At 34.8% G+C, this 72,089-nt stretch overlaps 1 protein-coding gene across 2 annotated transcripts; it reads right to left on the bottom strand.

Moving 5' to 3' along the window:
- Positions 1-15,862: 15,862 nt before the first annotated feature.
- Positions 15,863-68,258, bottom strand: LOC145690574 (myrosinase 1-like). 2 transcript variants are annotated; one of them, XM_081765602.1, is made up of 12 exons: positions 68,139-68,258; positions 45,905-46,068; positions 32,087-32,220; positions 30,255-30,389; positions 29,424-29,546; positions 27,710-27,893; positions 26,090-26,184; positions 24,704-24,851; positions 22,416-22,564; positions 21,577-21,711; positions 18,927-19,033; positions 15,863-16,940 (listed from the first exon to the last, which is right to left on the bottom strand). In XM_081765602.1, the coding sequence occupies exons 1-12, from the start codon at positions 68,171-68,173 to the stop codon at positions 16,742-16,744; spliced, it is 1,608 nt and encodes a 535-aa protein (XP_081621728.1). In that variant the 5' UTR covers positions 68,174-68,258; the 3' UTR covers positions 15,863-16,741. The 2 variants fall into 2 exon arrangements, with proteins under 2 accessions (XP_081621728.1, XP_081621734.1); XM_081765608.1 differs by lacking the exon at positions 68,139-68,258 and adding an exon at positions 64,033-64,187.
- Positions 68,259-72,089: the final 3,831 nt, after the last annotated feature.

The following is a 72,089-nucleotide window of genomic DNA, read 5'->3' as shown; positions in this document are numbered from 1 at the left end:
ACATGTATTCGAACTGCGTAATGTATTATTAATTATCATGAACTCGAAAAATTAGAAAATATAGAAGCGGGACTGATGAGCACCAAACATCAAAATTTCACAAGGCATGACGTCAAAGCCGCACACCTCAAAAACCAGAAAATAGATTGCCTCATAAACTAACTGTTGTCTTGGCCAAGTCAGTTGCTTCTTCAAATAACTTGTGAAATTTCCTGCAAGTTAATTAGAATGTTGAAAAATTCTTATATTTTAAATTTATTTATTATGTACTGATCAGCGAGAACATTTGACTAAACCCGTCTAGGCGTGTAGAATGGGAAAGGCGCGCGATCTATCTGAGTTTGATCGAGGTCAGGTTGTAATGGCCCGGAGACTCGGCAGAATTTCGGAAACTGCAGGACTTGTCGGGTGATCGAGGAGTGCTGTGGTGAGTGTCTTCAACAAGTGGCGAAATCAATGGGATACGACGTCCAAACGTCGAGAGGTTGGGCGTCCCCACCTCATTACAGATGTCGGATATCATAGGCTGGGCAGACTGATAAAACAGGACAGGCTGCGAACTGTGGCAGAACTAACATCTCACTTTATTGCTGGGTAAAGTACAAGTGTGTCTAAACACACAATGCACCGAACACCCCTAACGATGGGCCTCCGAAGCCCATGACCCATCCATGTGCGAATGTTAACACCACGACATCGGCAACTACGACTTAAATGAACACATGACTATCGTCACTGAATCTTGGCACAGTGGCAGAGCATTGCATTGTTTGATGAATCCCGATAACTTCTTCATCATGACGATGGGAGGGTGCGAGTCTGTCGTATTCCAAGGGAACAGCTTCTTGATACCTGTACTATGGGACGGAGACAAGCTGGCGGCGGCTTGATTATCCTCTGGGGAACATTCACGTGAGCACCCATGTGTCTAGTGGAGCTCGAGCAAGGTACCATGACGGCCAAGGAGCATCGCACACTGCTTGCAGACTACGTACACCCCTTCATGACGACCATGTTTCCCAATGGTAGTAGCATTTTTCGAAAAGATAATGCACGATATCACAAGGCCAGGATTGTGATGGAGTGGTTCGAGGAACACAGGGGCAAGTTTCAAGTGATGTGCTGGCCCCCCAACTCGCCGGATCTAAACCCAATCGAACACAGATGGATTCCCCAGAATTTACGGGCATTAGGTGACTAGAGTGTACGCATGTGGTGCCACCTCTCTCCAGTGACCTTTCAAGGATCATTGCGTCCATGCCAAGACTCGTCGCCATTGTTATCCGTGCCAAAGGTGGACACAATTAGGTAGGTAGTCATAATGTTCTGTAGTGTGCGTATATTTTAACTCGTATATTCTGTCTCGACTCGAATTTCGATACATCTCGTCTCGAATTCGAGTCGAGTCGAGACAGAAACTGTCGAGTCGATACACGAATCGAGACAAACATATTTTCGTGTCGAGACATTTTCTAGAGACAACATTTCGGCTCGTGCGCATCCCTATATGTCGGGTATGGTGGGAGGCGAATTTGTCCACAAACAATAGAATTTTACGTTTTTTGTTAATGTGTATTATTTTACAATTTATTAGAAAGAATGTGCTTCCCAAATTCAGGAAGGAGAAATTGCTTCCCTGGTCTCTCCAAGCCTTCGGCTGCCATATACTATACGTTATAATCGTGCTTAAAGCTCATATACAAGCTGATTCACATCATTAAGTAGCAAGGAAACTCGCAACGAAGCAAACGGGTTCTGCTGCCGTAAACACCTGCTTTTATTTTTTTCTCGTTTATTTTACCTTATTTAGAGCATCAATGATACGGAGAATTCATATATTCTCCTTCAAAAATAAGGAAAAACCTCAGTCAGGTTACAATTTGCCTGGTAGGACAGGTGAATACTTTTATTTTAATACTTACCATAAAAGAATAACTAATAAACTATGAGAGGTTATGATAAACAAACCAAAGTCTCATTTGTGATAATTGATAAAACACACATCTTCACGTTCGAAATAAAAGAAGGAAAAAGAATTAATATCTTCAAAATATTATACATTCTTTCTTTGTCTTGCAGAAACTTGCGCAATTGATCTCAAGCTTTCATGCTGCCATCTGTTGCACATATTACTACTATTAAGATTCCTTTTAGGAAGTGCAGTACTGACGTTAGAATACTGAACTTTTTAAGTTTCTCATAAAAAAAAAAAAAAAAAAACTTTTAAAGTTTTTCACAAAGTAAAGACTTGCCGACAAGTTGTCGTGAGTAAGAAATTCATATATACTATTCTACAAATAAGCAATATATGGGTAGCTTATAATTTGAGAATGAAGATTTTGTATTGGCACTTACATTTCTTAAGCTTCCTCATGTACTGATTTACAATATGAATTCACAATAATTGATTATCTTTTCTTTAAAAAAAAAATATGTTGGCTGTGACAGTAACGTTTTTCTTTTACTTATAAATTCATACAACCCAGGCCGGTAGCCAGCCCTAAAATGTAGGGGGGGGGCGGTAGAAGTTAGGGGTGCCGATCCAACCATATTACAGGTTATCACAATATTATATTTCATTTGCAAGCCTACCGTGAAACTTTTAGAGGGTAGTAAAAATTTAGGGGGGCCCGGTCCCCCTAGACCTCGGTCAGATACGGGCCTGATACAGCCACCAGGTTTGGCGTGGGAGATCCACGTTTGATTCTCAGCCTCTGCTCATGTAGTTTAGCTGTAGGTCTACGTGCAGTGGCGTAGCACACTTTTGCGGGCCCCCCGCAAAGTATAGAGAAGGGGCCGTAGTTGTAAAGCCGACAGAAGTAAGGTTGAAGCTCTACTTCTTTAAATCTTTATTCATCGCAAGACTTCGGGGCCCCATATACCTCGGGGCCCCCCGCACTGCGGGGGTTGCGGGGGCAGCTGCTAAGCCACTGTCTACGTGTCATATAGCCTCGCTGCTGAAAGGCACAATAAACCCAAAATCAAATACTCATACAACCACCACCACCATAGTCAGTATCAAGGGCGTCCATAAGAGAGCAAAATGAAGCAATCACCACTCAATCAGTGGCAGATCTAGAAGGTAACATCTGGAGGGATCAGCCAGAACCGACTGTGATAGGTACCGGTATATCATGAGTTTACTATAAACTTTCAAACATATAGCAATACGTAATAACTTTTTTTTCTCACTCCGCCACCAGCCTAAAGTAAATTAAAATGTAATTTATGGCAATAAAATACTAATGAGACAGGCACGTAGCCAAGTGGGGTCCGAAGGGTCCAGACCCCCCTTCGAGACTAGAAATAAAAAAAAAATTAAGGAAGGATGAAACAAAAAGAAATGAAACAAGAAGGATCAACGTTAAAAATAAAAAAGCTATAGGAAGCTTTTGGTTATTCTTTCTTTTGAGGAGATTTGTATTAGGCCCTACTTGCAATACATGGTGGCGAGGTGAGCGAGATAACCTGGAAGAGTCAGGGAATTTGAAATTTCTAAGAAAGTTACGGAATTCTCAGAATTTCCGCTACTAGTCAGGGAGGTTTCAAGCTTCCGAAAGCATAGTGCAGTTGTGTAACAGCGTGGACATTTTTTATCATAATTTTTCGTCATCGCATCCTTGCAATATCAAACATGTTATTTCAAAAACAATTTTCTACTGCTCCTTTAACCTGTCATTTGGAACAGACAGTAGTTGACGGAATAATAAACACAACAATTTATGTGGAAAAAAGTTGTTAACAGTTGATTCAACCGAGAAAGGAACGCAGATATTGTAAAATATTTTAGAAGATATTATTGAGTATGTACTTTTCATAATAGTTGAGGTCATAATGAAAGGAAAATTGTTATATTTGAATAAAGAGAGGAAGGATGTAAATATTGTAAAATCTTTTCAATGCGTTTTTTATTATTTTACTCGAGTACTTATCAACAAATTCTCATTTTATTGTCCAAACTAACCAATATTTGTTAATGGTAAAGCAGATTGATCGAGCTTTTGGGCCTTCAGAATTTCATGTCTCGCCCCCCCCCCTCCCCGTTACGAAATCCGGGCTAAAGGAACCAATATATGTTTATTAAGTTAGTAAAATAGTTTAGAATGATCTAGCTCCTGGTGTGGTGACCACAGTATTTCATGTCACTGCCCCCCTTCCTTTTACGAAATTCTGGCTACGTGCCTGAATGAGAGCAGCGACGTAAGAACCGGGAACAAGAGACAGTTCCCCTCCATAAAATCTGATGGGGGCAAACACATTTTTGCCTCTCCTCTTGATTTTCTACATAACGTTCTCATTAGACCATTAAGTACTTTCAGCTAGTGGAATCATGTAGTGGTATTTTCAGAAGAAATACGAGGAACGTTCAAGTTATAACCGGACTTTCTTTTTCTCTGTGCATACAGAAAAATAAACATACAAATCAATTACTCGCCATGCACACGCAAACATTTGTCCCATTGGTGTGGGACTGTCCCTGTTTGGGCCGACCTTTCAGCCATTTCAGTACACACTGTTTGACTTCGTCGTCGACTGGAATTTTTGTACTTCCAACTGCTCCTTGAGGAACCAAAAAGATGAAAGTCGCAAGGCGACAAGTCGGAGCTATACGGAGGATGGTCTAGGATCTCTGAGCCAAGTATAGTGATAGCTGTGACCGTTGTCGTGACCGTATGAGGACGGGCGTTGTCATGCAGGATGATGGCGTCATTCTTCACAGTCTGTAGCCGTTTTCTTCTCAAAGCTTCTTTGACTTTGGTCAGGAGGAGGTTGCTGTAGTACGCCGCATTGATTATGGCTCCGCATGCCAGGAAATCAATACATATAACCCCGTCTTTGTCCCAGAATACCACCAGCATCACTTTGCCAGTGGACGCTTCTGTTTTGAATTTTTTCGGCGGCGGCGAGTCTGAATGCATCCACTCCTCAGTGTTGGGTAAGTTACTTGTAAAAATATAATGCGTTACAAATTACTTTACTTTCTCTTAAAATGTAACGCGTTAGTAACGCGTTACTTCACCCAAAAAAGTAACTGCTACTTTACTTTGAAAGTAACTCGTTACTAACGCGTTACTTTTACGTCCGAAACTTTAAATATGTGAAAAAATTACTCCAATTTTCCGTACTACTATTACTACCGCTATTATTATTATTATTATTATTATTATTATTATTATTATTATTATTATTATTATTATTATTATTATTGCACTTCTGAATCGCTTTATGTAAATGCAAGGACAAATTTTTACTCGTTATATGAACATTTTATATAATGTAACATTGATAAGATGCCATGCTGTGTTACTCGTAAGAATGGGCACGAGCGAGTTCGAGCGAGTTTTCTTTGAAACTCGATTCGACTAGAAACATACACCTTTGAGCTTAACCCGAGAACTCGGCTCGAAAAATTTCCTCCAACTCAACTCGAATTGGGGTCGGTTTCGAGTCGAGTCGAGCTAAATCCGGTGTGTAGTTTCGAGTACTCTCTTCAAGTATATTACATAGACAATAAAATTATTATCAACGACACTACTACTACTACAACTTGTATTATTATTATTATTATTATTATTATTATTATTATTATTATTATTATTATTAATAATAATAATAATAATAATAATAATAATAATAATAATAATAATAATAATAAAACAACACTGTATAAAAACATGGAAGATAGGCGGTTTGTATTTGAACACTAAAAACTAGTTGATTGCCAACCTCGGTAGTCGTGAAATCTAGGAGTCAAGGACATTGTTCACGAGATTCTGAATTTGGGTTGAGGGTCTAGATTGAGTATTCGAGCACGAGCCAAACACTGTTAAAAGTTATAGGGCACTGGCCAAATATCTTCAAAACTGTTCGACCCGGGTTTAGAATTGTCAACGACTCGAGCAGCTCGGCTCACAGCTTATTCACTATCGACTCGAACCGAGAAGTGAGCCGAGCCAACAGCTCACCCAACCGACCCGGCTCAATTGAGCCGAACCGAGCAGATGACTCATCCCAACAAAGGCAGCTAAGCGAGCCGGCTCGAGCCATCTTCTCAGTTGAACAGAGCGGAGCTGAGCTTGTTATAAAAAATCTCTTGTGGTCTCGCTACCGAGACGAGACGGGATGCGAGCAGTGTTCCCTTTCGTGAGCAACACTAAAAGTATTCCATATTACTGCTTAGCTTACATTTCTTATGGCTTTCGCTTTCCAGTGTAATCAGACCATGATTTCAAGACGAGTTAAAACGAACGAGCCATTTATCAAACTCGATGCGAAAAACTGAATCGGCTCGGAACTCGACTCGAGAATATTACTTGTGACTTGATTCGAAACTCGACTTGAATTTTATCGAGTCGAGTTTTATCTTGACTCGTGCTCATCCCTATGCGTTAGAAAAAATGGTTGCTTATTATTATTCAGCTAAACTAATTATATAATAATAACAATGTTGTCATGTAAAATTAAAAATACAGAATATAGAGAAACATTACACTACAACTAATAAAATGAGAATACATGAACTACGATTAATCAAAACTTGCCAGTAACTGTAAAATCGATACATGCTTTTTAAAGCTAGTTTCAAACTCTATAATCAACGGGACTCCAGGATAAGCAAACTCCAATATTACATACTATTACGTTCTCCAATATTACATTCTGAAAGAACTCCAATATTACATACCATCAGCAAACTATCGTCTAGTAATAAAGTAGGCCTGCTCATCAGAACAGTTTATTCATATTAACCCCTTACTGTATATAGTTAATTATGGCACCCTAGTTGTTGATATTTTCCGCCAGCGCACTTCAGACACACACAAAAAATACATATATTGTAGTTACTCATCCGAAATGTAACGCGAAAAAAGTAATGCAAACTAGGTACGTTACTTAAAAATTTGTAACGCGTTACCGTTACAGTTACTTTGGAAAAAATGTAACTTGTTACTAGGAAACGTTACTTAAAAAGTAACGTGTTACAAGTAACGCGTTGCTTGCGTTACGTTACTTCCCAAGACTACCACTCCTAGCTGGAGCGCTTTGGCTCCGGAGTGTAATTATGCACCCAGCATTTATCGCAGGTGATTATCTTTACAAGGAAGCTCTCGTCTTCTCTCTGAAATCTCTGCAGATGCTGAGACGAGACATTTTCCCTACATTTCCTCTGGTCGAACGCTAGCATTTTTGGGACCCATCTGGTTCTGATTTTCTGGAAATGCAAGTGTTCGTGGGTGATCGTTTCCACACTTCCCACGTTGATGTTTGTTTTCGCAATCAAATCTCTCACTGAGTTGTTCGGCAGGTAACCGATTGCACAGATGCTGAATGTCTGTCTGGAATATAGTACCTATGTTCGCTGTAAATACCGGCGTAGCTGTGAGATGGAACCCTATTGGCAGTCAGGCATCATCCCATCAAGTCCCGCTATGGAGTCAGTTTAGGTATAGAGACATAGGTGGTAAGGTAGAAATCATATACAGAATAGAATACACTGGGTTACCCTGGCGGAATGGGGCGTGTGTCATACCACTAGGAATGGGATTCCATAAATATATCCAGATGAGGTTGGATAATAGAATTGTTGGTGTTACGATCTACTGGTATTTATACTTCTCTGACCAAAAATTACAGACGAGCTTGGTGTTTCGCTCATCGTTCCCCATACAAGAATGCCAGATATGGGTCCTGTTCGGCGAATGCGAACACAAGCTAGATTTTATCAGTCACTTGCACGTTTACGGATTCGAAGGCTGCCACTACTGTGTCCAAGATAAAAACACTTCTTATCATTGAAAACTCCACATTCCTTCACTTCGCCACTGCAGCTTCTCGACGCCATCGAGCATGTTCTCTGCGATAAGCAGATATCAGGGTAATCGTGGGAGGAAAACACGGAACTATACCTAGTTTCATTTTTTTTTTTTTTTTTTTTTTTGTGTGTGTTTTGCTTCCACATGCAGGCTAGGGTAGTTGTGATTGTAGTGTTTGCCATCCCGTCAGTTAGAGTGTCCCGAACACTCCTTCTGTTCAGGAACCCTCCGTGCACTGCGGGTGCACTCAGGAAGCACACCTACTGTGGTAGCTTTCTGTCTCGTTTGGGTACACCATCAATGTTCTACTGACTCGATCTGAAAAATCATTTGGCCTATCGCAGTCCTATTGTACGCTACATCCGAAGTTATTTAATTGCACAATAGAAGTTCACTGGCACCTTCCTGACAATGCAGACAGAGACTGTGATCCACAAAAAATGCTCGTGTTGTCTGGGAATTTTCACGGTGCTGGTGGGATTCCCTCACTACTATCATACCTAGCAGGATAGAGAAACACGAAGATTAATATGCTTTGCACATACACACAATCTATAATGCGGGTTTTGTTTGAATTCAAATATCCGTTCCGTTTCCACGGCCTGCGAAATAAAACATTTTTTCTCCAGCAAAAGCTTGAAGAGGTGATTTAACCTAATTTAGGTATGCTGATTTCAAATATCGAAACCGTTTTTGCCTATCACGTACGGTTTTTTGCTATTTGCAATCGACTTTTTTTTATATTGTAATTTCGATAGAAAACACCATAATAGAGAAGATGTGTAATTTGAATGGAACATTATCAAATTGCAACGAATATACAAAACACTACTTTATGTAACAGGTTCATCTGTAAAAGGTATATAAATCTCACCACAAGAACTTTATATTTTTGCCTATTACATACGGTTTGCTACTATATGAAATCAATTTTTTAATACTGTTTAAATTTCAACACAAAGTTCACCATAATAGACAATATCTGCAATGTGAATAGAACATGATCAAATTGTAACGAATATGCAAAAAAGCACTACTTAATGTAACATGTTTATTGCTAGAATGTATGAATCTCACTACAAGAACACCATTTTTTTCTGCGCTTTGATGTGAATGAACACTATGTTGATTTGCGTTTTGTGTTCCTGAGTGGTTATCTCGTACTAGACACCAACAGTAATCTGACATCATGGAAACGTCCCATCGCCCCTGATATCTTCGTTCCATTTCTTTTATGTCTGATGGAACCGCTTGCCATGTTCCTCGCTGAACGCAGGAAAACAGTCCAGATGACTGTGCAGGAAATGTAATTTTAAGCTCCTGACATAATTTCTGAAAGCTGTACAGCAGCGTTTCCCAACCGGTGTGCCACGGCACACTGGTGTGCCGCGAATGGACCGCTGGTGTGCCGCGAGGAAATCGAAACAAAATTATTAATTCTATAGCAACCAAATTGCAAGACATAGGGAAAGAATGGTACATTTTTGTATTATTTCACATTACTATGAATTTCTACCATGGAAAAAAATACTGTAATTGTAATATATTATCCTACATCTATTACTGTGTAGCAGACAGTATTTCGGCTTGTACACATTTCCACGTTCAGCTGCTATGTTATGCTTCAATTGAGAGTCATACTAACACCGAAAAATGGAAGCACTTGTAGGGTACGCCGTACGCGTCAAGTGAACGTTTGTAGAACACTCTTTCGCACGTGAATGACAGAACAACACTTTGTTCAACAGTTGTGTTTTGACTTCGACGCATCGCAAGCTGTGTGATTACAATAATATGCACCGGTTTTGGTTAAAACAGCAAAGTTAAAAGTACAAGACATTTATTTGTTCGTTCGTTATTTAGTGATCTTCGTTCTTAGTGAAAGGTTGGATACAGTTTTCGAAAAAGAAAGCGTATTTTTAAAAATCTGAGTCCTATATTTCATTGCAATTGTTTTCTATTTTAAAATTAGAATAAAAAATAAGCACAATGAATTAGCATAGGGGAAAACCAGTGATCAAGCTTTCATCTCTGCGAGGAGGAGATCAGTAATCACAGAAAAAAACATACCATGGTATTTTATATTTGCAAATAATAATAATAATAATAATAATAATAATAATAATAATAATAATAATAATAATAATAATAATAATAATAATAATAATATCTATGAGTGTGCCGCGAGAATTCAAGTTACACCCGTAGTGTGCTGCAAGTTGAAAAAGGTTGGGAAACGCTGCTGTACAGCATAGTTTCGACAACTGTTGGTAGTTTCATCTTTAACATTACCCAGGAATTAGCTGGAATCATCCTTGAATGATTCACATGCCTGAAGCCAGGGGTGCCCACAAGGGGGGGGCTATGACGCAAACTGCGTCATTGAAATATTTGGGGGGGTTAAAAATCTATATAAATATGTTTAAGGGGGTGTAAAAATTAATCGAAAAGATTTTTTTTTCATGGAAGAACACCTACGGATAGACAATGGAGGGGGGATGCGTCATGGACATGAGGGGGGTGGGCACCACTGCTGAAGCTATGTTTCGTTCATCGTCATAGTGAATGTATGATCCTTCATAAGCTTCCGAATTTGGGGGCTGTCAAAAACTCCTTCCTTAATTTTGGAATCTAACAGTCCTGAAAATTTCTGACAGAATACAGAAAGCAGGGACTACTTCTATCCAAATTATTAACGTACTGCTTCATAATTTTATATGTAAAGGGGGCAATAACACATTTTGGGGATCAATTAATGGACGATTTATAATGTTTTTTGCTCCTGGTACGAACTGTTTCTTCTTGGGCCACTCAGAAACTAACCAGTGTCTATCCATGTCCCGAGAGTCCCACTCACACAGAAAACACGGGAACTTTGTATAACCTGCTTGCTGTCCCAATATAATACTGCACATTTTTAAATCACACAGTAACCATCTGTGTTCATTGTATTTTAGTTTCTGCAAAATTATAGATAAATTGTGATAGTTTTCACGAAGAGATGTCGACTGGGCGACTGGCACTGAAGCCAGTTTATTCCCATTATGAACATCTTTGAGACTTCTTTTACTCGAATCAATAAATAGACGCCAGTTGTTTGCTTGGTAAACTATTCCAAGACGACGAATCAAGCCAGGGATATCACAGAAAAACAGGAGTTCTTCTTGAACAAAAAAAATGCCTGAATTCTCTCTCCCGATTTGTGTAATAATATAAATTTGATCCAGGAAGTAAAAGATTTTTCTCTTTTAACCTTGATCCTAAAAGTTCAGTCTTTTCTTTAGTGAGGCCTAGGTCACGCACCAAATCATTTAAGTCACACTGATTATAAAGACGTGGAGTTTTATCTTCAACATCCGGTATAAAGGTATCATCATCACCATCCTCCGCACTTGAGGATGACGAAGACACACTCTCTGGTAACTGTATTGGTGGTTTTGGGACAGGAATATCGGGTCCATGTGATACAGGGGTTATGGCTGATGAAAGGCTCGGATACACAATGTGCTTTTTGTTTTTCGTATTGAAACTTGACACTTTACATACACAAAAATAACAGTCGTCAATATGATTTCTTTGTTCCCGCCAAATCATTGGGATTCCGAATGGCATTGATGGCAACAACCCTTTGTATCATTGCCCCAGGTTTTCTACACACGTTTTACACACAATATGAGGTGGAAAATTCTTGTCCTGATCATCTAACTTCGTGTTAAAATATGCTAAGTACAAGCTTTTTTTATAAATGGTGTAAGATTTCGCTTCTGGCCTTTAATTGTGTAATGGCCACATATATAACAGAAAGAGTTTGGATTGTTCACACATTTCGCCCCTGAATATCACTGCCACTTGCCAATTTTAGCACAAACTCACTCACGGATCGATTTCAAATGCACGTTGTAACTTGTAGACAAATGCGTGATACACGTTCCCAGAATTCCCTCTCAGACAAAAGAACTTGGCGTATTGACTTTGTCTGACACTGCGCATGTGCAAACTACAACTGTTATATTTGTTGTTCGGGTGTTACTTGATAATTACCCAATCCCCTCCAAAACAGAGGACATACGATATTTTATCTCACAAGTAAACCTTACGTTTGGGTGAATCGAGTTGCTAACTGAGACACATATGAGAAAGTAGTACTAAATGTGGTCAGTATTTCAGTGAAGTTGTAGGTGCGAAGCTCCAGGGGTTTAGGAGATACAGCTACCAGAACATCACATGGAAGTACAGAATAGTCTTCATACAATTGGAGGTAAAAGCTCTGTAAGCCCTCTTGTAACGACAAAAGGTGAATAACAAATATATGGGTACATATTAGGACTAGGGGGAAGTCATATAGTAAGGGTATATCTGACGGCGGCCATCTTGAAATCCGCCATTTTGAATTAAGGTTAAGTTTTTAAAATAGGAATAGGGTCATGTGATACATGATTTGAGGCTCAAATTTAATCAGAAGAACAATGGTGACGTTAATTTTGATTTACGCGCAATTGGTAAAAAGTTACAGGGAAATTAAATATTGTTGCAGCATATGTACTACTCCTTTACCCCACCTTGTAAATTTTGTGTTAATGATAATAATTAAATAAAAAGCAAATGGATAAATATTAAGTCTATGGTAAGAGTTGCCTTGATGGCGGCCATGTTCAAATCCGCCATTTTGAATCAGACAAAAGTTTTAAACAAAACGCATAACAATTGACACCTTATTAATAGCAAATTTTACCATAACTCCAACGGTATAACCATTTTTGCTTTATCATTAACCAGCATTTGTTATCACATAAACAAGTTGCTAATTTAAGGAAAAATGACCAAAGTGGAATTGAGTCATAATTGAACTTGGGTCTTTCTTCCAGAAAAGTCCTCATTTAGTACAATCAATATGTAGTTCAGAAAAGACTGCATGACTTGCACAAATGCTCTGCTCACAGTGAGCACACCTGACAAAGGCAATCGAGTTACACTTGACACATTTGTCGTTAAAAATTCCGTCAAAGCAGTAGTCGTAAGGAACGATCCATTTAATTTTGTGCTGGTTAATGATAAAGCAAAAACGGTTATACCGTTGGAGTTATGGTAAAATTTGCTATTAATAAGGTGTCACTGTTATGCGTTTTGTTTAAAACTTTTGTCTGATTCAAAATGGCGGATTTGAACATAGCCGCCATCAAGGCAACTCTTACCATAGACCTAATATTTATCCACTTGCTTTTTATTTAATTATTATCATTAACACAAAATTTACAAGGTGGGGTAAAGGAGTAGTACATATGCTGCAACAATATTTAATTTCCCTGTAACTTTTTACCAGTTGCACGTAAATCAAAATTAACGTCACCATTGTTCTTCTGATTAAATTTGCGCCTTAAATCATGTATCACATGACCCTATTCCTATTTTAAAAACTTAACCTTAATTCAAAATGGCGGATTTCAAGATGGCCGCCGTCAGATATACCCTTACTATATGACTTCCCCCTAGTCCTAATATGTACCCATATATTTGTTATTCACCTTTTGTCGTTACAAGAGGGCTTACAGAGCTTTTACCTCCAACTGTATGAAGACTATTATGTACTTCCATGTGATGTTCTGGTAGCTGTATCTCCTAAACCCCTGGAGCTTCGCACCTACAACTTCACTGAAATACTGACCACATTTAGTACTACTTTCTCATATGTGTCTCAGTCAGCAACTCGATTCACCCAAACGTAAGGTTTACTTGTCAGACATGTCCATACCTGCATTCCTTACAACCAATCCAAACCTTATTTACAAAAACGAAGCTCCATTAGCATAAACATGAGAAGGACTTGTGACAAATATGTACGAGATACGAAACAACTGGTATAGTATTATTTGTTATATAAGGACACTAAATCTAACGCATATCACATAAAATTACTTTTGCAGGTCGGTGAATTTTCGCAGGCCGGTCAATCAATACAATCGAAATAGGCCTATGTTGTAGAGAAATAAATTGTTCTACAACGACCAAGGTGCAAATGCAACTTGATTATTACGGTACAGAGTAGTAGATACTTGTTGGACCATCGAACTATTCTGATTCGTTGTAGAACGGTGTTGTATACTATGCCATGAATTGTTTTTAGAGAGTTGTAGCATTTGCCATAGTCATATCCTGCTGCACTCAGTTCGGTCAGCGAATATGGAGAAGGATATCTACAGTGTTTCTTCCAGACCTGTTTTTTGGGGGGCACTGCTTCCCAGAGCAGACCAAAGTAATACGTCTATAATTTAATAAATAGAATAGTATCAGCAGCGGAATACTAAGTGTGCTTCTTGAGACGCTGAATCGATTCCAAAAAACCACATGTTCATAACATTTACCATTTTTGCTCTACGAAAATCAATATTGAAACCGGAAGTAATAGTAAAGCTGAATTACTTTTGGTTTTGTTGCAGTGTTATGAATAGACATGATATGTTGTCTTGAGACGCTGCATCTTTTACGAAAAACAACTTCTCGCTATCTGTTACCGTTTTCGTTCTATGGCGATAAACATTAAAATAGGTATCGAAACTGGAAGTGATAGTAAATTTGAACCACTTACTGTTTTGGTAGAGTGTTGTGTATAGTCATGTTATGTTGTCTAGGGATGCTGAATCGTTTACAAGAAACTACTTCTTGCTGTCACCGTTTTCGTTCTATGGTGATAAACGTTTAAACCGGAAGTGACTAATTTTTAAAGACTTCCTGTTTGAATAGAGTATTAACGGAGCAAATGATCCTATTCTTGGGACGTTGAATCGACTACAAAAAACATCTTTACAACATTTACCGTTTCTGCTTTTTCGGAAATCAGTATTCAAACCGAAAGCAATAGTAAATTTAAACCACTTCCGATTTTGGTAGAGTACTATAGATAGTAATGGTATATTATCTTGAGAATCGTTTGAAAAAAAAAAAAACTTTTCGCTATGTTATCATTTCTATTTTATCAGGCCTTCTTTCCATTTTGTACTAATACACAATAACACACTGAGCAAGGCTATGTGATAATATGTAAAAATCACTATCACGTAACAGTTTCAACACAATAACTGTGTCTTTATCAGACTTCCACTTCTTCTGGCTGCTTGGGAGTTGGTCATCACTTATATACTCTCCGCTAATCAACTTTTAATTAGGCTCCGCCTCTTCATTAAAAAGTAACACTTGTGTGGCTTTCACTTTCACTTTTAGCTGCACACGTATCCAATTAAAAGTTACTTTTTTTCGCTGGATACATTCTGTGCTCTAATTATCCTTATTTTCCTTATTAATTTTTTCTCTTTCTTTTTTTTTCTTCCTTTTCATTTCTTCTTCTTTAAGCAGAATCTTCTCCCACTCTTTATTTATCGAGAATCCTGCATTCCAATTCATCTCCTTGTCTCCTGACTTCATACTCCTTATCATTTCCCTTTTATGGTGATATATGTTGAAATCGGAAATGACTAATTTGAACCACTTCTGGTTTGAATAGATAGTTCACGGAAGAGATGGAACCTATCCTTGGACGCTGAATTGAAAGAAACCGCATGTCAATATTTCTTATTATTTTTGCTCTAATACCAGTCAACACATGGATGGACGAACAAAACTGTTCTATAAGACTTCCGACATTTGTGCAAAGCATAGTTTGAAAGTTTAAAAACTGTAATCTATTAAAACATGTGTTTTGAGACAGTACTTTTATCTTATATTATATTTCAAAATATCATTTCGATCTAAATTAGAATACTTAAAAACTTTTTCTTCTTTCATTCGACATTTAAGGTATAGAACAAGGTATTGGTCACGGAACTTTGGTCAGTCACGGAATTTTGTACAGCTTCAGGCTTTTTTTTTTAGAATAAAATAGATAAACTTTACAAAAGTAAAACAAATGAATTAATAAACAAAATAATGACATATTGTAATGCAGTAATAAGGAATAGGAGCGCATTACAGAACGATGTTCAAGTCGTCTACCAGTTCAATGACGGATTTTTCTTTTTTTAAAAAACATTTTTTTATGTGGTATTGTATGGAAATGCAATAATTCAAAATAACTCTTTTTATTCATAAGTATGTATATAAATTTTATTTCTAAAGTATATACAATAATATTACACTATAATACATTAAATGAATTAATTCACTTACATAATGCAAATATCTGATTTGCTCGTCACTTCTATTCATTATATATATAGTCAAAGCAAAGGTTTTTCACATGAAAGTGGCTTTCTACAAGGAATGCTTATCATGAATACTAGTTACACATTCATAGTTTTAACATGTACATAAGTAGTTATAGCTTACTTTCAAAAAGTATGTAGGCCCTATAGTTATACACAAAAGTTAAGTCTATCTAGAGAATTTCTCGTAATTACTTCTGCATCATGTGTCTCTTCTTATACATATTTTTTTATTATTATTTTGATTGTTTAATTCATTTATTTCATATTTTCCGAACTTTAATAATAGCAATGTTACACAATGAATTCAACAAGTAATGTCTAAAAATATACTTAGAACAAAAAGTTTAAATCTACATTATTAATTCAATGTGAAAGTACAGCCTGACTAATACATTTGTGGTTTATGATGTTCAGAGAATAAATAGCCAGTGCATTTTTTTTCAGCGTTTGTACAAAATATTCTGCAAACGTTGATATCAGGTTATACTCCCCCTTTTCAGTGCTTTATAGAGTCACTTGACTTATAAAGAAATCTAAATGCTTCTTCTTTTGAAGTATTTTATTCCGTCTGTGATTCTACTGCACTACTCTATGTTGCTTAGTGGATGACTAGTTTGTTTGTTCTCTTCGAATCACTATATATGTTTCACGATTACTTTGCACAGTGTGATTCTTTATGCACTTTTTCTCTTCGGATTTCTTTCTACTACTTTCGGTTGTTGAAGAAATCCATTATTCTCGACCAACAGATTCCTTGATGATCCCTTCTGTAGTGTTTTCAATTTTGGCGCAAGTCCATTCTTGTGCAGTCTTCTCTGTCTTCACAAAGCCATTGTTTTTGATGACTTCACGGTAGAAACGAGCAGACTCCTTCTCTGTGCGAGGCCTATCAGGATTATTAAAATCAACATGATACAAACCAAAAGCCACTCTGGAAAGAAACGGGAAAAAAATCATGAAATTACGTATTTATCACATGAAAATCAAATTGAATGTTTTAGTTTTAATGTAAGTTGTGAGAAAACATAGAAACCTACGAACACAACGCTATTCATTATCAACACTCACGACATGGAATTATCGAACGAGAAATTCTTCTTGTTATAAATAAGATGCTTTGTCCTCATATACCTGTATCAATGAAATCAGGTTAACAATGTATCAATGAAATAAACACTGAAATCAGGTTAACATTCAAAGCACAACCCCTCATTTAGGACTGTTAGCATCCTCATTTAGGACTGCCAGTTCCTCGATTTCACGTTTTGTCCTTTAGAGGCAAACAAGTTAGTCACTGCTGTTCCCACTTCCTGCTGGTTAGTGAAACATCGCGTTTTTAGGAAGTGCACCATGGACCGAAACAGGAGTAATTCGAAGGGGCAAGGTCAGAACTATGCGTCGACCTTGGCATTAGTTCGATGCCATTAAGTTCCTGCAGCTTTGTTGTATTTTCCGAGCGGAGTGTGGTTTTGCGATATCCTGTTGCAGCAGAGTGTGCTTTCGGTTTTGACGTAGTGCAGAATACATCCGCTCCAACTGTTCGGAATAAAGCTTGGTATTATGTTGCGAACGTTAGGAATAAACACGAAGTGAATTACATTCTGATAGTTCCATTACATACCTAACGATTTTATGCTCGAAATGACTCTGTTTCATGATCGGTTCTGGAAGTTGGTTCCTGCTCAACCATAGTTTGTGCAAATTCGGATTTCGGAAAAACACACATGTGACAATCCATTTCAGTAAGCCCCATCACCTAGACTTTGCAGCAGCTATCGGCACATATCCACTCTCCTGTAGTCCTATGTTGGAGTCAACTCATGTGGCACAGTGCGGCAGCTTCTGATGACTTTTCCCGTCTTCATGAAGATGATGCACTACAGTGAGCTGGAACGTAACGAGTTAGGTAGTTTGACAATTGTCGTGTGCTGGCGAATTAATTTTGCTCAATGGCGTGTCGTATGACCCAGAACCTGTTACTCTGAAACGGCCAAACTTGCCTTATCTGTGTTCTGTGTTGTTGTGCTGTGGTTCACTGCATCTTCCCTTTCACATGACAAATATTTTTTGATTTGCTGCTGCAGTGATATACCCGAGTTCAAACTCATACAGCAACAATTTATGTAACAGATATTGTTGAGCACCCATTGTCACCGCCACTAAAAATTGACAATGTATTGGTGGAGTAGTAGCCTCCATGTTAAATAGTTCACTTACCTAACTATATTTTGGGCCAGTTTCACCTTATATTTACGATAGATCATGACGTATACACCTGCCTGTTGTTTGGGTTGTAACGGCATGCATTATTTAAAAACAATATGTCCAAATTACAAAAATATCTAAATTTAATGACTTAAGATTATTTAAAAACATTTATAAATTGTTCATGTGGAAAATTGTTTAATCTGGAAAATGATATGATACACGGGCGTCTCTGGCGGGGAGACGAGGGGGTGTGTTTCCCAATATTTTGAAGTGAAAAATATTCAATATTTTATTCTAAGTTAATTTATTTACTAACGACAGAATAACATATAATAATTATTATATTTATTTGGAATATAATATTCAGGCTTTGAAACGATTATAACAAGAGTTCTTGATATACCTCAGAGGGTCCGTGAAGGTAAGCAGAAAGGTAAAAAATGAAATTCAAGATAATAAACAGGTTGGGCTAGGTAGTAAATTTAAATCACTTTCTTTGATGCCTCCCAAATTTTACATGCCAGAGACCCCAGTGATATGATATACTTCTGTTAAAGACATTAGAGAATAAAATATTTTATTTATGAGACAATTATGAATTCCTTAATGAATTCTTGAATGCACAATATTCATTTACTTTTTTTCTCTGTTTATAAAAAGCAAGCAAGCAAGAAAGAAAGTGTCGAAAAGAAATATATCAGTAACTTACGTATAGCCGATAGCCCATTCAAAATTATCCATTAAACTCCATGCTGTGTAGCCAAACACATTGCAGCCATCCAGTTTTATTGCTTTCAAACAGTTGTTTAGGAATGACTGGAAGAAGAAAAGTTAATGAAATGTTTTAAAACCATGAAGCAAAAAGAACATCAGTCTATATTGTTTATCATCCATGTATTATCTTCATTTTCGTATTCTTATATATGTAGTCACAGTGGTGTTATTCTAATTTTTAACAACCAGTTCTGTACAGTAGAGCGTCGATTATCCGAACGTCGGTCAACCGAACGACCGCTTAACCGAACTGTGTACTCGCTCGCACCTGTTACTCTCCCACCCTACCGTCCATCATCCCCCTCACTCCCAAACCAAGTTTCCCACAGTAGTCGCCGCACTGAGCCATCATTGGAACATTGCTTCTAATGGGGCCTTCATAAGGCGCTGCTGACCGGCCAAGCCGCCAGTCGCTGTGTTTCAACAATCAGCACACTTCTGTCGGTTTGGCACTGGCTGTAGAAGTAACGGCAGTATCAAAGCTGTTCACAGCAACAGCTGCGCCAGCTTAGAGTTGAGGCGTGCCGCTCCGCGCATGGCAAATAAACATGTACAGTTCGATTATCCGAATAAACCAGTTTTCCGAACACCCATGTCCCCCAATTACTTCGGATAATCGACGCTCTACTGTATATATATATACACACTAGACTCTCAATAATCCGGCCCTCAGTAGTCCGGACTCTCAGTAATCCGGCGCACATCCAACCAAAAACACGTGCACAATGAATTATCTTGTCTTAAACCTCTTGCGAGGTATTATTATATTTATAAGCCGGAGCTCTAACAGCCTGGTCGGCTATGTCTCTAACATTGTCTTAAATAAATATATGTACGAAAATGGCACGTGCCAAGATGGCCGAAATTGTCTGTTTTAAGTAAATATGTTGTTCATACTGTCACTGTAAGTAAAAGGGAGAAGCGGCGCATGTCCTCATGGAAAATGTAACACAGTGTATGAAAATTGTAACGAACATTTAAATTGTTAAAAGTACAAATTGTTAACAGTAAAATTTTAAGAAAAATAGTGAGAGCAAAGCTCCCCAACACTTATCCTCCACAGCGCCATTTCCTCAGTTATCGTGCGCATGCGCAACAATGTTTAGTTAAACAATGCTTTATATACCGTGAATATTCGAAATTGTAGCATTCTTTACAGTTCGGTTGCGTGATAAAGCATGCCACCTTCGCGTATCATCATTGCGACAGTTAAAAATTAGTAACATGTTTTATAATAAGTGATACTACTCAAGGACTAAGTTTTCTTTGAAAATTAATGTATATTTGGATTTAATAAAGTATATCCTCTATGTTTCAAAATTATATTCTTCGATTTAATAAAAGTACAGTATTATATCCCCTATATTTTCAAAATAAATAAAAAACAAGATAAATAAATAAATCAAATAAATGTCAGACACTCAATAATCCGGCCCCCATATGTGACAGGAATGGCCGGATTAGAGAGAGTCTAATGTATTGGAAAAATCTTAATCCAGCAATGGATCAACAATTGTTGATTATGTATATTATTCTTGATATCTGAGCATTTCAAATTAAGAAATAAACCCTTTTATTATGTCTAGGTATAACAAACTGTTCTGCGAACTGGAAATATTTTAACAACCGGTTCTAACGAACCAGTGCGAACCGGATGAATAGCACCACTGTATACTCATATTTCTATGTGAATTTACTTATTTTTTCCGTATCTGAATGAAACCAAACGTTGCTTGTTGTCGCCAAAGAATAGGAAAGTCGAATGAAGTATAAGTCTCGTTCAGACTAGAAAAGATACGCTGGATATTTTGTAATTAGACCAAACTAAGGCGGTAAATTATCGCTGCCTTATTTGCAGAAAACATTCTGAATATTTATTTTAAAAAACGTTAAAATACATTAATAAAATGTAAAATTTTGAAAATAATAATAATAAAAGATAAAGTAAACATTGTTATATTTGGTACAGTAAGGGACACTTCTGGATGGTACACTTTTGCCGTAAATCTCCATATGGGTGTACCATCCAGAAGTGTCCTTTACTGTACATAGTCCTATTAAAAATACTCTTCTGTACCTTTTTTCCTATTTAAAGTTTTTAAATGTGGTATTATTATTATAATAATAGAGGCAACATCAATGTATTTTCGTTTGAACGTCTATAGAACAAACATATTTGTAGGTTTTAATATAACTCCTTTAATTAATATTCCTTTGCAATAATAATAGCTAAAATGTGATTTTATTATATTTCCATTGAATAGTTTCTTACTGTTTACCACATAATGTAGTTGTTATATTTAACAATATTATACTTCTTAGTAAGAAATATTTTAATATCACATAGCTTCAAGAACCTCAAAATCTATAAGTATATGATACAAAAATCTCGTAAAGTTATTCCGAAGAAGTTTTGAACAATGTTTCAACATTGCTGGTATCTTACCTAGAACATTCAATCAAGCAGTTGTAAGCGAATCTCACAGTTTTTTTAACTACTTGTACATAAATATACATATAAAATTAGTAAATATATTTTTGCAACGTTTGTAAACAGAATTTTGATTAATTTACAATCAAGTTACCTTGTAGTATTGAACTCTACCGAGATCCATAATTTCTCCAGTATCACTGAATCCATTCTCTGTTATGATGACTGGCGGATTTCCATATTTGTCCTTAATCCAGTTTAGGAGCAGTCTCAAACCCCACGGAACAACCTATTTTCAAACATAAAGAGATTAGAACATTATATTAGGTTCATGAAAATACGAAATTTTTACAAATAATGTTTATTTCTGATTTTTCTCCACACTTTACTTTATATATACACACACTAATGACTCGTAAAATCTTCTTTTTATTGCTCTATGATGAACAGTAGAAATATATGTTAATTTTTGTATTTAAATTATACTGTATATGTCGATATAGACCATGTTTCATTTTAAATAGATAGCTCACCTTAAAATTTACTGTTTCTAAGAGCGGGAATTATAGTTGCACGAAGATTCACCGACTGAAGAAGGTAGAAGTGCCCATTGAAATGATATCGATGATAATAAGAACACTAACGCAGTAAATCAAGATGAGCTATTTATTTATTTATTATAAACAACATGCGCCAGTTGCATACCCTAATGTTACGTTTTTATTTATTGATATGGTAGAATTTGTTTTATAACTTTTGAAAAGATCCCACCCATGGTGAAGAGATTATAACAAATACTATAAGATTACAAATATACAATGAAGTATACACTTAAATCTCTTTACATATACATACGCGTAAATCGAAATAATTTAAAAGTGCGATCTAATAGTTTTGTGTGGACAAGTTTTTCAAGACTTATTTTTACGGTATATCCACTATTTATGTTCTTATGATATTAGCATGTTTAATTACAAAATAAACACGACTTACATGGAAAACGGGGACAATCTGCGAGTACCATGACGGATCTTTGGTGATGGTATAAGTTTCGTCCCAAACTGATAGACTGGTATCTTCTGGTTTACCCTCAGTTACAAGCTTTGTACTGTAATGGTTCAAACCAAAGAAATCATAGGAACCTAAAAGAAATACGTGATAATTACAAAATCTGAAATTTAATGAGGAAGATAACTCTGAAGCTCTTACCGAATTAATAATAGCTTTGATTTATTTTAAGATAATATTAATTGATATTCATGAAAGCAATAAGAATGGCTCTTTTTTCGTATGCTCTTTTCCAAAGAAGTAATAATGATCCAAATTTTTCTTGATAAAGAATCTAGTAAAAAAAAAAACATACTTAGTATATATATATATATATATATATATATATATATATATATATATATATAGAGAGAGAGAGAGAGAGAGAGAGAGAGAGAGATAAATGGCTATATGGATACAGACAGACAGATAGATATGTATATTATGTTAACCTTTATTTCTTATTTACACTCTACTTCCTTTTCTTCCCACATATATAACATGAACGCGCGTGTAAGTTTCCAATCTTTAGTTTCTGAATGTCTTTCTTTACTATACGAGTAATATTGCATACTACCCAGAGCTATATCAAACTCTACCCATAAAATTATCATAAGGCAGTAAGCTTCTATTCTTCTATTTACTGTTATTCAATGCACCTTTGTATCAGTGTACTCCTCAATCTACCCAGTAAACTTCTATTGAAGGCGTTGTTCTTAATATGTTTTGGCTTGTAAATATGTTTTGCCAAAATAGCATATACCATGTTGAAATATTTTAGTCTAAAAGTATACTTCTTCTCAACATTATAGGTATTTAGAACGATAGGAAAATTGTAATGCATGTTCTTAAGGGTATATAAGAACTAATTGTATGAATAGATTTAAATTGATATGATGTAGTATAAAAATCGTGTTATTTCTCTATTTGAAATTAGTATAGAGAAAATGTTCTGATACAAATATTTTCTAGTAGATCGATCTCAGAATCAGAAAATATTTTTTTTTTAAATGTACTATACACATATTTATTAGGAACTGTGTAGTTCAAACTATTCACCTGGTGCAGTTACACAGGTCTGCGAGCGCTGTGATTATTTGGCAATGGCGACATGCATATTATCAAGGAAAATCTTTCCTACTAGTCGATCCAAGGCACTTTCCAGAAAGGCAATAACCTAGAGGGCTTGAGATCAGATCCATCAGCCGTGCATTCATCCGAGTGACAAACTCTGGTACATGTTTCCGGAGTCACGTTTGAGTTGATTTCACTTTATATGCTAGAGTAGAATCCTAATGGAAGTTGCAGACCACATTCTGTTGTTGCTACTTGTTGAAGTTTACCGTTTCTTTCCAGCAACAAGGCTATATGAGACGTGGACTTATAGCTTAAGATGGAACCCAAATCACCGCAATGCGTTCAAATTTTAGTGGCCTCTCACAGGAATCGAACCGAAAACAAGTGCATCAAAGGAGAACGCGCTACCCACCTAGACCAGCGGACCATATTGGGATATGAACACGTTATTATTTACGCTACAAATGTGGACATCAGATTAATAAACATAATGCTGATTTACGATGGTGATAAATTTTGTATCAGAACTTTTGCTTATACTCACTAGCAAACAATAATTAAAACGTAAAATCTAGTTAGCACTCTCGAATAGCAGAATATCGCAGTTGAGACGCGTCTTTTCTGTTCGGGTTGGATCGCCTGCAGAGGAACATATTATACAGTACACGACACGACATTGAGCTATTCTTTAAAAAAAAACTTTATCCGTATTCTGTTTGCCTCAGTTTACAAAGAAAGTAATTAGATTCCCATTTCCTAAAATGTCGCTGAAATGACATCCACTACTTACACCTAATACAGTAAGATGCAAATATTACTTATATATCTATATGCGGATGACAAAACATGACCTGTACAATTATACAAGGAAGCAAATTACAACCGTATGAATTAAAGCCATGTGTTTGGCACAACATTATATGTCACTCTTTTGGCCATATTCTGATTTTTCGTTCCGGTAGTTGGTCATACTGATATTTATATGTTGGAAAAGGTTGACAATGGCTTACTTAAAAACTCTCTCCTTAGCAGTATATATATATATATATATATATATAAAAAGTGCATTGAAAGTATTTTAAATTTCATTTATAATTCTTATCTGTACAAATGTGCATATCATGCTTTGCCATCTTCGTACAGACATAATGCCATACCTTTGATGTATTCGACTTGTTCAGGTGTGAATCTTGGAAGCCTCGACTCAGTTCTTCCCTCCATTTGACTGTTTTCGTCAATTATCTTTCTCATTTCGGGTGGATAGTCGCCTTCTTTGCTAAAAATGGGATGAGCAAACCAACCCATCTGCAAAAGAAACCATTAATACTTTTCTTCCTTTTCCTTTCAACTGCATTTTTACAAACAAGTAGTGTGTATAGTGTCAGTACACATATAAAGGAATCTTGTCAAAGAAAACCAATCAAAGGAAGAAAAAAAAGCTCTGAATTTTCATGTATGAAGGAATTTGTGAAACAAAGTTGTCTTCCCTTTAAATTTCGAGTTAACAGCATATCTAGTAGATCATTGTACCAAGTGATGTGAGAAAAGGACATTTAAAAGAAAGCCAAACAACCAATTTTAATTACGAAGCAAGATCATTAACTATTTGACACAAATTTTACAACAAATACGCATAACTTGTATAAATTAAATTTGCTTTAATATTTTTTCTTATTTTTACTTGTTTAAAATTTATTTGATATTCTAAACTAACGTTCTGAAAGAAATAAAGACACGGACTAAAAACCAAAAGCCAACTCAATTATTACAGAATTGTTACTCATTCAGAACTGAAAAGAAATATTATTTTTGTTTTCTTCTTGTCAGTATTAGATACTTTTGTATATGTAATATTTCGTCCAACCTCTATGTACTTTATCAAAGATATGACGATAAAAACAAAGTAATTAAATAAAATTTTAGGAAAACGTAAAAAGTACAGAAAATCATTCTGGTCAAACACAGAGACATCATTGCAGTCAATTCTTAAGGGATAAAAGGTAAGATTATTTTGTTGTTATAAGTTGACAGATACAATTACTTCTCATATTAAAAAGTTTGTAGTGGTAAAGAACAGATTGCAATGACGTCTTCTATTTGAGAAACTTAACTAACGCACAGTGTTGGCGTAATTATTTTAAAGTAAAAGGATTCAAGTCTTTCTTCTCAGTCTGGTAGTTAGATAATAATCACATTTGTTTTTTATTCCAATTGTATAATTTTTTCCCTGTCAAACTAAAATATAAACTACAATATAAAAATTATTTCTTAAGTTAAACGGGAGGTTAGGTGATAACGTATTCCTTTACTAGTATAGAATTTCAGCTCCAAACACACAATATTAGCTGTCTTATTCTCAGTCTTCTTTTAAATTTTTATTTTTGTTTTATTTTAGAAAAATAAAGTTATGTTTATGAACACATGAATCATACCTACTCCATGTACATAACGTAGTTAGGCAGAAGATTCCAAGACTATAAACTATTGCAAGTATGTACTACAGCTATTCCATAAGTAACTGTTTTAAAAGACAAAATACGTACATGGAACTGCATAGCTCGTTCTGCAACAGCTCTGTCCTCTTCTGTATCTGTCTTAGGATGAATCCACAAGGAGTCCAGGGCGATACCAACTTTACCTGTTCATAGAAAACGAATAAAATAACTGTTTTACAATTTTCGTCCTCTAAGCTAATATAAAGATATGATAAAGGACAAAATGTTTCGTGGATAATAGAATAGAATGATACAAAGCTTAGTCATAAATCTTGGAATATTTTCATAACTGAAAAAGCAGTCGCTTGTATACGCCATGACCGACCGTAAGTGCAAAGTCAAACTGGTTTAAGAGGAGAGTGAGGTAAGAAGACTATTTAACACGGAGGCCGCCGCTTTCTCAGTATCTTCAGTCACTTTTTAGTGGCAGTGGCGTTGAGTGCTCAACAACGTCGAATATGTGAACTTTTGCTGTATGAGTTCGAACTCGGGCATACCCAAAACATTTATCATGTGAAAGAGGAAGGTGCAGTGAACCACACCACAGCAACTTCTGTGTTAAAGAAATTTCGTGCAGGCTCTAAAATGTCGAAGATCAGTCAAGGTACGATTGCCAGAGGGTAACATATTCTGAGATCATACGACACGCCATTGAGGAAAATCCATCCACCAGCACACGATGATTGTCAAACCAACTCGGTATGTCCCAGCACACCGTAGTGCGCCACCATCACCTCGCGAAAACCTTCAGGAGCTGCTGCATTGTGTTATATGAGTTGACTTCAGCTCAGGCAAGAGAAGAGTGCCGACAACTTTTGCAAAGCCCACATGATAAGCGTCTCCTGAAACGTATTGATCACATGTGACGAGACATAGGTGTTATTCAGAAATCCTAATGTGCAAAGACAGTGATTGAGCAAGGGCCAACTACCAGAACCTGTCGTCAAACAGGACGGTTTCAAGCATAAAGTTGTGTGATGGAATCACGAGGAGTAATTCATCTCGAGTTCGTTTCTAACCCTCGTTCCACCAATGTGTACCTTTGTTCCAAACAGTTAGAGCGGATGTGTGCTGAATTATGCCAAAACTGAAAGCTCGCTCAGTGGCAACAAGATAACGCAAAACCATACTCGGTTTGGAAAAAGAAACCAACAATTCTGGAACTTAATGGCATAGTACTGATGCTACACCCGGCTTATAGTCCTGATCTTGCCACTCTGGATTACTGCTGTTTAGGTCCATGGTGCACTTCCTAAAATCACCAACCAACAGAGGTGGAAGCAACAATGACTAATTTGTTTGCCTCTAAGGACAAAACATGATATTAACTTGGAATCGAGGAACGCAGGAAGGTAACTACTGATAATCCAAAATGAGGAGCTGTGCTTTGAATGTTAAGCTGCTTTCATAGTTCATTATGCTGTAATAAATACAGGTATGATGTGTACTAGAATATTGCAAGACTTATGACTAATTATTGTTATAGAATTATTCCTTAATACACGTTGAGGAAACAAGCTGAACAGAGAAAAAAGTTAAGATATAAACAAAACGAATGTAAAATAAAATAATAATAAAAAGTAAAAGTCATCAAAATATTTATCGTATGCAATTAATAAAAAATAAACAAAAAAAATAGTTTATTTTATTATGCAACTATTTCCTTACCATTTTGTGTGCAGCGATATTTTTCGTCATAGAGATGCCACGCTTTAGCATGTGCTAAGAGCCAATGATGTCCAACTACGTAGGCCTCATCGCCGGGGTTCTTTACGCCAGGTGCAAACATTCCTTTCTCGTATCCCATCACAGAAAATATCCTTGGCTCATTCAGGGTCACCCAGTATTTCACCTTGGGATAAAAATATATAATCTTATTGAAAATATGGAAACGAACGACGCAGAGCAAGAATGAAAAAAAAAAAAGACATAATGTATATAATAATGTAAAACTTAATGTTTTTCTTTTTTTCTAATTTTTCATTTTCTCTCTCTCTTCCTCTGTGTATATGTATATACTATGTCTTCCACTTGCAAACAGCCTTTTCACATTTAAGTAATTTTAAATATTCGTTAGAAAAAGGTACTGAATACGAATATAAATCAATTCACTATTGCACGCAAGTTAAGTCCTAACATTTTCTAAAACTTATATATAATTTTATTTATATCCTAATAAAGAAAATAATATGAGGAAAATAAGTGAAAATAATTTCCTTTTATGGAAATTTCAAGGAAAATTTCGAAACTACAATGGAATGTATTGAGTAAGTGTATTAAATAGTACTAATGATTTGATTTATCATTTTTGTTATATGCATTCATGATTTCAATTATGCAAAATTAATTATTTATTAAATATAATATCTTTAGTGTCAATTATTTGTCTTAACATTATTAGTAATAGTTAACAATAAATATTTTTAATATTTGTTCAAGGAGTTTTCATAAGAAGAAAATAAAGGTTTTTGTGTTATGCTTTTACAAAATAATAATAACAATAATAATAATAATAATAATAATAATAATAATAATAATAATAATAATAATAATAATAATAATAATAATAATAATGTATATGTGAAAATGTGATAAATATATTTTGTTTTCAAGAATTCTTGAGCAATACAAGACTACGCGTAAACTTAAACAATTGTTCAAATTATTCAAATTAATACTCACTTATTTGGAAAATTAATAATCGAAAACTAGTTTTAATTAAGATATTAAATCTTTCCTTTACTGATTAAGATTATCATAAGTCGAGCAATCGTTACTCTCCAAATCTCTTGGTTAAAGTCAAAATTATCTAAACAATATAAGTACATATTGTTTCACATATTCTAATAAATGTTTTGAGTAATGGCGGATCTAGAAGATAAAACTGGGGAGGCAGCCTGAGTCCAGACTATAATAGATATATCATGAGTTTACTATAAACTTTCAAAAATATATAAATAATAGCTTAAATTATTTTTGTCAAGAAAACTGGAACCCCCGTACCCGGGCTAGATCCACCACTGCTTTTTAGGTAATTCTTAAGAAAATATATTTTCTGTAAATTCACATAAATAAAATATACTATGTTCACATAAGTTAGCTACAACACTATCTTGACTATTAAAGATCATCCTATATCTGAATTGTAATACTCTATAAGTGAAAGGAGTGTTAAATTCTATGCCAGTTTTTCATTACTTTTGACTGTTGATTAATATGTTTATCAATCAAAAAACAGCCATTATTATAAAAGTATTTTTAGAATGTTCTTAATAAATATATTTATAGATGTCTTACTAAAATTTATTAACTACAAGTATTTTAAGCTAAAAATATTTTGGTATGAATCTTGTTTTTAAAAAAATGCAGATGAAATCCTTACCCTGTCTCCAAATGTTCTATAACAAAAGTCAGCGTATTTTTCAAAGTGATCTACTGTGCTTTCATTCAACCATCCTCCATCTTTTTGAAGTATTTGTGGGATATCCCAGTGGAAAATGGTAATCTATTATTAAAATAAAAAACAGAAATAGTTTTAATAAAAAGTGAGTTGTACGAATTACTTACTAAAAACCAGTAAAAATATTATCACACAAGAGTAAAAAAACAACAACAAAAAAAAAACTATGCAACAAACTCTTTCGCGAAATATTTCATCAGATATGAAGGAAAAGTAGCAGGACAATAAAATAAAAATTAAAAAGTATAAAACAAAAAAGTATCTGAGCAGATTCCAGATGGGCGCCATATTTTACAAATATAATGAACCATGGTTGTCCTACTATTGAATAAAGTTATATCCAACTTCTCTCAAAAACATATGGATTAATGTAAAAGCAAAATATTTTTTTCGTACATTTCTACAGACTTTAAATATTTACTGATATTTAAAATGTACGGAATCCCGATGTTGCAATAAGTCATTAATGCAACATTGCAAAATTATGTACTATAACAATCATTTAAAAGAAGAAGAAGATTCAAGGTGACATGTTATAAGAACCACACGTTTAAGAAATATGCGGCATGATAATCGTTTGCTAATTGCAGTGGACTTCCTGACAGCAATATGTTATTTTGTTGACCTAGTTCACAATATCTTACGCGAATGAAAAGTACACTTTACTTCAGCAGCTTCTTTTCGTTTGGACCGTCCGTATGTGAACCTACTACATATTGAAATATTCGTGAAAAATATCATATAACAACTTACCATTGGTTGAATGCCATTTTTCAGCAACTCATCTATCAAATTGTTGTAGTATTTAACTCCTGCTTCATTCACACAATCTGGAGTTGCTTGAGGAAGCACTCGGGACCATGATATGGAGAATCTGTAGAAATTTACCTGTAAATTCAAATCGAACATAGGTATTAGTAGTGAAGGAAATGAAATCATATAGTATTTGACCTATTTATTAAAATTATTAATAAGTATGTTTTACTGATAATTGCAGATTGAGGTACTGTAGAAAAATAGTAAATATTGCTGATAGTCGTGGGTAGATATTATATCTCACTTACTTACCTTTCTTAAATGATCAACAACATGGCATTCTCCAATTTGAGAAATAATATTAAAGACTTCGTGTTTTCAAATGCTGATAGTTTGCAGTATTATATTATGAGGCGATGAATTTATCAGTGCTAGAGGTCTTTTGAACAGATCTCGGAATTAGGGACAATAAATAAATAAATAAATAAATTTGTTCCATAAAGACTGTTATTAGTTTTCAGCGTGACATTAATACACTTGATCCAGCTTGTATGCCATCGCGAAAACCAGATTCCTCCAGATATGTGAAATACTGCTACCCTGAAGGTTCTAACTCTTTGTCTGAGGAAAATCAAAGTCAACTAATATAATTTTCAGTTTTAGGAAGATTTCGAAGTCTGGCGAAACCAAATCTGGTGAATAAAGTGAATATGGCCACAAGTCATAGATTTATTTGTCATTGATTTTGGTCACTACAAAGAACCCATATGAGGATGAGTATGGTCGTGGTGCAAGATGAATTTCTTCTTTGATAAACGGAAATTTCTCGTAGTTATATAACTAGCGCATGCACCATCTGCACGAGAGACCCAGGTTTGATTCCCGCTGTGAACTCATGTGGTTCGGATCTCGTGTTAATCTGTAGGTTCATGTCTCATATATCCTTGGTGCTGAATGGGATGATAAACTGCACATCAATCAACCAACCATCTTCTTTGATAAATCTGTACCTTTTCTGTTATTTGTACCTGTAATTGGCCCTAAAGCTTTGCATAGAATTCAGCCATTATGGCTTTTATCAGGTGGAAGATAGTCAATGAGGATGCCTTTTTCATGCCAAAAAGCAAGATACGACTTTTCCTTTAAACTTTCACACACATAGGCTTATTTGGAAGCGGAGAAGCACGTTCCCTGTATTTTTTTTCTAGATTGTAATAGCGTACCTCTGTCTCATCGGTGGTTACAAAACATTAGTCTTTAATAACGTATGAAAGAAGTTCGATGTTTCTTAAAACGGACTAAGTCGTTAGGGTCATTCCGAGAACTTACTAAAGTGTCGTCGTAATTAGGATTAATATGAAAGCACACAATTTTATTCATGGTATACAGTAATACTAAGCTCTGACATTGCTGTTCTATTGTTAAAAAGACATGTTAAAAACTTTGAAATGTTGGAAATAAGCTACTTCATCTGAGAATCACTGGTCTTGTCGAGAATTTGCCTCATGGAAATTAACATTCTCAAATTGAAAAATAAACTATTTTATAAAAGTGCTCAAACTTTACTTAGAAATTTCTATCTTCACTGATAAATCGCGGTGTCAATTTTTAAAAACCTAATCACAGATTTGTAGTTACTCTATGTGATTCTATAGAACTCATTGCCATTCAGGATGTATTGAGTGGATCAAATTGATTTTGGGATGCTAAATATATGAACCAGGTTAGAAATAAATTTACTTACGATACTATCACTTATATACATATATATATATATATATATATATATATATATATATATATATATATATAAACGCATCTGTGCTTACCCCTAAAGATTTTAACATCTTGACGTCTTCTTTGTACAGATAATATGAATTGCATGCTTTATCCCCATTGCTAGCATCTAAAATAGGACTTGGATCTCGATGGCAAAAATTGTCCCACAAATGTTCAGATTTACCTATTAAAAAAAAAAAAAAAAGCGAAGAAAAGAATAATACTGTAGTATAATGAAAATATTTATGTATATATACATGGGTATAATATTGAGTTATATATCTATTTACAAGCTATTGGTAGCCTATACTAAAAATTACATCAAAAGAGCAATTTGCTGAATCTTTGAGTTATAAACTTTTTAGAATAACATTTTTTATAAAGATTTTAGAACTATTCAAATCTAAATCTATTTAATATAATTTAGAGTTTAGAACTAATTCAGGCAACAAACCCGTGGGTTAACCCTGCACACTGGAAGTTAAATGTCTACCAGAAGTTCACTAGCCCTAACCTATATTTCAGATCATTATTAAAAAATATTTCACTATTCTAAGGGGGACACTTCTAATTTTTATATCGTGTATTCAGCGTAGATTACAGAGCAGAGGAAATTTAGATGTTTTCCTCTAGCCTCCCTAGCTGCAGGATTGTACAGATTAAGAATATGTTAACATGCATACACTTTGGAAAGCTCTTAGCGAGTGCTTAAGTCTGTATTGCAAGTAAAAATGAGAATATTAAAAGAATCTCTCAAACAAACTAGCGTAATAGGCCAGCTGTATGTAATAGGTAAGGCTATAGGCTCAGTCACTGGCATCTCTGGCATGTAAAATTTGGGGGGACATCGAAGAAAATGATTAAAATGGTGCTAAGCCCAACCTATTTATTATCTTCGATTCCATTTGTTACCTTTCTGCTTACTTTCACGGATCCTCTAAGGTATATCAAGAACTCTGATATAATCGTTCCACAGCCTGAATAATACATTCCAAATAAATATTATTATTATTATTGTTATTTATTTATTTATTTGTTATTCTGTCGTTAGTAAATAAATTAAATTGGAATGAAATATTTAATATTTTGTACTTCAAAATATTGGAGGGGACGCGACCCCTCGTCCCCCCTGCCAGAGACGCCTATGGGCTCAGTCAAATTTAGTTTGATTAATGGTAGCTTTTAGTTCTCACATATTTATTGCAGAGAACCGTTAGAATCGTGAGAAACCACAACATAGTACTTTTTAAACAACCTGCATATACATAGCAACTACTATCCATTTCATAAAGATAGGCCCCTGACTTCGTGGTGCTGCCGTGACGTCCAGTCAAAACTTATATTGCATTGTCGTACCTCGTTGGAATTGCTGAAATGTTGTCTTTTCAATACTTAAGACATAAAAATTTTCTTTGTATTATGCAGTGAGAAAAAAATAAAAATTAATGAAAAAGTGCTTATTTTTTCGTACTTTTTTGGTAGATCAATGTTTATAGGACTATATCTCAGAAAAGAGATCACGTGAAATAATTTCCTGTGTACAATATGTAGATGCATCCATTAACTGTAAGTTATGAAAAGTTCAAATTTCATTACTTGATACTTTTTGTGTAATTAAAACAAATGTACGACGCTCTGATCTCCTTTACCATAGTAGTTAGAGAAACGTACAAAACACTGTTCGAAAATTTGGAAGTCTAGTGTTCCAAATATTTGAAACTATTAACATAAAAAGGTTTAGTTGGTAGAGTATTTATTTTTTAAAAAAATGTTTTTACTTCAACATGTTCTCTGCGTTAAGCGGTGAGCCATGTTGCAGCCCAATCTTTAAATTCCCCGCGCTTATATGAAGAAACAGCATACAGTAAGTGGAAGTGCGGCAACGCTGTCGTGCAGTGTTGTCGCGTTCAGGAAGTTTGTAGCGCGAATCTTACTTCATAAGAATGTAATAGGAAAAACTATTTATTATAACCTTTCACAACATCATAAAAATAATAATAATGCATTATACATCTCAATTTAATCGAAATAAAACGTTGAAGTAAAACATCCAAAACCTCATCTCTTAATCTATTTACTTCATTCACTTTTGTAATGGGTTTGTTGACTCATCGCTGCTCCTGTTATCTTCCTGTATACTTATTAACAATGGCTCCATTTCTACCTCAAGAGATCTATCAGTATACACACTTTCCAGCTTACGAACATGTTAAAGGTTAAAAAGAAATGTATCCTTGGCAATCACGTGTTCACCCAAGTTCTGCGATCAGTTCCCCTGCCGAATGTACAATAACACAGAATGGGTCCTTTGTTTTCTTTCAACGAAAAAAAAAAAAAAGCAATGAGTAGGTGACGAGGGCTGTATTTGGGTCTAATCACGTTGCACTGATTACGTCTTCAACACTTCCCTTCGGTTCGTAGGCGTCAAAAACTTAGACATGCACTCACATCATATGGGTTCATTGCAATGAGACGGACGAATGGGCATTTATATTTTCCTTAGTATATGTCGTGGTTTTTGATTAAATATATATATATATATATATATATATATATATATATATATATATGAATATTCCTTTACGAGCGGCGGTATTAGAAAAAGAAGAGGCAAAATTGCAGAATTATTTATAATGAAATTGCAGAACTGATGAATGACTCCGACTCAAGACAGTTATGAGTTAGTAATGAATAGTAATGACATTGATTATTCTGTGCTCAGTGGCGTATTCGGGAGTGAACAAGATAGTAACTCTGTTTCAAGTGAACCTGAGGCTGCGCCGGGAAAGAGAGAGAAAAAAAACGTGTCGTTCCTATTCAAAGACAGATTCTGATGTAGCTTGGAGCGATAAAATTCAAGTAAATGCATGCCCCTGTTTAGTGGTATCCCGGGAATTGAACAAAATGCTGGGCTATCTACAGAGTATTCCGCATATAAAGTGTTTCAGCTGTTTTTACCGATGAAGTTTTATAGTAAAAAAAAGTTGAATTGATTTTGAGTTGAACGTCCTGTTCAGCAGTGAGGCTATATGAGACGTCGACCAACTGGTTAACGTGGAATCCAAACTACATGAGCTCCCCCCAGGAATAGTAGTAAAAGTTATGAATCAATACGCAAAACAGCAGATTGAGAAAAAGAAAAAAAATACTAAAACAAAAATCTTTGTTTTCTAAATGAAAGCGTGTTACTTTAATTAAAAACCAGGAAATTTTTACACTAATTATTCACATAAGCCTTGTACGGAAGCCAGCTTTACGCGATTTTTACAAATCAACTACGCAAGAGCTATTAGTATGTCTGTCAAGTGGTGGAACAGATTTTCTGTGAAGTGTAAACTCAATATTACATATCAACTGAGGTTGTATCATATAATAAAGTTTATGCTTGTATTTGTTTCTGTACAAGTGTGTTTTGTACTGCGTGCAGTAAGTGAAAAACTGACAAAAAGCAACAAATTTTCGAAGACCATCACATGCAAATTCAAACAAAATAAGAGTTCGCTTTTCTAATTTTGAACATTTGGCACATTTTCTGTATATCCTGTTAATTTCTAAGAAATTGGTTTAAAATCTGTGGAGACATAAAATTTTAAAAATATATCTAAAAAGTGCCGGACAGTGTGCGTGACAAGTTTAAATACCCGTCCGTCTGAGAGTGTATACGCGCCAGGAAAATGTGGCAACGTAGCACTCCGTATAAACTGCGATAGCGAAGGGCGCAAAGCTGAGAAAATTATAATGTCATATTTGTGATTGTTTATCTTTTAAAACAAGTCAAAACAGTTTGGTTGAAAAAGCTACTTTAAGATCTTTCTAAAAGTTTTTTAAGATTGTTAATACACCGCAGCAATTCAGAGATAATGATGTCTCAGTTTTTACTGAATAACAAGAAAATTACTACGTGTTGAGTAATGAAATTTTCAGAACTTACAGGTAACATATGCATCTACATATGGTGCACAGGAAATTATTTCATGTTATCTCCTTTCCGAGATATAGTCCTATAAACATTGATTTACCAAAAAAGTACGAAAAAATACGCACTTTTTCATTAATTTCTATTTTTTTCTCACTACACAGTACAAAGAAAATTTGTATGTTTTAAGTATTGAAAAGACAACATTCCAAGAATTCCAACGAGGTACGACAATGTAATACAAGTTTTGACTGGACGTCACGGCAGCACCGCCAAGTCAGGGGCCTATCTTTATGAAATGGATAGTAAATACTGAAAGGGGTGTCCCAATATCAACAGGCATCACCTAAACGATGACAGCCAGTCATAAGTACCTATAGTCATTAGCAGGCCCGGCCTTAAGCCGATTGAACCGATTGCTCCCAATCGGGCTCCGCGCCTAAGGGCCCCCCCGCGCTAGTGCCATCTATTCTACTCTCCAGTGCCGTTTAAACAGCATATTAGAACTCTGAGCAAACAATTGTGTTGTGGTCCCTATGACTAATTTTTTTTTTTTTAAATACATGTAATTAATACATGCCTTTCTGCTCGCGGGGCCCTCGGCCCAAGTGACTATGTACAATTAAGATGGTTCTGCTACTCTCGGTTATCATGTACCAAATTTCACATAAGTAAATCCCCACGCTAAGCGGGTTTGCATATCCAGGCTCCTAACTATGAAAATATTTACGATCACTCCAACCCCAATCATTTCACAGATTCAACCTGTTGTATATAAGTTATTAGGACGTAAAATTGAATGTAATTTATACGAAAAACCCTTTTATGCATTGCAAGACCTGTAACGTCCAAATATTCACCACAAACTTAAACAAACAAACAAAAAAAAAAAGTGTGGAGCAGGAAACCACTTTACACAAAAGTCAAAAGAGGTCATTGAAGAGATACCAACTGGTCGAGCGGTTTGTGTCACTAGTCTATCAATCAGAAGTTTCTGTGTTCAAACCCTGTAGAAAATATTCGGTTTTTTTTTTCTGAAAAGTGTGTTCCTATTTTCATCAGAGGACTCAGAACATTTCTTTGAATAAATCTTTGGAAACTACTTTTCTCTCAAATTCGATTAGAAGCGAACATTATATGAATTGCTAATCTAAAATCCACAGCTGAGAACAAAATATTAAGTATGTTCAATATGTCATTATTATCCTTTGATTTGTAGTGAAAAACTAATTATAAGCATTGACAATTTCAGAAGATTCTCCCCCGGTAATGGTCAATATATGAATGAGAAAAAACTGATAAAACATTATTAGTCCATTTGAGCATGATCGAAGATAACTTATGGCCACGAAGGGGAAATTTATGTCGACAGGGTCTCAAATTCTCCGACAGGTCATGCCCTAAAATTTTAACTGTTTGAAAGGTATCCTTAACAAATAGAATATTATATTTATTTCTCCTTCTACGTTTTGAAATGGAAAAATCATAATTTTAAATAGAATTATAATACGATAAGCATAAAGATTTATACAACTAATAAAGTAAATATTCTTGTGTAAGCTATCGATTTCTATTCGGATTAAAACTCGAATACTCGTTTGCATCACACTTTAAAGTAATTCCTCTCTCTATATATATTTCCTACTGGAAAGCATGTTTAACTCCAATTACTTAATCAATATTTTTAATAATATATTTTTATTGTAATACTCTTACTATTCAATGTTGTATGCACTTAATTTCTCAAAGCAAAACCTCACAAATGTATAATTGACTAGTAAATATTATCAAATAAATTATCATTTAGTTTACGTAAACATTGCATCGCCTGATTTGAAACTTCGTATTTTAAATAATAATAATAATAATAATAATAATAATAATAATAATAATAATAATAATAATAATAATAATAATAATAATAATAATAATAATAATAATAATAATAATAGTAGTAGTAGTAGTAGTAGTAGTAGTAGTAGTAGTAGTAGTAATAAAATCATAACCATATCTTTATCAGAATTTCAGGCTTAGTCAATAAATGAATTCAACATATTCTCTATTCGAAGCTCTATTTAATCGAATCAGATAGAAATACGAAGAGGAACTTCGAGAACAGGTAAAAGAAAAATGTTACTTTGGTGGGTTTGGAAGTAACTTTTAAGAGTTTTTTTTTTTTTTTTTTTTTTTTACAAATTACAGACAAATACCTTGGACACTTTTTTCTTTTCTTTAAGTTAACTGATTCACCGAACGTATCTGACATATGAGTAACTTGTCTCTATTTTCTACTCGGTTATACACGTTTTACACTCTTTTCCATTAACCTTGAACGACAAGAACACGAACACAAAAACATCCACATAGGTATGACAGTTGAAATTCCTAACTTCCCCCACGGGGAATCGAACCCGGGACCACATACACCTGGGGCACACGTGCTAGCCACTAGACCAGCGGGAAAAGCAAATGAAATGTATTTTGTAGTGTCTGAAGTTTATAGCTATTTCACCCTGTTGTAGTATGTCTATTGATTTTTTAATGTTTACCGTATTCGTTACTTTGAGGAATGATATATATTATTGATATAGGTTTTATTACATATTCGGCCATAAATATTATATAAATTATCAGAATTATTCATGATCTTCCATGGAAATTCACTGGTGCATGCGCAGTAGAAACAGAAGAACACAACTTTCTGATGTTGGTCAGAACACAAATTTCTAACAGGATGTCTGAATTCCTTGGTGGAAAGCAGTAGTTCCCAACCTAGGGACCCGCAGCTTCCTCCTGACAAGTAAACCTTACGTTTGGGTGAATCGAGTTGCTGACTGAGACATATATGAGAAAGTAGTACTAAATGTGGTCAGTATTTCAGTGAAGTTGTAGGTGCGAAGCTCCAGGGGTTTAGGAGATACAGCTACCAGAACATCACATGGAAGTACAGAATAGTCTTCATACAGTTGGAGGTAAAAGCTCTGTAAGACCTCTTGTAACGACAAAAGGTGAATAACAAATATATGGGTATATATTAGGACTAGGGGGAAGTCATATAGTAAGGGTATACCTGACGGCGGCCATCTTGAAATCCGCCATTTTGAATTAAAGTTAAGTTTTTAAAATAGGAATAGGGTCATGTGATACATGATTTAAGGCGCAAATTTAATCAGAAGAACAATGGTCACGTTAATTTTGAGTTACGCACAATTGGTAAAAAGTTACAGGGAAATTAAATATTGTTGCAGCATATGTATTAGTCCTTTACCCCACCTTGTAAATTTTGTTTTAATGATAATAATTAAATAAAAAGCAGGTGGATAAATATTAGGTCTATGGTAAGAGTTGCCTTGATGGTGGCCATGTTCAAACCCGACATTTTGAATCAGACAAAATTTTTAAACAAAACGCATAACAGTGATACCTTATTAATAGCAAATTTTACCATAAATCCAACGGTATAACCATTTTTGCTTTATCATGAACCAGATTTGTTATCGCATTCACAAGTTGCTAATTTAAGGAAAAATGACCAAAGAGGAATTGATTCATAATTGAACTTGGGTCTTTCTTCCAGAAAAGTCCTCAATTAGTACAATCAATATGTAGTTCAAAAAAGAGTGCATCACTTCCACAAATGCTCTGCTCACAGTGAGCACACCTGACAAAGGCAATCGAGTTACACTTGACACATCTATCGTTAACAATTCCGTCAAAGCAGTAGTCGTAAGGAGCGATCCATTTAATTTTGTGCTGGTTAATGAAAAAGCAAAAATGGTTATACCGTTGGAGTTATGGTAAAATTTTCTATTAATAAGGTATCACTGTTATGCGTTTTGTTTAAAAATTTTGTCTGATTCAAAATGACGGATTTGAACATGGCCACCATCAAGGCAACTCTTACCATAGACCTAATATTTATCCACCTGCTTTTTATTAAATTATTATCATTAAAACAAAATTTACAAGGTGGGGTAAAGGACTAATACATATGCTGCAACAATATTTAATTTCCCTGTAACTTTTTACCAATTGTGCGTAACTCAAAATTAACGTGACCATTGTTCTTCTGATTAAATTTGCGCCTTAAATCATGTATCACATGACCCTATTCCTATTTTAAAAACTTAACTTTAATTCAAAATGGCGGATTTCAAGATGGCCGCCGTCAGGTATACCCTTACTATATGACTTCCCCCTAGTCCTAATATATATCCATATATTTGTTATTCACCTTTTGTCGTTACAAGAGGTCTTACAGAGCTTTTACCTCCAACTATATGAAGACTATTCTGTACTTCCATGTGATGTTCTGGTAGCTGTATCTTCTAAACCCCTGGAGCTTCGCACCTACAACTTCACTGAAATACTAACCACATTTAGTACTACTTTCTCATATGTGTCTCAGTCAGCAACTCGATTCACCCAAACGTAAGGTTTACTTGTGAGTAAGCATGAAGAGCGAGTAAGGTGGCGAAAGCTACTGGCATAAAAGAATTGTGCAATAAATAAATAAAGCACTACTTATTATGACTTTCAAATTCAGCTTGACAATTTTATAATTGCCGTTTTACAAAAACATCATATTGCACTAGAAATGTATGCAAAAGTCTTGCTGGAAATAAATATAAATTCCTGGGATTATTATTATTATTATTATTATTATTATTATTATTATTATTATTATTATTATTATTATTATTATTATTATTGGTCTCCTACTTCTTGGCCAAGATGTGAAATATTCACTACCTTCTTCATACCGCTAAATCAATTTCTTCACTGTTTTCTCGTCACAGCTCATACCCCTAGCTATCTGAATGGCAATTTGTCTAATTGTTGCTCGACCTATGATTTTCCCTCGCATAGTAACAGATAGTTTTCTACAGCTTTTAGAGAGAGATATTTTGACAACCTGTAGAAATTTGCATTGTGATTCGTATTAGCAATGACAGTAAAGTGGATATTTCTGTTCCTACTGTGCATAATCAGTATCATTATATCAGAAGTATTCCGCCATTACCAGCGGGTCACTTACCGCAGCTGAGAAGCTGCCATGCTCCACGATCTTCTGTTAACCTCTCCATCTTCACATACGATTTTTCTGTTTTGATATCGCCAATAGCCTAATTCTGTTTCTATATAGTCTAATTCGTCCTCTCCCTCTCTTCCCTGCCACCATACCCTCTAGCACATCCGTCATGATACAGTTCCTTCTTAACAGTTTCTACAGTTTCGTCCATGTTTATGTCCTATAAATACAGTAAAATACAGTAAACGAAGCATTTTATGAGTCTTTTTCTTTACAACTCTATTCTTGGTCCCCTCAAAATACTATTTCCTCCATCCTAAAGGCTCTTTTCGCCATTTCTATCCTTGCTTTTATTTCACGTTCGCATGTCATATCATCACTAGTAATAGTACTCAGATATCGAAAACTAATCACTTGTTGTTTTTTCCCGCTCCTACTTCTATATTTCACACCGATCGCTTCGTTTCAATCACCATGGATTTTGTCTTTCTAACATTTATTTTCAGCCCATATTCTTCACAAGCCTTTCTCAAGTTTTCTACATCTTACTAATTTTCTTTTTAGATTCTGCAACAACAACCATATCAACCCCAAACCGTATACACCTCACCATTCTATCTTCTACGGAAATTCCATCTTCATTATGTAGACTCGTTTTCGTTATCTCTTCTAAATAGTTATTAAATAAAATATAATCGGCGGAAGATATAACCTCTGTTGAACTCATCTTCCAATTACACTGTCTGTCTACTGTGCATGCACCAGTGAATTTCCATGGAAGATCATGAATAATTCTGATAATTTATATAATATTTATGGCCGAATATGTAATAAAACCTATATCAATAATATATATCATTCCTCAAAGTAACGAATACGGTAAACATTAAAAAATCAATACATACTACAACAGGGTGAAATAGCTATAAACTTCAGACACTACAAAATACATTTCATTTGCTTTTCCCGCTGGTCTAGTGGCTAGCACGTGCGCCTCAGGTGTATGTGGTCCCGGGTTCGATTCCCCGTGGGGGAAGTTAGGAATTTTAACTGTCATACCTATGTGGATGTTTTTGTGTTCGTGTTCTTGTCGTTCAAGGTTAATGGAAAAGAGTGTAAAACGTATAACCGAGTAGAACATAGAGACAAGTTACTCATATGTCAGATACGTTCGGTGAATCAGTTAACTTAAAGAAAAGAAAAAAGTGTCCAAGGCATTTGTCTGTAATTTGTTAAAAAAAAACTCTTAAAAGTTACTTCCAAACCCACCAAAGTAACATTTTTCTTTTACCTGTTCTCGAAGTTCCTCTTCGTATTTCTATCTGATTCGATTAAATAGAGCTTCGAATAGAGAATATGTTGAATTCATTTATTGACTAAGCCTGAAATTCTGATAAAGATATGGCTATGATTTTACTACTACTACTACTACTACTACTACTATTATTATTATTATTATTATTATTATTATTATTATTATTATTATTATTATTATTATTATTATTTAAAATACGAAGTTTCAAATCAGGCGATGCAATGTTTACGTAAACTAAATGATAATTTATTTGATAATATTTACTAGTCAATTATATATTTGTGAGGTTTTGCTTTCAGAAATTAAGTGCATACAACATTGAATAGTAAGAGTATTACAATAAAAATATATTATTAAAAATATTGATTAAGTAATTGGAGTTAAACATGCTTTCCAGTAGGAAATATATATAGAGAGAGGAATTACTTTAAAGTTTGATGCAAACGAGTATTCGAGTTTTAATCCGAATAGAAATCGATAGCTTACACAAGAATATTTACTTCATTAGTTGTATAAATCTTTATGCTTATCGTATTATAATTCTATTTAAAATTATGATTTTTCCATTTCAAAACGTAGAACGAGAAATAAATATAATATTCTATTTGTTAAGGAAACCTTTCAAACAATGATAATTTCAGGTCATGACCCGTCGGAGAATTTGAGACCCTGTCGACATAAATTTCCCCTTCGTGGCCATAAGTTATTTTCGATCATGCTCAAAGTAGACTAATAATGTTTTATCAGTTTTTTCTCATTCATATCTTGACTATTACCGGGGAGAATCTTCTGAAATCGTCAATGCTTATAATTAGTTTTTAATTACAAATCAAATGATAATAATGACATATTGAACATATTTAATATTTTGTTCTCAGCTGTGGATTTTAGATTAGCAATTCATATAATGTTCGCTTCTAATCGAATTTGAGAGAAAAGTAGTTTCCAAAGATTTATTCAAAGAAATGTTCTGAGTCCTCTGATGAAAATAGGAACACACTTTTCAGAAAAAAAACCGAATATTTTCTACAGGGTTTGAACACAGAAACTTCTGATTGATAGACTAGTGACACAAACCGCTCGACCAGTTGGTATGTCTTCAATGACCTCTTTTGACTTTTGTGTAAAGTGGTTTCCTGCTCCACACTTTTTTTTTTTGTTTGTTTGTTTATGTCGATACAACTATAAGTTTGTGGTGAATATTTGGACGTTACAGGTCTTGCAATGCATAAAAGGGTTTTTCGTATAAATTACATTCAATTTTATGTCCTAATAACTTATATACAACAGGTTGAATCTGTGAAATGATTGGGGTTGGAGTGATCGTAAATATTTTCATAGTTAGGAGCCTGGATATGCAAACCCGCTTAGCGTGGGGATTTACTTATGTGAAATTTGGTACACAACAACATATTACAATACAGATACATCCAGACTCTACAAGGGAGGGTATGGCTTCTCCCTAACAAGTAAATGAATAGTTTGTATTAAGTTTCCGGGCTGCTGCAGTAGTTTCTTTATTTTGATTTCCGTTTACAACTTCTGTTCTAAAAATTGATTTTATGTCCAGGGAGTATTCTGCACCCCAACCCTCCTAACACCCCCAAGTTTCCTTACACACACCTCTTTACGTAAAAGTATGGTATCTTTGAATTTGTGTAAAAATGTATGTCATTAGTCTGGGTGCACACTCTCTTTTACTTTGAACACCCCACTAAGAGAGTGGCCCAAACAGAGCGCTATATATACAGAGTGGCCCAAAAGTAGGTATACAGACCTACATATAGAAAACATGCAGGACTATACCTACTTTTGGGCCACTCTGATATATATAAAGATCTACAGACCTTGGTGCAAGTTAGTTGTAAACCTGGGGCCCCGCAAAATGTTCCCAATTGGAGCCCGCACCACCTAAGGCTGGTCCTGGTCATTAGCATATAGGTACGTGCTCTACCAGAAACTATATCTAATGCTTCACCCGGAAATGGATAACTCAAAATCTTTTGCTCACAACAATTAGTTACAAAACATATCACCCCTACTTTTTGAAAATTACCGTTTTCAGATGATTTCCTGAATATTCTCTGAAATTCGAACGGTACACGGTTTTTATAAAAAATGTCTTCTCTTCACGACACAAGTTTTTTCCCGAAAGTTCGTAATTCAAAACAGCATGGTATTGCGGCTTGGAAAACTGTGATTCCGATGAACGTTGGATTGCCGACGGAATGCACGCTCAGTAACATTCACTTACTCGTTGTTTCTAAAAACGTCTTCACGATAAATGCTCGATGTTCTGCTGACCAACGGTTCATGATAACTATAACGACTTGAGCTGGCTACAATGTTACGATCAACCTCAACATTCACGACTGTAAAGAATCGATTTCAAAATAAGTAAATAAATAAATAAATAAAAGAAAGAATAAATCTTTCAGTTACATTAGTCGTGAATACGGCTCTCGGACATATATATAAGCAGTCTGACCACAATTTCAATTTGAAAACTGAAAGATTTTTCGTCGGATCCTGTATAACCTAAACTATGGGTAACGATTTTCTCTCCAATGAGTCATTTAACGATGTTGAGGACCTGCGCCATCTTTGAAGACTTATTCATGTAAATTAGAGGTTCCTAACCTGGGGGACGTGAAGAGTGAGCAAAAGGGAAGCAAGTTAATGACAGAAATAAACAGTGAAATTATGAATAAAGTACCATTTGTTATGACTATTTATAGTTTTGCTTTAGTAAACATTACAGACGCTACATGTTTGACATTTTGTCCTTCCTATTGTTATTCAAGATTTCTACGTTATTCAAAACTAAATAATTATGCATATTAGAATTCCTTACAACCAGGGGTAAAAGTGAAGGGCGTCCACCCACTTCCATAAAATTTCTATTCCGTCCCCCCATTTCCTAAAGAAATTACAATGTGCAAAGATAGGCAAGGGGGACGGCGTGATGTCATACGTCCCCTTACCTTTTCAGATCCACTTCTACCCCTGCTTACAACAGAACAAAATGCAATTTCAGTGCAACACGGATTTCAAAAATCTATCAAAAAGGTGCTATTATTATTATTATTATTATTATTATTATTATTATTATTATTATTATTATTATTATTATTATTATTATTATTATTATGAATAATAATAATAATAATAATTTAAGAATTCAATGCTGCGTCTGAAATCGCAGCAATCAGACAGAAAGCACGTATATGACCAACGAGCGGAAAAGGAAAAGAGAACGTAAAGTATGAAGGGTTTACGAAGGGAGTACCAGGTAAATGAACTTGGGAACCTCTTATATAAATCAATGAGCTAAAAAAAAAAAAAATGATGCAAATACTCAACAATATCGATGTATACTTCGATGTTAATTTTATGCAGTCGAACAAGGAGGAGCTTCAATTATTTTCGTGTGTATCAATGTTTATAGTTCTAACAGTTATAGATATAATACTTCCTTCAAATCTTGAAGAGCAAATTGTTGCCAAACAGAGATACTGAACAACCTCTCACGCAGAAAACAATAAAATATTTTCATAACAATTGCTTTATCTTCAAAATAGTAGCAAATATAAAGCAATAATTACCATCTTCATTCCAAGCTCCTTCTATCTGGTAGGCGGAAGTAGCTGTCCCCCAAAGAAAATCTTTCGGGAATTTATCATAGAGAAACTCATTCTTCATAGGTAAATGTACACTGTCGGGTGCCTTCGCTACAATATCTTCACTCATGGCTTCTTGTTGGAAATTCCTTAAAATGAAAGAAAAACGTTAAAGTTTTTGCCGCGGATTTTTATAAAATTTGGTCAACGGCCAACCAATAATATTTTGTTAAGAGTATTTCAATCATAAAATTATTCTAACTTCGAGAATATGTATGACCACGAATACTTACCTCGTTGCAAAGGCGCCATAGGTGGTATAGCATGTTCCTGTCATTTATGTATGTATGTATGTGTGTATCTTATCTATCTAAAAGAAGTCCTGAGTGAGCGACTGACTAATCAATGCCCAGGACAAACCACTTAAGTTAGAAACTTGAAATTTGGACAGGACATAGGATTTGTAACATAAAGTATCACTAAGAAACGACTTTTGGAAATTCGACAAGGAATGGAGGGAAATAGAGGTGGAAATTATTACATTAAAGCCAAAGGGTCGGAGTGTCTGAAGGTTAGAGATATAATAGAGTTATCATTTAAAGTAGTTAGACAAGTGTTTCAGCGTTTTTTTTTTTTTTTTTTAATATTTGATCTAGAAGGGAAGAAAAGGGGATGGGATTACAATTGATATAATACGAGTTCATAATTCAAAATCTCTTTAGGTTAGAGACATAAAATTTGGTATTTGAACTTCTAATTTAAAATAATAAGAAACGTGCTTCTGCGTTTTTTTCTTTTATTTTAATATTTGACCTAGAAAGAAAGAAACAGTTGGGTAGGGGGAAAAAAAGGTGGGATTACAATTATTATGAGATGAGCATATCTTGAAATCCGTTAACGTTAAAGACATTCAATTTGGTATTTGAACCTTTTTACTTAAAAGAACTTAACAAACGTTTCAGCGTTTTTTGATATTTGGCCGAGGATAGAAGAATGGAGGTTGTGAGTTGAAGTTATTATTATTATTATTATTATTATTATTATTATTATTATTATTATTATTATTATTATTATTATTATTATTATAAGGTGACCATATTTCGAATCCACTAACGTTAGAGACATAAAATTTGGCTTTAAACTTTGCATCTAAAATAATTATGCATGTGTTTAAGCATTTTTTCGAGATTTGACCTAGAATAAAAGTAGAGGAGGTGCGAATTGCTTCCTCAAGATGCCTAGAGATACAAGACGTTCGAATTTCGCGCGAGACTTCGAGTTCAGACAAATTCTATATGAAAGGTGCTGAAGGAAGAACGCGAAATATTGCCCACAGCCTACATATCTAGGGTGGACAATTTATCTTGTAAGTTTGAAACTAATGAACAGTAAACGTTGACATTTTATACCATGCAAATATCGACAGGGAAATATAGTTTGACACACTATGCGATACCACTAGGCTAACGGTGTTGCTAACCTCATATAAAGTTGTACTTTTTCAAGTAGCACTACGTAAAGTCATTGCATATTTCAAATCTGTATGTTAGATGACAACTTACAATTTATGATTTGTTATTCAGTGTTGCAAACTAAGGATGCTACAGTATCATAAATATTCACATTTTGGTGGGCTCTATAACAATAACAACGCATGTAAGACGTACAGAGAAATACACATCCAAAGTTCTCCAGTGTCTGATATTATAATAGTAATATGATGGATTTCGAATAAATAGGAACAAAGATACCTACATGGCTTTGATTTTTTCAAAAACCTGTATTCCGAAAAAAATATCTAGGTAAGTATCTCATCCAATCGTATATATGAGTTTCTATATAGATGAGAAGGTCGTAATACCGCTTCATATCTCAAACCGTTCTGTAGATATGGTAAATACTGCTAAAAGTTTGTAACACTGCTTAAAATTACGTAATTTTGAGAACTTGTGATTAGATCTAACAAAAAGTATTGTTGTAATATCATAAAAGCAAAATAAATCAAAAAGTATTTTTAAAAATTTACACATATATGCTATTTTAAGCAATACATCTTTAACCATTTTGTTTCATATCTCCGAAATGGTTTGAGGTATTAAATTGCTGTAAACAGAATCATGATCTATATGTCTATTGAAAACCATCTACGTAATTGAATGTAATACTTTATTTATCTAAATACTTTTTCGAAATAGTCAAATTTTCAGTTCCTTTAACTTTGTTTCTACTTGTTCGAAATGCGTCATATGATGCTCGTAGTATTCGGCAATAAGATACTTTGGATGTGCATTTTACCTCATCCATCTCTTTTGGGCTATTACTATTGTAAAACCTTTCTAACTTTGGTTGCTTTTCGATGTTTGAGATACTGTAATATCGTTAGTTTGCAACACTTTATAACAAGTGTGTTATTACATTTTTTTTGTTTATTTGTAGATTTGAAAATATAATAACCTGACCCAATATCATCTAAAAAAAAATAGAACTTTATGCTGAATTGGCAATATTATTAACATTGTGATATCATATAGTATGCCAAACAATGTCTCTCTGCTAGTGTTAGCATGGTAGAAACTTTCAGTTGGAAAATTTCAGGTAGAAAATTGTCCATTAGTTTAAAAGTTACAACAGCGTATCAATATACTCTGTCTATTATATATTTATTACTAATTGCGAACAACAGCGGCAAGGTCGTTCAGAGCTGAGTCTCACCACGTGAAGTCGCTTTAGTCAATTGACATTATGCGAAGGGTTATTTATCAGATTTTGTAATTGGTATCATTGCTACAACTTCGTATTCATGTTTAAATAACTGGGCGAGTTGAAAGTAAATGGTTAACAATATTAAATTAGATTTAAACACATTTTTATCAGGCCATTGATTTTAATTAATTACGTTATTTAAAAATACTCTCTCATGTAAAATTATTATTAATAATTCTCTGATAATAGTTATGAATATATTGTTTGGTGTATATATGCAGAGTGTATATATATGTAGGCAATTATGAGCATCCTGCATATATTTCGCTGGCTATGCCACTGATATGAGACATGGATCTACAGTTTGAGGTGGAATCGAAATCATCGTAATGCGTTCAAATTTTAAGACCCTTCCACCGGGAATCGAACTCAGTAGCTCGTGCACTAAAGGCGACAGCACTAGGAAATGACCGGCTACTTCTTAAAAACTTTGAGCTGCTGAATGCAAACTAAATCTCCATAGATATAGCAGCTGTGCTCGAGCATACTACTGAATGATGAGTATGGTGTACCCATATCACTTAAAGTAGAGTTTGAAATAGCTTATAATGTTGGGAAATAATTACTTACGTAGGTCTACAGTCTTGTTAAAAAAAGAAAAGTGTTTCTCCTTTGAAAAGCCCTGTACTCTTATCCATAAGTGGAATTAACTCAAATACGTATCTATCATGTTTCGTTAATCTAGATCTCTATTTCAAGCCAAAAGTTTAACTCAATCAGTGGCCCGTGAAACAAATTTAGAGGATCTGTGGAACCATTTACTCCTCATAATTTCTAAAAGATATAAAGAATAATTAATACCTTTTTGTTGCACAGTGTGTTATATTGTTATAACATAAGTATAGTTTTTTTTAAATGTAATTGATACTAAAAGGTTGTTGACCTCCTCAACTACCAAAATTTAAAGGTATTGCCGTACCTTGCCTTGAAAGTAAAAAGATAATCCACAACTCTGAAGTACTTGAAAACCATTGGTTTCAATGATAATGGGGAGACTCGTGTCTATTTAACCTTATGCACAGAATATTGCTTCAAAATTATATACGTGTAACCGATTGGAAGTCATTTTGTCTTCAGGTGAAGCTCTCTCATCCAACCAAGTAATAGCCTACGATTCTCATAGAGTTAATATGCAAATATCAAGGTCCTTCCCTATCTCTGTAATGTTAATAATATAGAGAGAAACAGTAAGATTTTATGCTTAGAAATTACAATAGCATGGCCTAAAATTACTTTGAAAACTCTTAGTCTCTTTTTTGACCATGTCAGTTTTGGCACATAACAATCAACACACTATAGTTCTTGTGAAGAAATATAACAAAATTCCTGAATAATTTAGACAGAATACTCGAGCTATATGTTATTACATGCATAACCTCTTTTATTAGTCACTGTCTACAAACAAATGTCAGTTCTTTATATAACTAATAACTCATTCAATATGCTTGGCTTTGTTGTTACGATTATTTAATCGGAAGTGTAGATCATCTTTTGGTGATGTAATTGAAAAAAACAGAATGTACTCTAATCTAAATACATCTTCCCATGTTACTTTTCCTCCAATGACATTGAAAGAGTGCAGAGCGAGAAAGAAAAAGAGAAATATTTAATTGTGAGAATAATAATGTATTCATTCATACGTCTAACTTTCAAGGTTATGTTTAAAGAAGTTAACGGTTAAGTGTTTTATTACAAGGTTCTTAATGTGAAACTATTTCATCCATCTCGGATTATCCAAGCATGTCAAATAAATAATTTCTTTTAATATAATTTATTATGAGTAAAAAAAAATTACATAATTTTCTCACATAACTTTGATTTCGTAATAAATTACGTATTTATTTTTATTTATATGTACTCAATAGTTAAGAAATTATAATTGTATGAAGCGATACGATAGAACTATCAGTAAAGAAAGAACATGAAATGAAATGCCTGATTTTTTTTCAAACCTTTAATTTAACTTAAACTAGAAATAAAAAAATCACTTAAGAGTCTTCATCCCGGCGAAATTAAAATACCGGTAATTTTACAGTAATTATGTGATATCTTCAAATAGATAAAAGATAATTGAAATATGGAACAAGAGCGCCCTAGACAATATTATTTTGCGTGAGGTACCGTTATCACAAGTCACCTAGTGGCTTTCCGTTTTCAGCTGTTTAGAAACGCGAAAATAAATGCCGATTTTCAAAATGGCTCGAAATCGAAAGCAGATAAGTGAGTCGTGATAACGGTTTCTCATGTAAAATAATATTGTCTAGGGCGCTCTTGTTCCACATTTCGATTATTTTTTATCTATTTGAAGATATCACATAATTACTGTAAAATTAGCGGTATTTTAATTTCGCCGGGATGAAGACTCTTAACAAAACAACGTTTATTTAAAAATAATAAATGTGTAACATCTTCGACAACTAACTGAACATATTAGCTTCATCAGACATTGTAACAAACAAAAGGAGTTGCGCATAAATATAAATGGATCCTAGAAACCAGTTCTGAACGCTGATTCAGAACCAGAATTATTTAGAATAGCGTTCAGAATTAGTTTCTAGGATCCATTTATGTTTATACGCAACTCCTCTTCTTTGTTACAATGTCTGATGAAGCAAATACGTTCAATTAGTTGACGAGACTGTAGCCCCACTGTAGCTCTGTAGCCCCAATATTTCGTTTTCAAAAAATGAATTTTCAAATGCAGAAAACTTGTGGTAGTGGTGGCTCTTGAGGGAAGTCACATCGGTAGAAAGTACATTGTATCGCCAGAAGCTAAAAGAAGAAACGTTATCTAAGGTCCTAAAATGATATAGAAGGGTTACGGTCTTAGGTAACCCTTAGCTTGTAACGAAAAAAAAAAAATAGCGATACAACTTTCCTCAAGCCGCCACTGCTTGGGATCAAACATTTTGTCAGTTACAAAGAAAACTGAATTATTTTTCTTTTTGTATTTGGTCTAGGAATTAATTCGTGCGGGTGGACAAGAGATGGCGCAACGAACGGAGCGTCCCACAGTTCCGTGTATCCACACATGTGTTGCAAACCCCTGTCATCGCGTATCGTTCGTAGTATAGGGCAGTGGATTAAAGCGTCAACAACACCAGTTTGTAGTTAAGTGAACATGGCGCAATTTGTGCCTGATAAAGTGTTTTTGCGGGGTGTCCTGCTGCATTACTTTAACATGCAGAAAAGTGCGACTGAAAGTCATCGTATTTTGGTGGAAGTGTATGGTGACCATGCTCTAGCTGAGCGAACGTGTCAGAAGTGGTTTGCACGGTTTAGAAGTGGTGATTTCGGCTTGGCAGATCAAGAGCGAGCTGGACAGCCAAAAAAATTTCAAGACGAAGAATTGACAGCATTGCTCGAGCAGGATTCGTGTCAAACGCAGGAACAACTTGCAGCAGCATTAGGCGTTGATCAAACAACAGTCTTCAAACGCTTGAAAGCCATGGGAATGATTCAAAAGATGTCACATTGGGTTCCACATGAATTGAAAGACAGAGACGTTGAAAGACGAAAAACCATTTGCGAATTGCTGCTTCAACGACAGAGCAGAAAGGGGTTTCTGCATCGAATTATTACGGGTGATGAGAAGTGGATCCATTACGAGAACCCTAAACGAAAAAAGGCCTGGGTGAAACCAGGTGAACCAGGTCCATCACAACCAAAACGAGATATTCACTGTGCAAAGGTTATGCTGTGCATATGGTGGGATATGAAAGGTGTGGTGTACTATGAGCTGCTGCAACCGGATGAAACTATGAATGGAGAACGTTATCGACGACAATTAATGCGTTTGAAGCAAGCTCTGGCCAGAACACGACAGAATGGGAGAACAGACATGATAAACTTATTGTTCAACATGATAACGCTCGCCCACATGTCGCAAAACCGGTCAAAACCTATTTAGAAAATGTCGGATGGGAAGTTTCACCCCACCCGCCGTATTCACCAGACGTTGCTCCTTCGGACTACTACTTGTTCGATTGCATGAACAACGATTTGATTGGACAGCGGTTTACTTCTTCAGAAGATATCGAAACATGGGTCTCTGACTGGATCGCTTCCAAGGATGAGGACTTCTTTCGCCACGGAATCCGTACATTGCCTGACAGATGGGCGAAAGTGGTGGCTAGCGATGGACAATATTTTTCTTAAGGTATTTATGTATTTTGTGTTTGTACTACAGCTTCAATGTGTGCGTACCAACCGCACGAATTAATTCCTAGACCAAATATATTTGGTCTCCCTATCACACACTAATAGAGAAGTATCTTAAATGCACCTAAACACTTCTTGTTTGATTATTATATTCGCAGAATACGCTTTAAAATAGAATAGAATAGATAGCGAAACTTGTTGATTTGGCCAGAAATATGTGAGATCATAGAGATATATAAATAAATAATAATTACTCCGTAAACTGGTGTTTGGTTGCGTTGAACAACTTTTGTAGAACCAAGGATGTCCTCAAGACATATTATAAATTCACTCTTAATTATAAGAAACTTGATTAAGCACTGAAGATGGTTCTTGCCTAAATATTACAGGTTTCTATTGGAATCATAAGCCGGCGGAGTTCTCTTATTGGCTAATATTCTTAATGATAAAATTCAATGTTAGTAATTGTTACAGAAATTTAACAACAAGAGCTAATTATCTTAAAAGAATCGATTCATTCAATATACACTGTACTTCCTAAATTTTAGATAATAAAATGCATTTGTTAGATTACTGTTTTCTTGTTGTGTGTTTCGAATAAAAATATATCGGGTGTTGCAAAATAAGTGTTACAACTCTTGGGAGGTGACTCCTGCCACTGAGACAAGAAAAAAAGTTATCTTAAACTTTCGGCTATCGGACATAGTTTCGGATCTACAAGGTGCCGAAAGCGTGGGAAAATGACTTTCGGACGCGAATAGTTCGGAAACTATCCAATGTAAAGAGGGCGGGTAAAAAATTCACTGAAGAAGTCATACCTGCTGTATTGAGTTTTGTATGTTTCACAATCCTACCATGCACGCGCAAGGGATTCCCCAAAGGAACGTAGGGAGTCCCGGATAATCTGCCAAATGAAAATTGGTCAGAATGGATATGAATTGATAGAGTTTCTACCAGGTAAGAATAATTTGTTTGTATTAAGTCGATATCTGGAACAAATACAAAATTGCTGACACCTTCATGCCCGTTGTGTGTGGTTGCATAGTCGCCAGGTACGGATGCTGGCCAACAGTAACGTTCTGAGTATTAAGTGAAGCGAATTTGTACTCAAATGCTCTAGAAATACATCTGGAGTGTCGGTAGAACACAACAGATGGAGCAGGGTGATTCACATGTGTGGAAACACTTAACGAAAAATGTCCAGAAATGCACTCGTACTCAGTAAACCTGAGTTCAAAGCGTCGGAAATGTAAGTAATAGCATCAAGAACATGAAAGCCATTTCCAATTCACCAATAATATTCCCTCAAACCGATGCAATATGATGCGCAAGGTTGCATACCAATAAGGATGCAACAACTGAGGCCATTTGAAATTGTGCAAGGGGACTCACTAAGAAAGTGAAAAAACTAAAGGAATGTCAGTAGTGGGATCGCATGATGGATATTGAAATCTGGCCAATATGTTTGTTGATATCGAAATGTCCCAGAATTTGAACCATGGATTAAGATATTTCTTTTCATATGTGTCGACTGTGGGACAATGTCCCAAACAAAGAGAGACATTGATATAATCGTGTTCTAGTAACGTTCTACCAAAAAATGCACCAGATGTAATAGGAGAATGTACAACGTTATTTTCCTAGTTTTCGCACGTGGGATGGTGTCCCAGCAGTAATGGGAATGTTGACATTTGTCCATTAGGTATATGTTGATATCAACAGACACATTGGCCACATTTCAATATCGATCATGTGATCCCACTAGTGATATTCCTCTAGTTTGCCCAGTTTCTTTCTGAGTCTCCTTACACAATTTCAACTTGGCCTCAGTTGTTGGATCCTTATCGGTATGCAACCGTGCAGATCATATTGCATCGGATTGATGGAATATTATTGGTGAATTAGCAATGGCTTTCATGTTCTTGATGCTATTACTTACATTTCCGACGCATTGAACTCACGGTTACTTAGTATGAGTACATTTCTGGACATTTTTCGTTAAGTGTTTCCACACATGTGAATCACCCTGCTCCATCTGTTGTGTTCTACCGACACTCCAGATGTATTTCTAGAGCATTTGAGTACAAATTCGCTTCACTTAATACTCAGAACGTTACTGTTGGCCAGCATCCGTACCTGGCGATTATGCAACCACACACAACGGGCATGAAGGTGTCAGCAATTTTGTATTTGTTCCAGATATCGACTTAATACAAACAAATTATTCTTACCTGGTAGAAACTCTATCAATTCATATCCATTCTGACCAATTTTCATTTGGCAGATTATCCGGGACTCCCTACGTTCCTTTGGGGAATCCCTTGCGAGTGCATAGTAGGATTGTGAAACATACAAAACTCAATACAGCAGGTATGACTTCTTCAGTGAATTTTTTACCCTCCCTCTTTACGTTGGATAGTTTCCGAACTATTCGCGTCCGAAAGTCATTTTCCCACGCTTTCGGCACCTTGTAGAACCGAAACTATGTCCGATAGCCGAAAGTTCAAGAGAACTTTTTTTCTTGTCTCAGTGGCAGGAGTCACCTCCCAAGAGTTGTAACACTTATTTTGCAACACCCGATATAACCGGACCATAACACTCCACTATCCTTGCGGTCTTCTATAGGCCTACTACAAGTACGGCTTCATCGTGATTAAATTGTTAGCTTACTCTCCAGGACGAGAGGGAATCGAATTTGGTTCTTTGTTTCGGTTTCCATATAAAATTGAATGTCTACGTCTTAAATGGCTTTAAGACTCAAGAGAAACAAACTTATAACTATGTTAAACCCTGAAAAAGGTAACTTATCTATTGAGTAAATTGTCTCTGTCATTCTCAGCTCTAACTCGGAGTGTTTACTGGGAACGAGGCCTGTGAGAATAGTCATTCCAGCCAAGATAACAATATTCAAGTAAGGCAACTGTTTCTATTTGCCGACTAGGTTCATTTTGCGATTTCGAGACAAGAAATTTCTTTTCACTCTTTGAAGTAAATATAAATTTTCTATCTATCAAAAGACTAATTCCACAATATTTGGTGGTATTACATAATTTATTTTTCGTGACCAAAGTTTCCGAATAAGCATATCAAAAATGTTTTCTTTGTGTTAACTCCATGTTTTTAATGTCTTCACTTATTGAGTACGTATCATAGTTAGATATTATATGAGTTAGTATATGGAAAACTTCGTTATATATGTAGGCCTATGTAATATATATGTAAATCAAATTTATTTTGTGACCAAACTACGATATAGTTTCAAAATTATAGTAATTTAAGTATATTATCGGATATTAAAAGACAAAAGTTTGTGTTACATTTATAATGAATAATATAAAAGCTCACTGTTTTACCAATCTAGATATTTGTAATTAATAGTAAGAAACCTAGCTTAACATATCCAGAAAAAAAAAGATGGAAAAAGATTAAAGTTTTATGTTTCTTTTTAATACCGAAGCTACATGTATATAAAACTGAACCTAATGAAAGAGCTTAACATAGGATACGAAACACATGTATTCCTAGTACTATCGAGAATGGAGTCCGAGACTCCCATATTAAAAGCGAGGACAATATATATAGAAAACCAAAGAAATCAAATTCAGAAGAAACTTAAAGCTAAACAAGTTACAATTATGGCAATATCAGTTCTCTAATGACCTATTGAAGTACATATATACTAATTTGAAACTCACAGTTTTTCCTTATTTGTTGATTTTATGACGTCTTCATTGACATCAGCCAAAGTTGCTCTTAATATAAATAATTTTGCAATGAAAATCACTGGCGCTAAACAGTTAATTGAAAATTCAATTTAATTTTTATAGAATCAAATCATACATATATCAATTCGCACAATGTAATCTGCTTTCCAAACAACTGTGAGATCCTCATGTCGATACAAACAACATTAAATTGTCTTTGTAGATATAGAACCCTGTTGTTTCTGTTACGTCTTCCAATAGGTAAATAAAGTTATCATACTTGTAACAGTTTTGATGTTAAAGTTTTCTAGTATGATAACAAATTGACAACAAAAATAGTTAATGGGTCAAGATCATAATGGGTGATGGATGGAGTTTTTCATTTTTAACAAATTCTATTTGTGACGAAGGGCACTGAAATTATTTATTTTTTTCTTGTAAAACAATTTTATCTAACTATTCTTAAATAAGGTAGTTCACAAATAGTCTCTACATATTTTGCTTGGTTGGAGATTGCCATTCGAAAAAACGTCAACAAGAACCAGTAGAATGGAAAAGAGATACATGTAAAGGGAAATCAAGATTTTTTTTTTTAATAGCTTGCTTTTATAAATCATTGTATATGGGTAATGACAACTTTGAAGATGAGAAAGAGTTGTTTCAACAGTCATCACTTTTTGATGTGTAGCTGCATTTTAACTTTCCACCAATCTCTTTGTTTTGGCGTAATTACTGTATCTTCTAAATTCCCTTCTGTTACCCCCTATCAAGACAACTCTTTTCTCACACAATGTTGTTCTAACTAGTTCCTCTTTTTAACCAATCTCAATAATGAGTTCTATTAAATTTACACATTTAGTGAATTTAGAGTTAAAAACATCAATTCTTTTTTTCTATTCTTATTATCTCATTATGAACAATACTCGTAGAAAACATAGCAAAATTTTTCTTTGATTTTATTCCGGAACCTTAGGATCTACGACAGTTTTTAGTTGGTTAGATTAGAATTTAGCACGCTGGCCAGGGGTGTCATTTGGGGCTCTACAAGGGTAAATTGCTTCCCTGAGTGATATTTATATACACTATAATTAATATGATAGTAATATATCAATGAAAAACGTGAAAATTTACTTATATTGGGGGCCTTGTCCCCCCAAACAAAATTTTTAATTATACTGCTGGCTCTAGTCGCCCCAATCAGGCAGCAATATCGAGGACAGTTCTATACGGGTGTGGCAAATCATTACATGCGCATTTTTACAGAAAGTGAATGATAATCTTATGAATTAAATCTATACGAGAATAGCAAAACATGACATGTCACTTTTTGGTCAGTTTCTGATTTTTGCTCCGGTAGTTGGTCACACTGAGACCTATGTGTTGGAAACAGTTATTAATGGCTTTATTAAAAATTCCCTATTTAGCAGTGTATTTATTTCCTTTTCACTAATACATTGAAAGTAAGCCTATTTGAAATTTAATTCAAAAGGTTGTAATGTGGGACAGTAATGAGACTTGTCTTATTACACGGAGCAGAATGTTGAACGACTTAGAAGAGAGAGGAACAGAAGTTGCATGTTGCGGAGATGAAGATGCTGTGGTGGGTGTGTGGAGTGACGTGGAAGGACAAAATTAAGAATGACAATAACCGGGAAACAGAAAAGGTGAGACTAGTAGAGAAACTGCAAGAAAGTAGACTGAGATGGTTTAAGCATGTAAAAAGAAGACTTTTGGAATACGTAGCGAGCCTGAGGCCGGTTAAAGAAGAAGTGGGGAGATTATGTTAAGAACGATATGGTGCGGTGTCAGAGCGGATATGACACAAAAGAGAAAGAGATGGAGGACAGTGATACGAAAAGCCGACCCCAGCTAACTGGGAAAAAAGCTCAGAAGAACAAGAAGTACTACGTATAATATTATGCATATCATATTTTGCCATCTTTATATAGAGTTAAAATTCCAACTATGCACGACCTCTGATAAGCCGAAAGCCCAACACTGCCTGGCTATTGCCACCGACTTCTCCTAATTTGTTGATTTTATGTCGTCTTTATTGACATTAACCAAAGTTGCTTATTATTATTATTATTATTATTATTATTATTATTATTATTATTATTATTCTTTTGTGACAGGCACTAGACCAGCGAACAGGGCTCCAAAATAGTTGTCTTCTTCACTTGATGGATGCTCATTTCTATTTGCCATGAAAAATACATAAATGTTATTCAATAAAGCATTGAATCGGGTACAGAATAGAAGTATTTTGTAGATTCTTGGTGTTGCACACAAGCTTACCTTAACTGACTATGCATGCGAACTTTAGACAAATATCCAAATTTAACAAAGAATGTTTTCTTATCCACATGAATTAACTGTTTCCCATTTCTCGTTTTACTTTTAAGTCCTGACACTGTTTACTTTGTCTACCTATGTTTCACAGTACGTAACATATTTGCATGACCTAAATAGATAATAGTGTTGAAAATAAAAATTTTAAGCGAAAGGCTATTCAATTTCATAAGTATGAAGATTACCCATGCGATATTTTAACCCAATTCTGGACTTGCAAATCAATAATAAAATAATGATATTAAATGTGTAATTAGGTCTGACCCAAATCATTCACGTTTACAATTATTATGAAAAGTTGTGATGGAATGTACATTGAAACGCAATATTGATACGAGGTTTTTTCGAATAGTAAAGGTAAACTCAACATCAATCCTTAGAAAAAAAAAAAAAAAGATTTATAAGATTTTCGAGGAGAGGATTTTGTAATTTTTCTGGCCCCTAAAATAAGCGTAGTTTACTGAAGGTTGAAAATGGAAATTGCTATTTTCTAAAATCTTTGAGTTTACGTCCTACAGTTGTGCCGGCTAGGCTGAAGGAGACGGTGATGATGAGAAATGCATGAAATGGAGGAATGAAGAAAGTGGGTGGAAACGGGAGAATCTTGAGGAAACCCACGCACACGGTGTTTGCCCACCACAAAGTTCACTTGGCGGGCTGGGATCGAACCCGGGACCCCAAGCACCAGAGGTGAACGCTCTACCACTGACCCACCGCGGCCCCTGGTCACAAAAGAAATTTGATTTACATATATTACATAGGCCTACATATTTAACGAAGTTTTCTCTATACTAACTCATATAATATCTAACTACAGTATAATACTCAATAAGTGAAGACATTAAAAAATGGAGTTAGCCAAAGCAAAATTGTTTGATATGCTTTTTCGGAAACTTTGGTCACGAAAAATAAATTATATACCATCTGGGATCGAACCAACAACCTCACATACAAGAAGTGAAAGCTCTACCACTGAGCCAACGTGGCCCCTGATATTTTCTCAAAAATTATTCTAACGAATTTGTTTAAATTTCATACATCAATATTTCATTAAGAAAAACTATGGCATAAGTTAACTTCTTTGGGAATAACTCACAAGAGTCCGAGGAGGAGCTCTTCCCGGACGATTTTTTCAAACATGAATCAGTCGGTTTTGTTCATACATCATAAATGTTTTGTTGATAGTCTAATAATATGGCATAACTATTTCTCCCGGAAAGATTTACAGAGTAGTTTATTCTCGGGTTCAGTTATTGTTACTATTTTTATTATTCCTTCAAATATGTTTAACGCTATTTTCTTGTAATTCCATAAAGTAATATTTCCTTAACAGCCCTAATATATGGGATAAGTAATTTGTCATGAAAAAAAATCCAGAAGGGACAGTTTCCTTCTGCGTGTGAGTTTTTCTTCCGACAAATTTTCTTTGAACAACTTATCACTAAAACATTTATTTGTGAAATACGAACAGTGTTGTAACTGCAACATAGCACCATTTAGCTTAAGAAATTGGAACGAGAAAGTTTAGTGTGATGGCCCGTATCTTTTATTTATTTACCCGAAAGTGGTATGTGCCAGCAACCACTCTTGCACGTAGGTAAGTTGCGTAAAAAGAAGGACGAACTCCATACAATAACTGTTTTTCTTTTAAAATTGTTAGTTAATACAAATGTCCATATGATTACATAAGTTTTAGCGGCTAATTGTCTTGGTAATATTGTATTTTTCACTTATTTTACCATGAAATTTGAAAGAATGCTATTCTGATGCTATGGTCACTTTTTAACTAGCATATATCTTTCATCTTTTTGTTATTTTTTCAGTTTAACGACCCACGATTATGCACCGAGACTAACGGGAACGGTGTTGATGCGATGGATGATAATGGTGAAATGGGTGAAATTGGGAGGAAACGGAAGAACCTCTATAATATAAGTACTGCTCTTCTACTAGATTTTTTTTTCTCCCAGGGGAGAGGAAAGCAATATCAAGATGTAAAGTGGGCTGCTCTAGGACACTATTTGCTAAAGGATGTGTTCTACATGTAAGTGACATGTAATCACAATTTATTTTACTTCAGCTTGAGAGAAAGAGGGGGAGCGATTGTCCAACTGAAGAGGGAAAGAGCATCCTGGAAGTGTTGCCTCCTATATATGTTCACTCATAGTCTATGATTAGGAACACTTGAATGTTTGAATTGAATGAATTATTTCCTATGTTCACATGGTCTCGAAAACAATGTGGACAAACAATATCTTAAAATAAGAATTGATGTAGTATATTGCAACATGTGATGAATTGAAACGATAAACAAATTAATTTAACGTAAGTCTAAACAGCTCGATTTGAATATCATACTGTTTTCAACTATGTTGAACAATATTCTTATCCACAATAAGATTAAGTTACTTTACTCACCTAGGGAATATCAATAAATGATATCCAACAACTACTACATCTGGAGTAGGATTGCAATGTTTATGACAATATTTGTTTTCAAAAAAGCAAATCTTCACAATTGTCTCCACCCATTGTCATTTTGAACCTAGCAGATTAAGAGCTATAATCAAGTAATATATATCTATATTTTTTTTTTGTTTACATCAAAATCCAAGAAAATATCTCAAGGAAATGCATTTTATCTTTCGGTTGACCTTCATAGATACATTTATTAGGTGATTATTAGCAGAAACGAAGAATGTGAAAGGGTTAGATATTAGATAAGTCAAGAAACATTTGAAAGGGACTAGCGTGTTACTATAGTGGCTTATTACACAACGTTAAGAGAAAGGAGAGTTAGTTAACTTGCTGATATTTTATAATTTGCAAACATACAAGGTCAAGAACAAGGGCAAAGAAAGGTAATTTCTGAACTAGATCTTGAAAAAGCACATCTTCCTATCTCATTGTATGAGTACATTGTATGTATTTGGAAAATCTTATATTTGAATATTTAGCTAACTTCTCAGATTTTCACTCGATTTTGCTTTTGTGATATTGGAATAGTAACGTTATACTTATATATATATATATATATATATATATATATATATATATATATATATATATATATATATATATACTGTATGTAACAAGGTATCAAGATACTAGTCTCTGTCATGTAATGACAATCCTTCTGTCTTTTGAGCGCACATGATAGAAGAGAATCATACTTCAATTAATCAATCCGAAATTGGTTAAGTTTGAAATATGAAATGAATATTCTAGTTTTAGGATCTTAAGGCAAACCTTCACACTCACCTCAAAAATCTCTGCACGGGTTTAGTTTAAAATACAGTATCTCATCCGTCTATTTCGTTACATGAACAACTTACTATATTCTGTTAATATTTGAGCTGGTAATATTTATTTACTGCTGAAGAACAAAAAATATCTTTCAAGATGTGTGGGTAACAGAAGAAGCTAAGAGTGAAAATTAAATTACATTTTCAATTAAAACGTTGACACTTACCATGAGCATCAGTTTATTTTTGACCTATTCAGCAAATGATTTTCAGTGTCTAATGTAGACCTAAATGAGCTTATAATTTTGCTTGTCAACATTCTAGCAGTTGACGTTTATTGTCGACTTTTGGTTGGTTGGTACAATTGGTGTTTAGCGTACCTTTTAGCATCGAGACCATGTGAGACATGGACCTACACCTTAACGTAAGATCCAAACTACATGAGTTCCCCTAAGGAAATGAACCCGGCTCTTCCTTGTAGCCCTAACCATATAGTCACGAAGAAGTTTATATTGTCGACGTATCTTGCAGTCAAGATTTTGGGATAAAAACAGACATTAAATGCGTTAAGTTCTCTCTGTTTTAAAATCTATATTATAAAAGAGAACGTACAAATCCTTTGTTCCCTCATCACGCTAATACGGCTGAACCAATTTCTTTTATTTTTGGGGGGTTATTAGGATTTGGACCCTAGATGGTTTTTATCATATCACTTTAATTTTTAATTACCAGTGTCTTGAGATAATTGACCATTCAAGTGTCCATACGTACAAATCCTTTGTTAGTTCATCATAGGTAAAAATAAACGTATTTATATGCAACCCGCATGACCGTGTCACTCGGCGGGTTAACATAAATGACAGGCGCTATAATGTTAACATTTACTGCAATTTGAAAGCGAAAAAGTAAAAATTATCTAAGTAACAAAGTTTATTGCGTTCCGGGGTGACCGCAGCGAAGCGGGGTGAACGCTGCTAGTTACCAATATAAGGAAAATAGTTTTGACCATACTCTATGCTTTGACATACAAAGTCTGAAACTGAAATAGATCTTACGCTTCTGTGTCTGTAGGTAAATACATATTATTCTGAATAGTCCTACACAAGTAGTTTCATCTTGTTGATAATAATTGACAAGAAGAATAAAATATGTTTGAAAATTAAAAAGAAAAAAAAAACTTACATTTTACTTTTACAGCATTTCTAAAGTACTTTACAGCATTTACTTTTACTTTTTTAAAGCTCTTTTTTGACTCGTATTTTCTTTTTCTGACTACTAGACTCGACGGGAAATACAAACACAAAAACATAAAAAGTGTCCGTGATCTTTATAGGTATTTCCATCGCCAAAGTGGTTCGCCTCATAAATGTTAGCTAAACGTCTTGGACTGCTTGACTTCACCACACTGTCACCACCGAGCCATTAATAATAATAATAATAATAATAATAATAATAATAATAATAATAATAATAATAATAATAATAATAAAAATAATAATAATAATAATAAAGTTGGCGTAGTTTTATCATGTGCTTTAATTTTGCCTCTCTCTTTCGCATTCGCTGCCAATGAAATGGATTAAAATATTCAAGAATTGATATTTCTATAAAACAAAAACGTTACATACTAAACACATATTAATGTTATAATTTTTTTTTAATTACGTGATCTTAATCACGCACATTTTGATTTCTGTATGCGTTATATATATATATTCCAAATTGCACTAAATCTTAATTTGAATGAGACTTTTTGAAATCTCTTTTTCTTTAATACTTTACTTCATTTATAATTCATGAAATTTGAAAAAAATATATAAAATTTTTATTTTGAAATACAGTAATTATAATTGATGAATAAATTTTTAAAAAAAGAATATTAACATACCTTAAAAATGGGAAACTGTAACACAGAGTCACTAAAAAAATCGTTTGTATGATCTTTCCAATTATAAAGTTATTAACTTTTTAAAACAGCACACTTATCAAGCAACTGAGTATTACGAGTGATTACGAAGCAAATGGTTTATATGTAACAGGGATTCCTCTTTTAAATGAAATATACTTGATACTTTCTTCTTCTTCTTCTTCCTTTCCTTTATTTTTTTCTTTTAAAGTTATAACTTTTATATTTCGGATACTAGGAAACATGACCTTCAGCCCAGGGATTGGTGGAAGAAGAAAGCGATCGGTAACGAAAAAAAAAGTTTCGTCGGAAAATACGTCACTAATTTCCCAACGGTAAGAACAAACCTCTTTGCGATGAGTGAGTCTCTAGTTGGAACGTACAAGGGGGGGAGGGAAGATGTTAATGAAGGAGTTCCCTACTTGGTTGAATCATTAGAGAAAGAAAAAGAAATATATATGTATAACAAACAAAGGGTATTCGCGCCATTGAACTTGACCATTCGGTTGTGATAATTAGCTTTCGAAAGTATTATTAGTTTTATGCGATACGCGTGGATTAACACGAATTTTTGCAGCATTTGTCAGAGCATATAATAAGGAAAGAGGACCCCAATTTCTTGTGTCTCTTTCTTTTTCCTAAAGCAATTATTTATTTTTGGCAGTGTAAGAGACAAGCCTGCCCACACAGTGGAATTACCACTTTGAGCACCTCTTCGCGAAATGTTCAGAAGTTGAAAGAACTACACGGATGCATGGCACCTATATGACCTTCTTCTTCTTCTGTGCCTGGAGGTGCACGGCAATTTGTGTGCGTTGGCAAAGTTAACTTAAAAGAAGTTGTTTGTTATCAAGTCTTCTCGTCTTTTTTTGTGCATGTTTTATTATTGTTATTTTTTCTTCGTATCAGACCAATACATTTTCCTTACCAGCTGCTAGAAGAACTTAAGTTCGGGTTAAATCAAACACAAAATTCCCCATGCGTGGATCAGTCGGTTCTCGTGACTTGCTTTGGTAGAAGATTTATCATACTAAATGAATTTTGGAAGTGCAACTAAAGTAGCGTAAGCAATAGTGTAAGCGTTGTTTTACTCCCTCCCCTTGAGCAAGATACGGAAAAATAAAGTTTATCATATTTAGATATGTACACGAATATCTCAAATTATATGAACTTGGGAACTTGAACCTCCTGTCACGAACTTCTTCGTATGCCACTGGGAAATTCTAATGTTTTTTAGTCGGATTCAATTTCGAGTGTATGCCTAAGTGTGTGGATTACTTGTATGTGGAATGCTATAACGTCAATCTACCCTCGTTCCAATATTATCTACCATTCTCGTAACAGAAAATTTTCTCTCTAAAATCATGAAGTTCCCAATTAAGTGCAAAATTTCCCGCCTACTAAAAGAGATACTTCTCCTAAGCATTGAAACACTGCAGCGATGCCTATGTACGTGCCAAAACAAAGACCCAGATGACTATTCCCCTACTTGTTTCAGAAACTGTAATTCGATCCCACGTGTGCGAAAAAAACATGGCAGAGAAAATACATCTATTTTATCTGCAGAAAGATTTCCTTCGTCTTTTCTGCCTTTCATCTAGTCTTTTTCTTCCTTTATGAGTTTCTGGTTACCCTCGTTGAGATCAGTGCGAAGTCCTTCAACCCTGATATGCAGATGGAATGGGTCATGGGTCACCGAGTCACTTGGGTCAAGACGTCGGGTCATCTGGGTCTGGGTCTCGCTTCTCAAAACCCGGACAGACCCAAAGTCCCAGACAGACCGGGTGATTCGAACAGATATGGTGACACAAAAGCAGCAATAGTCGATTAATGATGTTCACTGCTCGAGCTCGAACAGTCATTTGATTGACCCTCGGTGTGATATTTCTTAATCAAGACAACATGTCTTTAATATTTCATGTTTTCACAAATATAATTTCATGATTATTCATTTTTCCATTTATGTGGTTTTTAAATATAGCCTACACAAAAACAATAACAAAACACTACTTTTATATTCTAAATAAGTTTTAAACGTCGATTAGACCTTCTTATCCCTCATAAGGGAAACATGTAGCTTAGCTTTTCTGTAATTTAGACTCGTTTGTGCTCTGATAAACCTTGTAGTTATCTTTCCATTCAACGTCCGACACAATCAGATCCAAACAAGCGAGAAATAAAATTATATTTAATGAAAAGACAATAAGAGAGGAGAGAATCATGTTTCTTAGAATTGCATTAATAGCTTCACAGATACTCCCTGTGCGTATGACGACGATTCGTTTCCAGGTCCTATCGGGTCACTCCAGGTAATGGGTCTGTCCAGGTCAGTCTATATCATGAGTCTGTCCAGGTTAGACCGGGTCAATGTGGGTCATGGCTTCATCCGGATCACACAGGATCACTCTGTTCGGGGCAGACCTGGTCATTCTGGGTCATGTCCAGGTCATGATTTTGTCCGGATCATTGGGTAAGATGGGTCATGGATCTGACTGTCTCTTGGTCTTCCGGGTCACGGAACACGAAGTTTGTGATCCATTCCATCATTACTGACATGCAGGGACGTAAATAAGGGCCCCGCAGACCCCGCATTGCGGGGGGGCCCAAGCCATCAGAGGGCCTCCAAATCGTGAACTGGGACGTAGAGAAGGGGCCCCACTCCACGCTGTCTACGGGGTGGCCCCCAAACCTTTAGTTACACCACTGCTGACATGAATACTTTTTGCGCGTGTAAGAAAGAGAGTGAATGAAAGAAGAAAAAATAAAAAGCTTGCCAGAAAAGTTTAGAATTTCAAAATTTCACATTTTCATTCTATTTTAAAGAAAAATTCCTACATTCCAGCTAGTGTTCGGAAATTTCTGTTTTACGGGAAATTTCCCACCGACTGATAATACTGAATCACTACAGCAAAACAAGTACAGTATATTCTTATATACCGTATATATATATATATATATATATATATATATATATATATATATATATGGATGTATATAAACCTGTCTTTATTTTTCTATTCTATGTTTTAGGCGTCGTTTTGAACCTATTAGTTTAATATCGCCACTAGGAAGTTAAAATTGATACCCTTGTGAAAGGCAATCAGTAGATGAGCTACTATAGTGGGTTGATGAACATTTCAGGCGCTTTGCTTTAATCTGAATGGCAAAACCTATTGCAAACTGGCAACTTAGGCTTGTGGACCCACAATGAGGCGTACTCGGATGTAGAATTATAAGAAAAAAAAAATTGCATTTGGTATCATCTACCTATCACATATCCAAGTTTTGCCACAAACTCCCCCAACATTCTATATATTAAAATGCTATATTTATATGTTTGTCTATAGCAATTCACTCCCTTTGAGAGTCTTCGTGTCCTTTACTTGTGTCCGTAAAGAGGCTTTAACAGATATAATAAGAAGTGAGAAGAAGATTCACACTCATATTATAACTGTGCGCTGTGTAAATAGCGCAGGTTCAGCTAGTAGAAATATAAAATGTTTCTTATTCTTTCTCTGCTAGTCAGGAATAGATCAAAAGGTAGGAAACCTCACAAGTATGTATTGTAGTTTGACACGAAACTTTGTGTATTATTGATATCTCGCAGTCTATAGAATAATTTATATAGGCAAGAGATTTATGAAATAATAAACGTTTCCTAAGGATTTTGGTTAGTTGATTTGACTTTTAGCTTTCCATTCAGCACCGAGGCTATATGAGAGATGGATCTACTGATTAACGTGGAATACTAACCACATGAGCTCCTACAGGGAATCGAACCCAGGTATCCCGCGCCGAAGACGGCGTTCGCTACCCAGTGCCCAGAGGGAGGTCATCTAGGCAGTTGAGTACATTTCAACGTGAGTATATGAGTTAGAATCGGAATGAAGTTTTAATTACGTTTAGACAAAGTACAAGTAGATTAATAGTAATAATGTAATATTGCTCGTAAATGTTGGGCTTAGTCTGTTTTGACACAGGAAACTCATTTGAAAATATTTAATTTCTGAAAATCGTAAGATTTTCTTCGTAACTACTATATTTGCCTCTGTATTTGGAATATTATTTATATAATTAAGATTATTTACCTGAGTTTAGCTCCTGCTTTGATTGAGTTGTCCATTCTTCTCCCAATTAACAATCGTTTAACTACGGATAAGGACGATGATGGCTCTCTTCAAAGCAACTGCTTTAAGTATTCGCGGATGAAAAATTGGCACAAGACACCACAAAACGAGATAGATACAAGGAAAAAAACAAGAGATCGGAAGTAAGTCACCGGAAACCAAAGCTCACAGCATAGCGGAAAATAAAAAAAAAAAGAGATAAAGAAATATAAGTAGGTTTCAATGAAAAGTTACTAGGTACTATTCCTAAAATATTTACTATACTTGATTTTATTATATATCTTGCTTGTAAATAAGAGAATATGAACTCAAATGCGTCTGCAGTAGCGTAGGCGATAGGTTTCGGGCATTAAACCTTGCCTTGAGTAAGATATTGTGAAATTTTAACATTCACTATATTAAGATATACTGAATATACAATAATCACACTTGTCATGATAGGGCATGAAACTGAGTGCTTGAACCCATCTTATGAAATTAGTCTATGCGTACACCACTGACAGGGAGTATCATAACACTAATTATTTTTGATGTATCAATTTACATAATTTGATTTATCACTAAAGTGATTCACGCGGATGCTGAATGTGCTCAAATATAAAGCGGACGCAATGGAAAATTATACTAAAAGAATGAAAAATAAGTCTGAACGAATATAAAGCACACGTCAATATTAGAAAACAAGGTGATAAGAAACCGATTTAGATTCTTGCAGTGCTTCAAATGACATTTCCTGAGTATCTAGAAAAAACATGTGTGAAGTATGGACTTCATTCTTGTAATGGTTGCCTCAACTTTTACAGCTAGTTATGTTCTGTTAACTTATTTGTACCCACATATAAAGCAGTTATATATCTTATAGCTTAATGTATTCCAGTTCAGATTTTTTCTTCTTGTAAATTACAATGGTCTTAAATGTGATATCCTAACAAAGTACACAATCCCTAATAGGTTCATATAAGGCTCATTTCAAATTCCAGCTGTCATTGTTTTAAAAGTGAACTTATATTCGGGAAAATACTATATAACTTCAATATATTATAGTGCAGTATTGGGAAGTAAAGTAACGCAAGTAATGCGTTACTTGTAACGCGTTACGTTTTAAGTAACGTTTCCTAGTAACGCGTTACATTTTTTCCAAAGTAACTGTAAAGGTAACGCGTTACAACTTTTTAAGTAACGTACCTAGTTTGCGTTACATTTTTCGCGTTACATTTCGGATGAGTAACTACAATATATGTATTTTCTTTCCGGAAAGAAATGTTTCTTTCCTGTAAGTAAATTTCTCAGAGTGGAACAATGGAGCATGAACGATGTCAGTGACCGACGATTCCTGCACTGTTCGCCTTTTCCCGTTTCGCCTTATGACCTCTAGCAATGAAATTTGTATGTAAAACCTGTTATCATTTTCATCTTAATGTAAGGCTGAACGGGAAATCTCGATGTGCATTTTCCCGTTTTGCCTTACGAACTTTATGTTGGTACGCTTGCAAATACATTCATAGATACAACTTGATTTGTTTATTTATATAACAAAATATAATGCCACTTGCTGTTTTTGGAAGATGAGGACAGCCTCAGGGAAATCACGTGTATTGATTGCAAGCACCTGGAAGATTTTGTCTTAGATTTTGACAGCTCCAAATCAATACATTCAGTGAGTGAACTACGAGTGCAATGGTACTGGTAGTCTATTTTACTTTGATTGGTCTTGTTTTTATAAAGATGGAGAACGAAAATATTTTATCGTTTGAACATTTGAAAGAATATTTTTCTTAAAAGCTGAAGATGATGGTGAACAGAACTTAAAAGTAAAGTGGTGCTCCGGCAGGAAATATTTATCAACAACTAGGGTGCCATAATTAACGATATTCAGTAAGGGGTTAATATGAATAAACTGTGTTCTGATGAGCAGGCCTACTTTATTGATGTAATGTTGATGGTATGTAATAGAGTTCTTTTATATTAGTTTCCATATCCTAAAGTCCCGTTGATTATAGAGTTTGGAGCAACTAGTTTTAAAAAGCATATATCAATTTTAGAGTTATTGGCAAGTTTTGATTCACTCCCAGTTCATATGTTGTCATTTTGTCAGTTGCGTAAGGTTTCTCTATATTCTGTATTTTTAATTTTACATAGCAACATTGTTATTATTATATACAGTAATTAGTTTAGCAGAATAATAACAAGCAACCATTTTTTCTAACGCATAGGGATGGGCACGAGTCAAGCTAAAACTCGACTCGAATCCAAGTAGAGTTTCGAGTCGAGTCAAAAGTAATATTCTCGAGTCGAGTTCGAGCCGATTCACTGTTTTTGGCGTCGAGTTTCGAGTCGAGTCGAGTCGAGTTTGATAAATGACTCGCTCGCTTTAACTCCGTTTTGAAATCATGGCCTGATTACACTGGAAAACGAAAGTAATGAGAAATATAAGCTAAGCAGTAATATGGAATACTTTTAGTGTTGCTCCCGAGAGGGGACAGTGTTCGCATCTCGTCTCGTCTCGATAGCGAGACTATAAGAGATTTTTTATAACAAGTTTAGCTCGGCTCGGCTTAACTGAGCCGATGGCTCGAGCCTCCTTGCTTGGGGAGAACCATCGGCTCGAGCTGCCTTGGTTAGGATGAGCCATCTGCTCGCTTCAATTCAACGGAGCGAAGGGCTCTAGCCGACTCGGTTGGGTGAACTGTTGGCTCGGTTCACTTCTCGGTTTGGGTCGATAGTGAATGAGCTGTAAGCCGATCTGCTCTAGTCGTTGACAATTCTAAACCCGGGCCGAGCAGTTTTGAAGATATTTGGCCAGTGCCCTATAACTTTTAACAATGTTTGGCTCGAGCCCGAATACTCAACCTAAACCCTCAACCCAAATTCAGAAGCTCGTGAACGATGTCCTTGACTCCTAGACTTCACGACTACCGAGGTTGGCAATCAACTACGTTTTTAGTATACAGATATAAACCGCCAATCTTTCATGTTTAATAATAATAATAATAATAATAATAATAATAATAATAATAATAATAATAATAATAATAATAATAATCATAATAATAATAAGTTGTAGTAGTAGTAGTACCATTTATAATAAGTATATTGCCTATGTAAGATACTTGAAGAGAGTACTCGAAACTATACACCAGATTTGGCTCTACTCGACTCGAAACTCGACCCGAATTCGGGTCGAGTTGGAGGAAATTTTTCAAGCCGAGTTCTTGGATCGAGCTCAAAGATGTCTGTTTCTAGTCGAATGGAGTTTCAAAGAAAACTTGCTCGAATTCACTCGTGCCCATCCCTACGAGTAACGCAGTATGGCATTTTAGTCAATGTTACATTACATTACAATGTTCATATAGCTGTCAAGTAAAAATTTGTCCTTGTATTTACTTAAATCGATTCAGAACGTGAATAATAATAATAATAATAATAATAATAATAATAATAATAATAATAATAATAATAATAATAAAATAATAATAATAATAATAATAATAGCGGTAATAATAGTAGTACGGAAAACTGAAGTAATAAGATTTTTTCACATATTCAAAGTTTCGGACCTAAAAGTAACGCGTTACTTTCGAAGTAAAGTAACAGTTACATTTTTGAGGCAAGTAACGCGTTACTAACGCGTTACATTTTAAGAGAAAGTAAAGTAACTTGTAACGCGTTATAATTTTACAAGTAACTTACCCAACACTGTTATAGTGTAGTATACTTGATATAAATACACAGTGGCGGATCCAGGATATGGTCAAGGGAGGGGCTAAACTATAGTTTGCCGTTTTATCCAGTGTAAAGCAAGATTGAAGCCCATTTTATCCAGTGTATATCTGAGCGTCAAGGGGCTGCTATAGCCCCTATAGCCACCCTTGGATCCGCCACTGCATATATATATATATATATATATATATA

The sequence above is a fragment of the Thermobia domestica genome, chromosome 1 (genome assembly GCF_964235325.1).
Source record: "Thermobia domestica chromosome 1, izTheDome1.hap1.1, whole genome shotgun sequence".
NCBI classification, from domain to species: Eukaryota; Metazoa; Arthropoda; class Insecta; order Zygentoma; family Lepismatidae; genus Thermobia; species Thermobia domestica.
Note: the sequence above shows the minus strand (reverse complement) of the source record. Positions and strands in the feature narration are given on the sequence as shown.

Excerpts from the sequence above, each read along its gene's own strand:
- LOC145690574 (XM_081765602.1), bottom strand. The coding sequence starts at position 68,173 with ATGGACAACTCAATCAAAGCAGGAGCTAAACTCAG. Across the intron at positions 46,069-68,138 it reads AAAGCAGGAGCTAAACTCAG|GAATTTCCAACAAGAAGCCA; the intron begins GTAAATAATCTT and ends TTTCATTTTAAG. Across the intron at positions 24,852-26,089 it reads AACGAGCTATGCAGTTCCAT|ATGGGTTGGTTTGCTCATCC; the intron begins GTACGTATTTTG and ends TTTCTTTTGCAG.